Source organism: Cannabis sativa, chromosome 6, assembly GCF_029168945.1.
Source record: "Cannabis sativa cultivar Pink pepper isolate KNU-18-1 chromosome 6, ASM2916894v1, whole genome shotgun sequence".
In the NCBI taxonomy this organism is placed as follows: Eukaryota; Viridiplantae; Streptophyta; class Magnoliopsida; order Rosales; family Cannabaceae; genus Cannabis; species Cannabis sativa.
In genome coordinates this window covers 53705819-53766766 of record NC_083606.1, presented here as the reverse complement: position 1 = coordinate 53766766, position 60948 = coordinate 53705819, and the positions used below count along the sequence as shown (strand labels likewise).

The 60948-nt window shown below is 30.5% G+C and overlaps 1 protein-coding gene across 1 annotated transcript; it reads right to left on the bottom strand.

Annotated features, from left to right (window-relative positions):
• Positions 1 to 14155: 14155 nt before the first annotated feature.
• On the bottom strand, positions 14156 to 19222 carry LOC115724623 (putative clathrin assembly protein At5g57200). The gene is made up of 15 exons (XM_030653952.2): positions 18905 to 19222; positions 18726 to 18795; positions 18428 to 18525; positions 18099 to 18237; positions 17874 to 18001; positions 17674 to 17766; positions 17492 to 17542; positions 17091 to 17156; positions 16916 to 16981; positions 16710 to 16790; positions 16287 to 16364; positions 15372 to 15560; positions 15210 to 15285; positions 14910 to 15028; positions 14156 to 14770 (listed from the first exon to the last, which is right to left on the bottom strand). The coding sequence occupies exons 1-15, from the start codon at positions 18992 to 18994 to the stop codon at positions 14342 to 14344; spliced, it is 1773 nt and encodes a 590-aa protein (XP_030509812.1). The 5' UTR covers positions 18995 to 19222; the 3' UTR covers positions 14156 to 14341.
• Between the last annotated feature and the right edge of the window lie 41726 nt (positions 19223 to 60948).

Below are 60948 nucleotides of genomic sequence, written 5' to 3'. Positions count from 1 at the left end.
AAAGATCCTTTTATTAAACAAATTCTTAATAATTGTATTAGAATTAACAATTATTAATAAACATAGAAATAATTTCTAGTGTTTATTTAATATAACTCGATGAAGAGTTGTAAATATTATAGAATTTGCTTCAATAATAAAAACACTTACACATTCAAACATATAAATATAATGTGGTAATAGTTGATGAAGATAAAATAAATGAAGCTCATTCTCATAATTTGCAATGGTGATTTCGAAAATAAAGAATACTTTATTAATAATAAAATAAAAAATGTATTGCAACAATATGAGAAAACAGGGATAAATATCCCTAACTAAATTTGAAATCCAAATTGTCTTTTAACTAAAATAATTAATTCAAAAATAAATTGAAGAGCTTCATCTTCATCTGGACGATTTCACCCTTGGTCCAGCTTGCTGATCCAACTCATCTGAGTTCAAGTAGCTTGGCCTATAAGAAGAGGAAAACAAATAAACAAAGTTAGTCCAGAATCATAAATCCAATTGGATAACAATTCACTAAAACTCTTAAAGTTTATAAATAGAAATACCTTGTTTCTTTGCCAGAAGTTTAGGACACTGGGGTTTCCAATGACCTTTCTCATTGCAGTAGAAACATTTTCCTTTTAGTGTAGCATCACCAGAAGGAACAGCCTTTTTATTCTTCATGGCTTTTGTTCGCTTCTTGGTGTTCTTCCACTTCTTCTTCGATTTGGGCTTTGAAGCAGAGGCAACATTTGCTTCAGGTTTCATCGTCCCATTATTATTTCCAGGATTGTGAGGTTTACTCCCTTTCTTCTTAGGTCCTCCAATCAAATTTTCATAAGTTTGAAGGTCATTGACTAATTCATGAAAGTCAATTTCCTTCTTATTCATGACATAATTTGATGTGTATGGTAGAAATGCTAGAGTCAGGCTATTCAAGATAAGACTTACTTGAGTAGCACTGTCCATTTCAGCACCATGATCCTGGGCTTCTTGGAAATAACTTGACATGAGGAGAACATGGTCACGCATGTTTTGATGAGATTCCATCCGTGCATTAATGTACTTCTTAGTCGCGTCAAAGCGTGACTGAAGTGATGCCTTACCGAATAGCTCATTTAACTTCGTCATAACTTCAGCAGCCTTCTCAGTTTTAGAAAACCGAGTTTTGAGGGTGTCAACCATGCTAGAAAGCATAAAGTATAGAACTTTGTCATTTGCTTTCTGCCAACGCTCATACTTTTCTTTCACAGCTTTGGAAGCATTGTCCCCAGGCACTTCAGGTGACGGCTCAGTTAAAACAAACAAGGCACTTTCTCCTATGAGAGCAATATTAATGTTCTCATTCCACTTACTAAAGTTAGATCCATTCAGCTTGTTTTCAGTCAACAGTGATAACATGGGATTCATTTTGATAATACAGGATACTACAAAATAATAGAAATCAACAAATAGAAATTAATAATGGTTTAACACAAAATCAATTCAGAAATTATAAGCACATAGCAAGTAGGAATGATATGAGAAAATACTTAAAAAAATTCAATCCTAAATAATTTCCAAGGTTTTTCAACAAACTGATATCAGTGTCCCGTTTAGGCGAGAGTCAAAGCTACCATCCATTGAATAGAGTTGTCAGCTCATCTAAAATGTTAAACATTCTAGCAACCTTTTATTCGATCAAGATTGGAATCCAGCGTTGTCCCGTTTAGGCGAGAGTCAAGGCTATTCTATCTCATGAGCTTCTACCATTGTTTCGCAATTTGCAAGTCAAATATGGTCGCCACCATTAGGGTGATCTATACCATATAAAACACTTACAAACCACTTATCATGCGAGATTAAACGGTGCGAAATTGCCAATGAACGTTCCTCCATTAGGGAGGATTACTCACTAAAACAAACGCGGTGTAAAACCCACAATGGAGATCGAATGTTTTAATAATAATAAAGCTCATTCTTTAAAATGTATTTTCTTTATTATTCTAATAAATAAATTCTCATTAAGTTCGAAATTTAGAATTGAAATTCTAAAGGAAGAATTTAATATAATATTTATAAAATTATACTTAGATGGTGATTGAAATAAAATTAATTATTTCAATCTTAGTAGTAATCTTAAATATAAATATTAAGGAAATTAATTTAAGTTGAATTAAATTAAATATTTAGCAACTTAAAATTTTCCTTTGAGAATATATTTACTGAATTCGAAAATTAAGTATATATTAAAAAAAAAATATACAATTTTCAAGAAAAAAAAAAATAAAAAATTAGAAAAGGAATACTTCAAGCAAAAATATCACCTATCTAGATTTTCTTTTGACTAGTTAATTCAATTTCTAATAATATATATTTTAAATTCATTTATTTTAAATTAATCAATTAAATGAAAAAATCATTGATTGAAGTTGGCCCAAGAATTAATTAAAATAAATAATTAATTTAAAACTCAATCTATTTTCCAAAATAAAAATTCGAAAATAAATATTGCATAAAATAAAATGCAATTTTTGAAATTGATTAATAAAATAAAGAAAATATATATATATAGAAAATTATTTAAATTTAAGTTGAAAAATTAAATTTCAACCTAAAAATAATTTTCTATTTAATTAAGTCTCATGAAAAATAAATAAATATTTAAGTATCATGATGAAAATCAACTTAGATATTTAAATTTTTCAAGTTAATTAAATGTATTAAATTCAAGAAATAAATAATTAAGTGTAGAGAAGGCTTAATTATTAATTTCTATTTAATACTAGGAAAAATATACTTAATAAAATTGTACCAAAATTAATTATTTAAATAATTAATTTCACAAAGTATAATATTTTCCTATTTAAATATTAGAAATAATAAGTAATCTAGAAATTACTATCTAGAAAATATCTTATTTGACTAAGTATCTTTTCAAAAAAAAAAATTGAAAAATATCTAATTTAAGTTATATAGAAAAAATCTAAAACTTAAATAATTTCAAATTTAGATTTAATTAAATATCAAAAATTAAGTTATAACCACTTAATTTGAAGATATCTTTTTAAGTTAATATTCGAAAAGATATTAACCTAAAAAATATCTAAAATATTCCATTTTAAGTTAATATTCGAAAAGATATTAACTTAAAAAATATCTTAAGAATCTTTAATAACTAATACCTAGGATTCCTCAACTTGATTTAAAATTTAAATCAAATATTCAAATTTAAGTTAGATAAGAAAAATCAGTTGTTACGAACTAATTTTATAACTTAAATAGGAATATTTAATTAAATAAGCTCCAGAAAGAATCTAGTTAGTTAAAATTCTATATTTAATTAAATACAAGAAAAATACAAATAGTTTGTCTAGAAATAATATCTAAACTAAAAGTGTTTTTTTTTTAAAAAATTAACTTTAAAATATTAAAATGAAAAATAAATTTTCATATATTTTAAAAGTTAATTATGTTACTAATTCAATTTTATTAGGTCAAACTAATATAATTAAATACAAGAAAAACTATTTGTATTTTTAAAACTAATATAATTAAATAAAAGTTAATTATATTTAATTAAATACAAGAAAAATACAAATAGTTTGTCTAGAAATAATATCTAAACTAAAAGTGTTTTTTTTTTTTAAATTAACTTTAAAATATTAAAATGAAAAATAAATTTTCATATATTTTAAAAGTTAATTATGTTACTAATTCAATTTTATTAGGTCAAACTAATATAATTAACCTAGTACAGTTATTCAAATCAGGCAAATGGGCCTTCACAATTGGGGTAGTTCATGTGAGGGGGTGCTGGGTTCAGTATGTCGTACCCACTTCTATGGCTCCCAACTCTCACACAAGGCCCAAAAGAGAGGAATTTAACCTTAAAATAAATAACTGTTATTAATTGAATAGGTCCAATAACTAGATGGACCTAAATAAAATCTATCATGGTGTGACATTTTATTTAGCAACAACCTATATGCATCTATATAATAAAATAAACACATAGGCTCACACATGTACACACTAGGATGGATCCTATCATGTTGCTAGGTCATACACAGATGAAAGAAGATTGTAAAATTTACCTGTTACAAATTATTAACTTGACCAAGGGAGCCATCAGATCATTAGATCTGGCAAAAAGTAACCATGGCTATTTGCAATCAAGTAATAATAGGTTTTGAAAACTTACACACAAGCTAAAACCACATACTCTTGCAACAAGGTTAGCTGGATAGTTGGAAGTAGGATTTATTTAATTTTAAATAAATAAATTTCGAAATTAATAATTAAATAAAAAAATATTTAATTAAAAAAATAAAATAAAATAAATATTTATTTTCGAAATTAAAAGAAATTATTAATTTAAATTTCGAAATTATTTTAAAAAAAATATTTAAAATTAAACCTACAATTTTTGAAAAATTAAGTTTCAACCAACCTAAATATCATTTCAAAATTTGCTAACTACTTTTAAAAATTAAATGTTATTTTATAAATTAAAATTAAATAAAATTAGAAAAAGATAAATTAAATATCTTTTTCAGATTTTAAATTTAATTTAAATAAATAAAATAACAAAATTTAAAAGTTAGCAAAATATCTTACATCTATTTAAAATTACATGATTATAATTATCTTATTTTAAATTTAAATAAGGTCAAATTATTAAAAAAAAGATTTAATTTAAAAAATAGTTAAAATCTGACCTTAAATTTAAAAATAAAATAAGATATAATCAAATTTAAAAATAAGATAGATAATTAAGCAAAAAGATAGATATTTACTATTTTAAAATTCAAATTACACTAATATCTTGAATTAAATTTAAAAAAATATTAAATTAATTCATAATGATAATTAGAATTGAATTAGGAATAGTTAATATATAAATACAAAACTACACAAAAAATCGGAAGTTAATTCCATGAAAAAGCATGAAAAAACGAAGAAAAACGAAAAAATTGTGAGTTGTACGGACAGTTTTCGCGATCGCAGGAAAATTTCAGCACAACTCCGTTTTTTTCGAATCTTCAAAATATCATAACTAATTCAAATTAAATCGAAATTGAGTTCTGTAAAAAGGTAACTTGTTTAATTTTTTCCATACTATCCAATAAAAATAATTCCAGAAACAGAATCGCAATTATTTTTCACGAAAATTCACAAACATCAATCAATCATCAAATAACACTCAATACAACATGATACCATCCAAAAATAAACAAACAATCGTTTTAAAGTCCAAATTTCATGTAAGTAAATCAATTACCATGGCTTTGAGGCGAGTTGTTAGAAATTTATTTTACCAGGATCTTAGATCTACTCACAAGTATGTTGTTTAAACACCCTAAATATGAACTTTCTAAAACGATAAATTAAACACATATAAAGTTAAGAAAACCTTACATTAATGTAGCGAAATTAATGTCTCCTTCCACTCAAATCTCTAACCCTTGTATTCTTTTTGTAGCAGAGTATAATCAAGAACTGAGCCCGAATGTCCTTCTTCTTCAAGTTTGATCCTTCACAGTCTTCCAATCTATGATTGAGTTACTGCTTGCTGTGTGTGGGCACTTACTCTCTCACTAGGGTTCGAAATTGATGAAGGGAAAAGAGAATAGGGATTTCGGCCAGGTATAGAAAGTGGGGAAGGCTCAGTTTTTCTGAAGAGAGAAATTTCTGTCAGAAAAGGTTATTGAAAACTTATGAAAGCATGTGTTGTGACTGAGCCATCACTTTCTATTTATAGGCAACTACTAGGTTTAGGTTAGAAATTATTTGGCATTAAAATAATGAAAAAATTAATTTAAAAAACCCTTAATAAGTGGCCGGCCATGGTGTTATAGTGGGCCTCACTTGATTTTGCAGTTTTATCAAATTTTATCTCTATTTTCTCAAAAGCGCAAATTTTTCCAATTCTAACCTTTTAAATGCCAAAACTAATTATTTAATAACTAAAATAGATTATTAAATAATATTGTCATTTAATTTAATTATTAATTCGACATATAAAGTCCATTAATAAATAAATAAACCTAAAATCTCTTTTCTGTACAATTTCACCCCTGCTTAGTGAAAATTCATAAAATTAGACATAGTCTAACTTTAGAATTATAATTGATCAATCATGAATCAATTAATGAGTCTTACAAGCAGAATATTCTCAACTAGAATGGGGACCATGGATCTATATGCTGAGCTTCCAATAAGTGAACCAAATTTACCAAGTAAATTCCTACTTATTAATTCTTCGTTGAATCCACTCTTAGAACTTAGAATTGCACTCTCAGACTTATATAGAGCATATTGTATGTTCCACGATATCAATATGCTATCTCATTTAACCATTATTATAATCTTATTGTGATTTAAAGATCCTCTATATAGATGATCTACATCGAGATGGGATTTCTTTACCGTTCTCACCCCTCAATGTATTTTGCCCCTCAAAACACTTAGCTACCTGTAAATGGTGTTTAATGATCTAATAATTAGTCAGTTAAACAAGAGCTCATCCATTTACTTCTATTTGCTAAGCTCGAAGGGAATCATCACTTGACTTCTATACACCAGTAGAAGCTATAGATTCCTTATTTATGTTCAGCACTCCTACTCAATCATACTATCATGTTCCCAAATTATACGTATCACCCTGACCCAAAAGTAGGCTTAACTAATAAATCAAAGAACATGAATAGCACTCCTGAGTTGAGCCTAAGCATATCAGGATTTAGATTCTTTTAATCTTAAGATCAACTACTGATATTGACTTGGAAAGATATGTATAACGGTAAGTTTGTAATATCTTAACTTAGTTGCAATATCGGTCCAGTCCAGTGTATACTCCATACATTCGAAACTAGTATACTTTACTTATGTCCTGGAAAGAACATAACACTTACTCCAAGTGTAAGTACACATCATCGCTGATTATCACATTAGTGTAAATCCAATAACATTGATGAAACAGGGACCAAGTCTTTTGATTCATATGATCACAATCACATTCCACTGTGTTGACGATACTGTAATTGTGAATAAACATATGATCTGGATTTAACTGATTTTGTGTGTGAACATATTAAACCATTAGCATGTCAAATTCATGTAAACATCAATCACTTCTAATTTCTTATATTGATAACTAATCAGATTGTAAAGAGTTTTATTTAGGGCATAAAACCCAACAAAAACTCCTCAGGTTTACAAATGAAGTTCAGTTTTAAAGTTTATTGATGATTATGATTGGTATGTCGACACAGATGCCACAAACATGTTGCACATGGAATGGAGCACCTTGAATCCTAGATGTCATATCCTGGTTCAAAAGCTCTAGTTTTTGGCAATGGTAAGAAACTCCACATCACCCATATTGGTAATGCCTCTTTACCCTCTTCTAGATCTCCCTTAAAGTTAACACAGTCTTAAAAGTTCCTAGCATTACTAAGAAACTTGCCAATACTTTACAATTCACAAATGATAATAATGTCTTTTTGTAATTACATTCATTTTATTGTTTTGTAAGGACAAAGCCAGATGGATTGTTTTGCTTAAGGGGAGATTCAAGAATGGCTTGTACACGTTGTCTCATCATTCATTTCCCACTCCAAATGTTCAACTCAGTGTCATCTAGCCACCAACAGCACCAGTTCAGAAATAACTCCTATATCTCAATCTGTTTATAACTCTGTAGCTAATCTTTGAGCTCTAAACAATTGTAATGAATTGTTAATGAATAAAGAGATTGTTTTTTAGTCTCATTTTCTTGTTTCCCCTTAAGTGTTTAATGCAAAGAAGACTGATTTTAATTTGTGGCATGCCAAACATGGCCATCCAACACTTAAAATTCTAGCCAAAATTTTATCTCAACTAGACATATTAAGCAATTTAAAGGCACTAAAATTTTGTGAGGCATGTGAACAAGGAAAAAGTCATTAATTAACGTATTCTCATTCTGAGTGTAGAGCATCTCAACCACTTAAATTTGTCCATACAGACCTACGGGAACTGCTAACTCAAAAATTTAGAGTACACTTCTAAGATACACCCGCTCTCTAGATTGGCTAGAATGAAAAAGTAGTTAAGTAATTATAAGAGAGAGAGAGAGAGACAACAAATTTATAGTAGTTCACTCATAGTTATGGAGTTACGTCTACTTCAAATTTTTATTTCTCACGAGATGGTAATTACAACAATAGACTAAGTGTTTGAAGCTCCAAATTCTAGAGAGAGAAGCTCTCACCTATCTAAACCTAGTTTTCATTCTTTGTCAGACAACTAGTAAATGAGAGCTCCTTCTATAGTAATTTCAAATTCTCCTTATTGTTCTTCAACAAATTTGAGTCTTTGGTGATAGAGTACCATGCCCACTCATAGCAAGTCAAGTACTCAATCATAGTGCAAAAGACGGTGGTTAACCAAACTGAAGGATAGAAGATCCAGGTTTAGATCTTGATAATGCTCTGCTGCAGAAAGGAATCAAGGGCTAGAGATCTGAATGGAAGGAGAGATTATTATTTTGCTGCCATCAATGTAAAGTTTTCTAAAATTTATATGTGTTTATTTCATTGTATTAAGAAATTCATATTTAGGGTGTTAGATTATAGTTAATAATCAAACATACATGTTAGTAAATCTAGATCCTGGTAAAATAAGTTCCAATGGTTCTAATAGTGAAAATTAGCTCTTAGTGTTGATGGCCATTTTCTAAAGCCTAGCGGGTTGCGCTCTACGTGTTGATGGCCATTTTCGAAACAAAAGTTGAATTGCATAAATCCGATCAAAAGTAAGTGAGTTATGACTATTTTACTGAAGGCAGCTCATGACCTAGCGCATAGGTTGACATCCAGCTCCCAAGTTGACATCCCAGCGCCCAGGTTGACATATGACATCAACCTAGACAATGGGTAAGTGTAAAAACATCCAAGGAATGTACTTTAAGATGTCTAAGGGATATTTTGACATCAATTAGTCTATTTATGTGTTCTAGCGAATCTGGTCATCAGTTCTCGAAGATGTTGCTATTTTGCAAAAATGAAAGACTCGAACCTCTTCATTTCCAAGTGAGCTAGAAATGAGAAATGAAAACTTGAGAATTTGATTCCCCTGACTTCATACATCATTTCCATTGTGAAAAAATATATGGACGGTCAAATTGGCATCAGATTCAGATAAGAAAAACCCAGCGCACCAGGCCTTCTGTCAACCTGAGTGTTGGGTACTTACTCTCGAGCTTCCGGGATTTGATTTTTGATATGTCCAAGGCTTCTAAACTTGAGGAAAAGGTCTTCTACCCTATTTTTGACCATTCTAGATTCAATGGTCGCATCAAATTTTACATTTGAACAATTAAAGGCAGCATCCTAGGTTGATCATCACCCTGGGCGTTGGGCCAAACCCTTGGTAAATTTGGGGGCTGGGCCCTATTTCCAGGGACTTAGGATTATTGTTTTTCCCTGATTTTTCTTGAATCTTTATTATTTCTGATGACGAAAAAATGCCCGTGACACTTTTTATTGAACTTACTGGGCCCAGCCCCAGCTGTCAACCTAGGCGCTAGGTCCCCCTTTTACCACTCTGTAAATTCCATTTGGTCCCTGAAAATAGTTGAATTTTAATATTTTTTGAAAACAGAGAAGATGCTCAAAAGAATTCCTAAAAAAATCCATTTGAAACGGCCTAGGGCCAGCCCCAGGTGTTAACATGGTCACTGGGCCCTGTTGTTTATACCTTAGAATTGTTATTTTGTTGAACTTTCTGGGCCCAGCCCCTGGTGTCAACCTGGGCGCTGGATCCCCCTTTTACCCCTCCATAAATTCCATTTGGTCCTCAAAAATAGTTGAATTTTAGTATTTTCTGAAAATGGAGAAGATGCTTAAAAGAATTCCTGAAAAGCTCCATTTGAAATGGCCCAGGTTGATAAAATGTCAGCCTGGGCGCAGAGCCAACCCTACGTATTAACTTGGGCGCTGGGTCCTATTTTTAGTACCCAAGAATTGTTGTTTTTCCTCCAAGATGACCTATTTCCCAATTTTTAATGAAGAGAAAGAACATGTAAAAGTTGGATCTGCGATCTGATACTTTGAAGGCTCCTAGATTGACTGATTGTCAACCTAGGCGCTGGGTGCTCGGGGCCTTGGGGCCCGGGTGATCAAAAATCAACTTGCTTCAAATCTTACTCCGATGCCTTAAATATGTTGGTGGTATGTCTTTTTGATGTCCCAATGCATGTTTTACCCTTTTACACTAAAATGGTTTTGGAAACTAAAACCCTAGTTGAGGATGTCAACTTGGGCTCTGGGTGGAACCCTAGGTGCCCAGGTTGGCTTTCGGGTTGTAGGTTTGTGTAATTTCATCTTTGAAGGCTTGGATTAGGTTGCTTCATGTCTTCATGGTACAAAATAACGAAAGATAATGGGTTAAATTCAATTTATTGAAGTTTGAACTTCCATCCCGAAGATCCTAAAGTCAACCTAGGCATAGAGCTAGGGTCGCCTCCTAAGTCGACTGTTGTGACTTGGGTCTACTCAACTCTGTGACTTTATCCTTCATGCCACATGTCAAACATTGATTTCCAAATCACCAGGAAAAGTTTTTGGGTTAACATTTTCCCCCACCCCCCCCCCCCCAAGTTAACACTTGTGTATGGTTGACTTGATGACGTGAACTGAGCCCGTTTTGCTTGAAACTACCAGATAAGCATTAATTTTGACATTCTTAGGCACTTATATATGTTCTTTAAGTATTCTCAATTGAATTAGCACTTTGAGCACTTTTGCTTAGTCCTTGAGAATTTTAAAAATTAACTAACAAAGAAAAAAAAAGGAAAATCTTATCTTTTTATTTTCATTCATCTTTTTTCTCTTTCTTTGAAAATTTGAATTTTTCTTATTTTTTATTATGGTATTAGAATTAACTGGATTGGAATTCTAATCCTATTTGGAGATGCCATCCAAAATTAGAAACAGAAAGGAAGAAGAGAAAAGACTTTTTGCCTTTTGATTATGGGGCATCATTATCTACTATGTATGATGAGTGAGTTTCATGTTATGGGGCATCTTTGCGAGCTTTGTGGTTAGGAATTTGATTTCAGATATACAAGTTGTTGATTCTATTTTCTCTCCTATACTAATCTATTGTGATAATAATATTGTTATTTTCTTTTCAATGAATAATGAGATTAGTAGTGCTTCTAAACATATGGAAATAATGTATCTAATTGTTAGAGATTTGGTCAAGAAAAGAGACATTGTGATAGAATATTACAAGACCAAGTCAATGTTAGTAGATCCTCTAACCAAAAATTTAAGTGTCCTATTGTTAAATAAATATATTTTTGATACGAGCATTTTATAATCTTTTGTTCTTTTGGATTAGCTGGAGTTTCTTGTTGTATTATTTGAGATTACATTTATATGTGATTTTCTTATTGATGTTATGAACTACTTGGTTTATTTTGTGGGCCAATAATTTTTTATTATTGGATGTTTATGCTTTAAATTATGTTTTTTTTTTCTATTCTCGAGAAGACTGAATTGAAAGCATGTAGTTCATATCTTGTTGTGATTATTGTCTTTTAAGTTTTATTACTTAATGACAATGACATTTTGTTGACTTAACTTTTTAAGCATGCTTAGTGACAATGAGTTATTTATTAAGTAGTATATGGTTAATTTTACTAGTTTATTTGTTAAGCATGATGATATTAGTAAAATTAAGGATTAATATGAATATTATGTTATTTAAATAGATCACATGTTGAACATAATTTCTTACCTCAATACTAGATTTATTGACCATGCCAATTTAATAATTTGATATTTGTGATTATGAATGTCTTTTATTGCTTTAAAAACAACATGATTGTCATAATTCAATATCAAATGTTAAATTAGATTGGTATGTTGAGATGCTATCAGAGAACTATTATTGTTTAAAGTGGCCATAAATATTTTCTTGCTGTTCAACCCATGAGTCGTTTTCAAACAAAACTATTTTGATATATATATATATATATATATTAAAATTAATGTAGTCCAAGTGGGAGAATATTAGACTTTTATTTGGACTTACATTAACTTTTATTAGTTTTATTAAAACTTAGGTTAATTGGATAGTTCTTTGCTGTGTTAGCCCATATTGTTAGTGATCAATAGCTAATTGGTTAGCATCTGCGTGCATAAAGTCTAGTTGAAATAGAAGTATGTGATTTTTTAGTTAAATGAAGGCTTTGATGAGCAAGCCCATTCCAACTAGGGTTATGTAGCTAAATCCCCTTCCAAACTATATAAATACATATTATCTTATCACAGTTGTATACTTTTGATAATCAGATAAATAAAACTGCTTCTGATTTAGAGATCTAGGGAGAAAGGCATAGTTGATAGTATTGCACTATCAAATTGAGCTAATTGCTATGGACCAATCAGATACGTATGTCTAACTATTATCTATTATTATTATTGTTCTCTAGATTATATGTAAATTTTGTATTTTGTGTTATTTTGATTTTGTAACATGTCGATCAATAACTGGATATGTATTTATGCTTAAAATATGGAGTAGTATCTTGGTATAGTAAAAAGAAACCAACAATATCCTTAACAACCACAGAAAGAGAGCATAGAGCAGCAACAGTGGCGACTGAAAAGAGTACATGGTTGATGCAACTGATGAATGATCTACACCAATCTATTGTGATAATCATTCTGCTATTCGTCTAGCACAATATCAAGTGTTCCATGCACGAGTAAAACATGTAAGGTGTATTATTATTTTCTAAGAGAAAAGGTACTCCAAGAGAAGCTAAAGATGCACCAGGTGAAGAGTGAAAGCCAAATAGCAATTTTTTTTTACAAAAAGACTCTACACTGCAAGATTTAGAAACTCAGAAAGCAACTCAATATGAAGTGTGATTGTTGAGGAAGAGTATTTAAAGTCAACACAAACCCTTTTTAAATATTCAAGAACAATCAAGATATACTGAAATAGATGAAAGTATTTTTTAGTAGGGGTGTTCATTGGATCACATCCAATGGATTTGGACCTATCCGATCCAATCCAATTATTTATTGGATATTGGATTTTTCCATCTGATCCAATCCAATTGAATTGAGTCATTCGATCCGATTCGATCCAATAGATGTATTGGATTGGATCGGTTCCATCCATTAGATGCTTTAATTGGTTTTTTATTGGATTGGATTGGATCCATTAGATGGATCCAATGGATGAATCCAATCCATTTTAACCATTATTTAGGCTAATTTCATTAAAAAGAAAAAAACATATGAAAAAATATAATTTAAAACCTAATAATCCAACATAGATAATAAAATAAGATATAAAATATTAAATAAAATAATTAAGTATATAAAATTATAAATACTAAATATGATTGGATGGACATTGGATGATATTAGATTGGATCGGTTCGGTTATCCATTGGATCGGATGTCTCATCCAACATCCGAGCCGATCCAATTGGATTTTTAAAATTTGCATCTGATCCGATCCGATCCAATTATGATTGGATATCCGATTCTAGTGGATCGGTTAGGATTGGATCGGTTAACTTTATGCACACCCGTATTTTTTAGGACTCGGACCTTAGACTAAAGCCCAAAAACAATTGCTAGAATGATCTAGTATATATATGAGACCTTTGGTCTCTTAAGGAGCATCAAATAAGTGTGTGTAAAACTAAGCCCCAATAAGACTATCCCATAAACTTAGTCTAAAATTATAAGTTTTCTAAATAGTGTGTAAGTGTGAGTATTGTCTAGTAAATAAAAAAGTGAATGCTTGGTGGTGTGTATTGATAAAGTTGAAATATTTAAGTCTTGGTGCTTTTTTATCAATAAAGTAATTAGGTTTACATTTGTAGTGGTATCCAATAAATTCAATTTCAAATTTGATCAATTTATTTTGAGTTATATGTAATAATAATCATTTAATTTATAACTCATAAATGAGACACTTTGATCATTATTATGATCAAGTTTTACCAATTAAATTTGAAAATTTTGTACTGAATATGTATGATTTTTTTTTTTTTTGAATGGGAATATGTATGATTTCAAATAGTGTCAAATAAATATTATTAAGAACACAAAACACATGGTACTAGTCTTATATTTTAAAAAACATAGGTTACCAATTGAGTAAACTTTAGTTTTTTAATGGTAGAAAAGTAGATGGTTTTTATTATTATTGTTCTCGAGACAAATATACAGATGAGTAAAGAAAAGAATATGTATCAAAGCTTTGCAGAAATAAAGTGATATTATCCTACTCCAAAGAATTGATTAATACAAAACTAAAATAACAACTCTCAAAAAGAAAAGTGGGGGAAAGAATCCTAAATTAGACCATGATTTCCCTGCTGTGGTGCTGTACTTGGAGGAAAGCTGAAAGGGTCTCCAAATGGATTTGAAGATCCTACATGTTGCGACTGTTGTTGAGAATATTGATTTTGTTGAGGAAATTGAGGTGAATATTGTTGTGGTACCATCATAGTGTTGGCTTGGTATGGTTGTTGTTGTTGTTGTAGCATCATTTGTTGCTGGTTCTGTTGCTGTTGCTCCTGATGTTGTTGGGCCATTAGTGCCATTTGAACATTTGTTGGGGGCGCTATGTTGTTTGACATCATGAACGGGTCAAGTTGATCGAAAGGATTTTGGATACTTATTCCACTTTGTCCATATCCTGCATTCTGTAGATGTATTTGTCTCCTGGATGATTCGTCTTCATACAAGCTATCAAGTAGTAGTTTGTTGAAACCACCGGCCTATGTTAAAAACACAACAATGCTCAATTTAGATGTCTTTACACAATTGGCCGAAACTAGCATTGGAGATGTGTTTTTATTTTGATTCTCATTTAATGAATAAAATTCCATAACAATGAATTTGGCAGAGTACACTAACCAATTTGCTGTCCACCACATGATTAGCATTGCTGCTTGGAGCTGTAACCAAGGCTAATTCCCAACCTGGTGCCCCAAGAAGATCATTCAAGCTATGATTTGTAGATTGTGAATCATTCCCTGCAAAAATTTTCACAAAAAAAGATCACAGGTAAGGAAATTATTTTAGTTTGTAGTTGAATAGTCTTTGAATTTATGTGCAGCAGATCCACCAATCGCGACAATCTATAAAGTTGAGTATTTCTTATATGATTGCTCTTATATGTAAAAAATTATTATAGTAAAATATATTGAAGCCTACCAGGTGGAATTATGGCAAGAGCCAAAGCATTGCTTTCTTCAATTTCCAAGGCTTTTGAATTTACTTCTCGCAGACCCTGAAAAGGAGATAAAAGTGGACAATGCATATTGAAGCAGTAGAAAAAACCCCAAAGAAGTCTAGAACATGTGACTCAAATCTTACCAGGAAATCAGGCTCTTCCATTGATATCAAGGGTAGAGCTTCAGCCTCTTCCTTTGGTTGGGATTCTTCAACTGTTTGTTCAACTGTTTCTTCTACTGGTTCATCCTCATCAACTTGTTTTTCATTTTCTTCTTCAGGTTCCTCAAGTTTCTGAGACTGCTGATCAGACTGATCAACCTCTTGATACTCCTGAGAGTCACACAAAAAATATAACAAAACCGATCCATCAATTTAGGTCAGAGGAGAAAATGTTAAATAGAGACCACAATTCATTTTTTTATTGTGCCATAATATAGAACAGAGCACAGATAATGAAATTAAGTGTAAGTTTCAAATAAATTTCATTAAGCAGTGACATAGAGCACATAATAGATTACTTTAGTCTGCATTAAGCCAATTAAAAAATGTCAACAAAGAGAAAACATCACATGAACAAAATCTATTACATATTATTCAACAACAAAAGTGACTCAATTCTTAAATTCTAAATAGTACAAATGGATCTGATAGAACCATAAATGGTATCAGTCGAAAACCAATGTCTAGTCAGGAACTCAAGTGAAACGATATATGTATTTATTTGCAAGTGATAAAAAAAAGAACATGTAACTATACTCAATAAGAACAAAATCAAGCTCTGGCACTGAAGATTAAGCTTAAACTGATGGAACTATACTCAGTAATTTGGTATGTAACATGTAAGAATTCTTTACCAAGCCAGAATTGGAGAAGTTTTCTTATATTATGGTCACCTATGTAGTGGTATGATAAATCACACAGAAAAAGAATACATAAGCAAAGGCATACATAAGAATGCCTTGAAAAAATGCACATAAACGTAGAGACAACTTGAGAAAAGTTTCTACACTTAAAAGAACATGAGCTTTATGCTGAAATAACTTCAATTTTTCTTACCAGTCTCTTGTTCACAGAGCCTGATTGAGGTGCTTCTTTAATATATTCCTCCATTGTTGACAGAAATGAGGGAGGAGGCTGATTAGATCATAGAAGAAATTTAGTTAAAGACCATTTACTGAATGTAGATTCATTAATTTGACAGGTAAGATATAGAATGCAATTTCAAATGTATTGGATAATAAATAAATAAATGTAAGGTTTTAGCACAAGAATATATTGTGCCATGTACTATATACTTTACAAAAAATAGAAAAGTAAGAATATTAGGCAGTAAGAGTTTCTTTCCTTGTTTTTTTTTTTCATTAAAGTGACATTTGTTTTTTGAGGTCTTATTCCTAATCCAATTCTGTTGTGTAAGTTCTTAGTAAACACAATAATAAAACCTCAACATAAACATATTAATCTGAAAAAAAGTAGAACCTGTCTTAGTGTAGGAAATTGGAAATTTCTAGCAAGATCCAGTCCCTTGCAATATTCATAAAAATCAGCAAGATTTTCAGCCTGCACAAGGCAAAAAGTTGCATAATATAGACAGTTTATACAATGACCAATTTAGAGGATAGCTTATGTATAATTTGTTTCCATCATATGCTGATTTTTTTCCTAATAAAAACTTCATACATTACCTGTTGACCAGCTCTTTTGTAAATATCAAGAGCTTTAACTGCATCATGTCTTGACATATCAAAGAACTGCATGAAAAATATTCAAGTACATTTGATCATTGGAAATAATTGCTTTAACAAGAAAAATTAAAGTATCGAAATAGATTGACAAGATAACTGGTGTATAAGCTTTTACCATATCTACAAGATTTATAATTCCGTCATTGATTGCACAATATATTTTGAAGCTTTCTTTTAGTACCTACAAGAATAACATTGTTGAAACTTCGAAAATTAGAGACCCCAATATCGTCACAGAGCGAGTTTTGGCAGAAATTGAGAAAACTCTAATGGAATATTTCACTATATATGGATGCTTGGATCGATTGCATTCAAGGAAAATGTGTAAACATGTTCTATATTAGTGAAAATTCTTTCCATATTCTTATTAATTTTTTCGATGAGTGTACTTATGTATTCACCAAACTAGTGAAAAAGTAACAAAAGCAAGAAATGACACAGAGATGTGTGCATATATAGAAATTGATAATTATGTACTAGAATAGAAAAGAGAATGAAGACAAATTTGATGCATACCAGGGCCAAAGCATATTGTACGAGGTAATTGCTGTAAGCTGCTCCTTCAGGCTGCAAAACTACAGCAAATTAGAGAGCCTACTACAACACTATGCATACTAATGAGAATAAGATTTCTAAACAAAATTTTACAAGTAATTCACAGTGGAAAAGTCATGGAACAAACTCATATCAACCATTACCTGACACCCAATAAGGCGATAAAGAAGTTGCTGCAATGCTGGAAGCTGATCCAACAGCTCGTTACGATTCAACATCCTTGTTCTACTATGCACCTGTAACCATTAAAGCATCCATTCTGTTATTAAAACAAAACAGGAAGAGATTTTGAATAAGTTTGTTGGTTTCGAAATAATGAAAATTGCATAACAAGGGATAAGACCTTGGAAGCACCCGGGGAGTATTTTGTCAAACGCTCGGTCTCAATGTCATACTTCAAGACTCTAAAGCACTCCATTCTTTCCTCTAAAAAGAGTGCATAGGTGCGGACCCAAGCAGAACAGTCCCAAGCTGCAGAAAAGACATGTTTTCGGGGTCTAAGAAAGGAATGTTATTATTGGTAACGAAATCAAATAAAGGCGCACCAGTTTGACATGAAGCAGTGTACCGAGGGGGCTTGAGTCATCTTTGAAGTTTGATATTTGGAGAACATGTGCCTTATGTGAATAGTTCAAAAGTTCCTCTCTAAAGGTTGGATCACCTTCTCTTAATGTCCTATGAATCACAATCAATGCCTTTATGGCCACCTACATTCACATAGTTACATTAAATAGTTTTAACATTTGACTGTAAAATGAAAAAAAAACTAAAAAAATTCTGCATTGTTTCAAATAGAAGTTTTAACTTTTTTTTTTTATTGCTCTTCAATTTTGGTTCTTTTTTCTCATATTTCATTACTATTACTACAAGAACATCATTATAGAAAAAGGACATTACAATCCAATTTCTTGTCTTTGATAATCTCTTGGCCAGGGCATGGATGCAATACGCCACATCTGCCCGCGGACGAACCACCGATGTTGCAGAAAAGATTTCTATGAAAATAAATTAAGAAAGAAGAAAAAAAAAATATGGAAATTGTCAAACGAACAAATATGAAAAATATAATGAAACTTTCAAATTAAATGCATGCAATGGCCTGATTATCTATATTGAATTGAACATTCAATCAAACCATAATTTTGTTTTTCTTTTTCTTCTTCCAAAAATGCATAAAAAAAAAAAAGACACTCACTTCGAACATGGCGTTCTTTTGGAGGGTATTCTACGTGATTGGTAGCCTTGACAATGGCAATATCCAAATCCTTTTGCAAGAAAAATAAAAGACCATAGAGATTAAGAAAAAATGAATTGAAAGAAGGACTGAATAGATTAATTTTGTTTAGATTATTAATGTGAAATCAGTGTTTCAACCTTAAATTCACTATTGACCTTGGCAAGGCCAACCTTGGTGGTGTCCTTGAGAGCTCCATAGGCCTTCCTAAAGCTCTGAAACGTCCCCATAATTTTAATTAATTGAAATGGGCAACCCTCCACAGAGCTTTCTCTATGAGAGAGAAAGTTGGGGAGAGTTTAGAGAGAGGAAATGAAGGAAACAATTAATTAATTTGATTGATTTAATTATCTCAAATTCATAAATTTCAATTTTGACCGATTCATTTGCCCCATTGTTTAGCTATATTTGGAAACAATATGTGTTATGCCAATGCCATGCATATCTCTTTCTCTTCTTGTCACGCTTTAATCATCCATTATTTCTTACCAAACCAAATTAGATTATGGCCTTCTCTTCTGGTACGTGACATGTGAAACACTGCTAAGCAAATATATATTCATAATACATGACCTTAGAAAAAAAAAATAATAGATAATAACACAAAAACATTTATATATAGGAGGTATTAATGCTTACAGTCTCGGACCTAGGATTTAAGTTGAGGAGTGGTGACACTTTTTTTTATAAGTGAAGGGGTGCGTCTTTTTTTTTTTTTTTCTACATTGCATAACATATATTAAAAATTAATGCAAATTTATATTTTAGTATTAAATATAGTATAAAGTAAAAAAAAAAAGTAACAATAAAATATATTTGGTTCAATAATTAAGACATTAAATATAAGAATTATTAGTAGAGGTTCAAAAAGTAAAATAAAAATACTTTTATTGGAATTAGAACTTATGGCCTCCTTTAGATACATAAAAATATTAGAATATTTTATATATGGAAGTTATTTTCTAATTAAGGAAATGATTTTCTATTTAAGGAAATAAATAAATAATTGATTTTCTGATAAATGAATATTTTATATTCATTAAATCTGGACAAAATCAATTATGTAATATTCTATATATGGTCAGATTTCTATATTCATTACCTGATTTGATTTCCTGAATTAATTGTCAAAATATTCTGACAATTAATGTGGCGCAGATACTGATGGAGTATCTCACCTATAAATATAGGGTCTCGGTCCCCGAGCTCCTCACTCATTCTGAATTCATTCAGCAAATTCCATCTAAAGAGAGTTGAGAGAGCGAGGAAGCCCGAACTCCAATACCGAAGCTATCGCAGGGATTGAAGCTCAAAGATCAATGGCTGGAGGTACATCGATCCTTTCATTGCATATATTATTGATATGATTACAGTTTATTTTCCGCATTTCATATCATTTGTATATGCTATATTACATACACTATATATATAGTCTAACAGTTGGTATCAGAGCGGTTTTATCTCTGCCTTGATTTTATTTGAGTTTCATATATATATATATACATACATACACTGTTTATATATATATATATATTTGTTTTCAGATCTATTCGTGTGTATATATATTTATATTGATACCATTTATATTATATATACATTTTCATCAGTATATACATATATATATCTTTATTCTTATATATATATTATATACATTTATATACTGTATATATATATTTTTTCATTTTCACGTATATATATGTTTATATATATATTGTATATTATATATATGCTTTATCGCATAATACTTTCATAATATTTATTTTCATTTATGTGATATATACATGCATATTTATATACATGCATATATATATATAATCACGATCGATCCATTGTTTGGTTTTTTCCATTTTTCATTTTTTCGGTGTTTATTTCGAATTCTAAATATATTACTATATTCGTATAGTATTATAGATCAATCTAAGCATTGAAAATCTATTGAAAAACTTAAGGATGGAAATTTTTTTCTGGTTAAAACTTTTTCGGACCCGAATAATTTCGTGATATTAAAGTATATATTTTTTCGTGTTTTCGTGCATAAAATCTATGTGGATCTCTTTATTATTTGATTTAGAACATTTTAGATTTGAAAACACGCATTTTGGTCGTCGGAAACGCAATTTCCGATCGGGTTTGGGTCGGGTTCGACGGACCCGCGTGCAGAAAAACGGGTCAAAATCGACCCGGTTTGGCTGAAGAAGACAACACAAACGACATGTCGTTTGCCCAAAAACGACGTGTCGTTTGTCAAAAACGACGTGTCGTTTGAAAGCCTTCATTTCAGCTGTCGTTTGTAGTAAACGACATGTCATTTTTCACACTGTGAAAAACGACATGTCGTTTTCCGTCTTCTGAGGCAGCCTCTTCATGAATGAAACGACATGTCGTTTTTACCTTAGGGAAAACGACACGTCGTTTTTGTATGTTTTCTGCACACTTTAGAATATAAAAAACGACGTGTCGTTTTTGCCTTTTGCAAAAACGACATGTCGTTTGGCAGTATGGATTTTTCAAAAAAAAAAAAAAAAGGGAAAAATTCCGAATTTTTTTTTTTTATAAATTTTTATTTATTTGGAATATTAATTATTTTCTCATTTCAGTGTTAATTTAGTCAATAAATTGCATTTAGTTAATTTTCCATTTTTGTTTAATACATATATATAGTATAAATTGAAAATGGAAATTTGTTTAAATTTGGTAATTTATTACATGATTTATTTAGGCATGTAAAAATTGTGCTAATTTGTGCATTTAATTATATATTACCAAATTTCTGCAATTTATTGTCTAAATTAATTTTGAAAAATCTGCCATTAATTTCATATTAAGGAATTTGTATTTAATTAATGATCATACATTAATTGTATTATTTTGTATTTATTTGACAAATTTATGTTTAATGCAATTAATTTAGATTTGTATGATTTAAATGCTATACATAAATTTCTTTTATAGTGCTAGATATATTTAGAAATATTCAAACATTAAGATAGGTTGAATATTTTATTTAGCAATTAAGTTTCATAAAACTTCATAAAATTATTCATAAAATATTCATAAAACTTTATAAATTGAATAAAATATGAATAAAACGTAAGTAGTTTTGTGGTTTGACATAAGAAAACATGAACCTGGGACAAATGCTCATATCTAGAACGGTTTTTAATGATCTTCGGACGACCACACTAGGAGCACTAATCTCAGTGATTGTCTATTATATTAATAACGAAATTACTTTTAGGTAGAGCCCAATACCTAATGTCTAAAGTGAAAATATAATTTTTTATAATTAGGGAGTAGCCACAACATCTTTAATTATATAAAATTATATATTAATTAAAATTCACCTTAATGGACAAAACTTGTAATTAATTATTTGGATATAATAATTTTACCCCACAGGGATTTTATTATTTTTTATAATTAATTAGGATAATATATTAAGTTAAATTCTCTTAATTTACCCCACAGGGAGTTATGAGGATTTGATTTAATAGTGTTATCACAAATTTTAATTAAAGATAGATTTCATTCCTCCATTATTTCTAAATTAAATACTTCATTAAATCTATCATAAAGTTCATCCAATTTTATTAGATTTAAAATTTAGCCCACAGGCAATTTTAGATTTAATAAAATTTTCATCTTCATCATGTTTCTACATTGGTAAAACATGAATTCATTAAAGCCTCAATTCTTTTAACATCTAAATTTTTTTGTAATCCTATTCTTGCAGCTATTTCATCCACCTCTAAATATGCTGAAATTACTAGTGAAATCCCTGAGCTTAGGAGTGACAACTTCAAAATCTGGAAGGAACGAGTTCTTCTCCACCTAGCTTGCACTGACATGGATTATGCAATAAGAAAAGATGAACCACTCGCTATCACCGATACTAGCACCGCCGCCGAGATTGCACTACGTGAAAAGTGGGAGCAATCTAATCGTCTTTGCATCATGTTCATTATGTCCAGAATTCCTATGGGAATGCGTGGATCGGTGGAGCCACCTGAGAAGGTGAAAGACTTTATCAAAGTTATGGATGAGCAGTTTGACACTTCAGATAAATCTTTGTTCATCAACCTCATCCAAGAGTTCTCGTCCACAAAACTCACCGGTGTTAAAGGAGTTCGAGAACATATTTCTAAAATGAGGGACATCACTGCTCATTTGAAGAAACTCGACGTTATCATTCCTGATACCTTCCTGGTTCATTACATCCTTCACAATCTTCCTCCACAGTATGGGCCTTTCAAAATTTCCTACAACACACATAAAGAAAAATGGACTATCAATGAATTGATGACCATGTGTGTTCAAAAGGAAGCCGTGCTCCTACGGGGAGCAAGGAGAAAGTGTTCACCTGACCACTCAACCTAAGAAACGCAAGCCATTCAAGAAGAACAAAGGGAAAAAGCCCATGGCTCCCAAGGCTGCCATAAAGAAAGATTCCATCAAATGTTTCTTTTGTAAACAAAAGGGACATGCGAAAAGGGAGTGCAGCCAGTTCAAGAAATGGATGGATGACAAAGGTAATCCAATTTCCTTAGTATGTTATGAATCTAATATGGCTAATGTTAATCTTAACACATGGTGGATTGATTAGGTTCAACAATTCACATAACAAATTCCTTGCGGGATATTCAAAATCTAAGGAAGCCAGTGGCAAGTGAGCAAAGCATCTTATCTGGAAACAAGATGGGCTCACATGTGGAAGCTATTGGAACATGCAATTTAGTTTTAAGTAATGGTTTTGTTTTAAAGTTAGAAAAGACCTTTTATGTACCAAGTTTCTCTAGAAACTTGATTTCAGTTTCAAGACTTATACCCTTTGGTTTTTCCTTTACATTTTCAGACAAATATTTCAATTTATATTATAAATGCGAATGTGTTGGAAATGGTATTTTGTACGATGGTCTTTACTTGCCTTAATTTACAAAATAATACCACTAATAATGTTATGCATGTTCACGCTGGCACTAAGAGATGTGTTATGAAAGAGGATTCCTGTACATTGTGGCACCGGAGATTGGGACATATCTCCATTGATAGAATTAAAAGGTTGGTAAAAGATGGGGTACTCAATACCTTAGATTTTACTGACTTTGATACTTGTGTGGATTGCATTAAGGGAAAGCAAACCTCCAAGTCTGTCAAAACTGGTGTCCATAGGAGTTACGAAATATTAGAAATCATACATACCGATATATGTAGTCCGGATATGGAGTCACATGGTCGAAATACTTCATCTCATTCATAGATGATTACTCACGCTACATGTATATCTACTTACTTCATAATAAAAGTGAAGCATTAGATGTCTTTAAGATATTTAAAGCTGAAGTAGAGAAACAATGCAACAAGCAAATTAAGATAGTGAGATCAGATAGAGGAGGTGAGTATTATGGTAGATACACAGAAGATGGACAAGCACCTGGTGCATTTGCGAAGTTTCTTGAAGAAAATGGGATTGTTGCCCATTACACCTTGCCCGTACACCCGAGCAAAATGGTGTTGCGTAAAGAAGAAACCGAACATTAATGGACATGGTGCGGAGTATGCTTAGTAGCAACTCTAACCTTCCTAAATCCTTGTGGACTGAAGCATTAAAGACATCCGTGTACATATTAAACCGAGTTCCAACAAAGGCAGTCTCAAAAACTCCTTTTGAATTATGGAAAGGTTGGAAACCAAGTTTGAATCATGTACGCATTTGGGGATGTCCATCCGAAGTCGAATATATAATCCACAAGAGAAGAAATTGGACCCAAGGATCATAAGCGGATTCTTTATAGGGTACGCCGAAAAGTCTAAAGGTTACAAGTTTTATTGTCCATCTCATAGCACAAGAATTGTGGAATCAAGGAATGCAAAATTTCTTGAGAATGCCTTGATCAGTGGGAGTGATCAATCAAAGGACTTAGGTCCTGAGAAAGATCCTTCAGAACCTTCCACTTCAAAAGCAAGATTGATAATGGTTAACACTCCCGTAGTTCAAACGAATGTTGAACAACCATTACCAATCACTGAAGATCCACAAGTTGGTAATGATAATCCAGTAGATCAAAATGTTCAAGAGTTGCTCGCAATTTGTTGAACAACCCGCCGAACTCGCCGTCGCTCCCCAAGAGCCTGTTGGGTGAAGTCTTAAGAAGATCTACTAGACCTATCAAACCAAAGATTTACAAAGACTATGTTGTGTATTTATTAGAATCTGATATTGGAATTGGAAATGATCCAGAAACGTTTTTACAAGCTATGAACAGTAGAGAATCAAAATTGTGGTACAATGCTATGGATGATGAAATGAATTCTATGAGGTGCAACAGAGTTTGGGAACTTGTAAAGTTGCCTAATGGGGCGAGAGCCATTGGCTGTAAATGGGTCTATAAAACTAAGAAAGACTCATTAGGCAACACTGAGAGGTACAAAGCGAGACTTGTTGCTAAAGGATTCACTCAAGAGGAAGGAATTGACTATACAGAGACTTTTTCTCGTGTATCAAAGAAAGATTCCCTGAGAGTCATCTTGGCATTAGTTGCTCATTTTGATTTAGAGCTGGAGCAGATGGATGTAAAAACTGCTTTTCTGAATGGTGATCTAGAGGAGGAGGTATACATGAAACAACCAGAAGGATTCTCCTCTAGTGAAGGTTAGGATTTGGTATGCAAGCTCAAGAAGTCCATCTATGGATTAAAACAAGCATCCCGCCAATGGTATTTAAAATTTCATGATGTCATCTCTTCCTTTGGATTTGAAGAGAATGTCATGGACCAATGCATATACCTGAAGGAAAGTGGGAGTAAAATTTGTTTTCTTGTTTTATATGTGGAGGATATTCTTCTTGCATCCAATGATAAAGGGTTGCTACGTGAAGTGAAACAATTTCTTTCAAAGTAACTTTGAGATGAAAGACATGGGTGAAGCATCCTATGTCATAGGCATTAAGATTCATAGAGATAGATACCGAGGTATCTTAGGTTTATCTCAAGAAGCCTACATCAACAGAGTTTTAGAAAGATTTCATATGAAAGATTGTTCACCGAGCATTGCTCCAATTGTGAAGGGTGATAAATTAAATTTGAGCCAGTGCCCAAAGAATGATTTTGAAAGAGAACAAATGAAGAACATTCTTTATGCTTCTGCTGTCGGAAGCCTAATGTATGCTCAGGTGTGCACAAGACCCGACATTGCTTATTCTGTCGGAATGTTAGGAAGATTTCGCAGTAACCGGGGATAGACCACTGGAAAGCTGCAAAGAAAGTAATGAGGTATCTTCAGGGTACTAAGGATTACAAACTGATGTTCAAACGAACTGACAATCTAGAAGTAGTTGGCTACTCAGACTCAGATTTCGCTGGTTGCACTGATTCACGTAAATCTACATCTGGTTACGTGTTTATGTTTGCTGGTGGAGCTGTGTCCTGGAGGAGTAACAAACAAACCTTGACTGGTACTTCTACTATGGAGGCTGAGTTCGTTTCTTGCTTTGAGGCTACATCACATGGTGTATGGCTAAAGAGTTTCATTTCAGGCCTTAGAGTGGTTGATTCCATTGCAAGGCCGCTAAAGATGTTCTGTGACAATTCGTCTTTGTTTTCATGGCTAAGAACAACAAAAGTGGAAGTCGAAGCAAGCACATCGACATTAAGTACTTAGCTATTAGAGAACGTGTTAAGGAAAATAAAGTGGTCATTCAACACATTAGCACTGAATTGATGATTGCCGATCCTATGACAAAAGGCTTGCCACCTCATAAATTCAAGGATCATGTAGAGAACATGGGACTTGGTTCCCTTATGTAATTTGTACAAATAAAGTTATTATTAATGAAACTCTTATTTTGATTTTTCTCATATTTATGCGCATCTTAATTTTACATTTGAGAAAAATTTTCATAGGACCTGAATAAACATAAGGTTTAGGGTTTATTCACTTAAGTACATTGCCACATAAAGTATATTGTTATATGATAAATGTATTGTAATACATGGAAGATAATACTCGATTCATAATGAGGACAATGTCGCTATGATTCGTATGTTTATTATATAATGAGGAACGTTGGGTTTGAATATTTTAGTTTAAATACTGACCAAGTGGGAGAATATTAGAATATTTTATATATGGAAGTTATTTTCTAATTAAGGAAATGATTTTCTATTTAAGGAAATAAATAAATAATTGATTTTCTGATAAATGAATATTTTATATTCATTAAATCTGGACAAAATCAATTATGTAATATTCTATATATGGTCAGATTTCTATATTCATTACCTGATTTGATTTCCTGAATTAATTGTCAAAATATTCTGACAATTAATGTGGCGAATATCGATGGAGTATCTCACCTATAAATATAGGGTCTCGGTCCCCGAGCTCCTCACTCATTCTGAATTCATTCAGCAAATTCCATCTAAAGAGAGTTGAGAGAGCGAGGAAGCCCGAACTCCAATACCGAAGCTATCGCAGGGATTGAAGCTCAAAGATCAATGGCTGGAGGTACATCGATCCTTTCATTGCATATATTATTGATATGATTACAGTTTATTTTCCGCATTTCATATCATTTGTATATGCTATATTACATACATTATATATATAGTCTAACAAAAATGACTTTACCATTATACCAATTCTTATTTTATATATATATAAGTATCACTTTTATTTATAAATTTATGTTGTAACTAACTAAAATGCATATATATTTTTTTTTTCGATTTTTTTTCTGGGTGGGCGACTGCCCCACCTCGCCTCTATGTGGGTCCGCCCCTGCTTACAGGGATCACTATAGTTAATTTAGAAATTAAATAAAAAATAATAATAAATGACTTGTAATGTGATATTTTATTTCTTTATAAAAAATTTGGATAAAAATTTAATTGAAATTAATTTTATTTTTAAAACTTAAATTAATTAATTTTGCAATTTTTTGAAAAGGTAATTTTTTGCAATTTGTTATTAAATATGGTTCTTTTAGCAATTTTTTTTAACTTAAGTTATTAAAATATTGTTTTAAAGCCTGTTTTAATATATAAAAAAAAAAATGGTCTGAAGGACCCTGCAATTTGCTTGTCTTTAGAATTCTGTTTTGAAGACCGAGATTGAAATTTTTGTTTTGCTGGGATTGATGGCTGGAATGGGTAACTCCAATGGCATTGAGGACTTGGTCAATTTGACTAACAGGCTAGTGGTTGATCAAGAAGAGGACTGGAAGGAAGGTGCAGCGGTTGATTTTGGCAAAAAAAAAAAAATAACAGAAATATTGAATCCAATTGAATAACCAATTCACCAAAAGAATACTAGTATATATATATATAGGAATATGATTTTGTCCCGTAATGTACTTTCACGGAATGTATTCTGTGGTACATTAGATGAGTCTCAGGGTACATTAAATGAGTGTCAGGGCACGTTTCTACTTTTTAATTCTAATTACCCCTAGATCAATCTCAACCGTCAGATCAAATAACTCCCTTATCTGACGGCTGTCGTACATCACGGATTACAATCCGTGAAAGTACAATAACGGGACAAAATCATATCCCTATATATATATACTAGATGAAAGTTACGTGGCGAGCTACGTAAATATTAGTTTTATTTAAATTCTAGTGGTTTTTGTTTAAGAATTCGATAACTAACTGTAAGTTATTTAAACGATTTGTTTTATAAAAGTAAACTTGTTAAGAATGTCATAATTGTGTATATAAACCTATGATTGAAATTGGTCTCGTGTTCTACAATTAGGATGTTATGATTGAGCATTTGATATTAATCTGAAATTTTTGTGCAATAGATTCGAAATTTGTAGTTATCTTATTAAACAGCCAAAAAAAAAAAAAGAAAAACACTCCGGAGTTTTGAGAAGCTTAAATTAAGGCCACAATGTATATTATTCAAAACTCCAAACCATCTTTCACATGACCAAACCCCATCGGTTGCCAGCGGTTGTCATGGATGGGACATGGAAACCTTCTTTCCACTTCTTATTTATCCACTTGTATAGAAAAGATTCACTTACTTTTTAGGATTGTTCGGTGTAAGGGGTACCTAAAATGATGCACCATTAAGAGTAACAGTAAGCATTGATTTTGTTTAATAACAAAACACATCACATACAGAAGCAGATAAATAATATCGGGTCTCGATTCAAATTTATGCAATATAAAGCTCATTCCCTTTCTTAGGGGAAAAGTAATAATCCACTCTATGAGTTCAATTCTTTCATATGTTTAAATAAATTACATTATTTTTCATAATATCACTATTATAATATGCTGACAGGATTGTTTCTATACCAGGATGGCCATAGAAATAAAATAATTAAGCTAGCCTGACTCGAACATTCAAGACCAGACAGTGAAACAAAAAGCTCACATTCATGCTCCTATAGGCTATAGCTAATTATTATAGGTGCAAGCACACTATTCTACAAACATTAATAGCATTTTTTATATTAATTTATATGCAGCCAAAGAAATTAATGTTATCTTTGGACATAACGACGCGCTATTCTACTAACATTAATGGCACTTTCGATATTGATTCATATGCAGCCAAAGAAATTAATATTACCTTCGGACATAACGACTAAAGAGCTACCATTAGTTGCACCAACTATTGAACTGATGTAGTAATTCTTTTCCCATATTGTTCCATGATCCAATCCTGAGAAGAAATAAAATGAGCAACACTCACTATGAAAAGCCTAGCAACATGATTTAATAATGACAGAATATCACTGTAGTTAATAATCTACAATAGATCATAGTAGTCGGTCCTCTTTATAATACCTTATGCAAGAAAAATGTCGATAACTCATAGACCTGCGAAGAAAAACCAGTGTCAACATCCATAATAAGAGCCCAAAGGTTTCTAGATGAGGCCACTGATAAATAATCCATCTTCATTTCCCTTGTCTACATGTTGATGAAGCCTCGCACCTGTCACATTATAATGATACCTACAAGAGCAAGAAGAGGTTTACTTCATGCTATGCAAAAAGACTTTTAGCCACATAACTCTAATTCTGTTTCTGGACAAGGCTAGTTTCAAGAAATTAATGTGCACCGCAAGTTTTTATTGATTCATTTTTATTTATGTAAGATGTGAATATATATGCAATAATCATTTGTCAATTGGTTATACAAATTCATGTTCACCCTGACATAGTGGAAAATAGAAACTTTTAGAACAAAATTAACGCATTTTATTTAATTCTAAAGGGAATATGATCTGGACAAATGCCATAGGCAAACATGATATATGTTAAAGAGTAGCAAGAGAAAAAGTGATGCAAACTTCATTCATGGGAAACTAAATTGCGATAACTCTTAACATTGCTCAAAGAACAATTACAAATGACTTACAACACAGGAGGAAATGTGGAAAAAATGCAATGCTAATCGTATAATTTAATAGAAGAAAAAAAAAAATCCAATCAGTAATCACCTTTGTTTCATTGGCCGCTTCGCATTGTATACAGAAATCCAATGGGTTGCTGGACTACCTAATCGTACTTTCTTCTTTGGTTGCTCGTCTTCTTCTATATTAATAGGTGTCCTTCCTCGTTTTTTGCCCCATCTATTTTTAAAAAGACTAAAGCTTCAAGGAATAGAACATAAAACAAACAAAACAGATTAAATATATTTTGATTACCTTAAGAGCACCATATATTCTAATTGGTCTTAATGGTACTGTTGGCTCTATCAGGCTATCAAAATATGATATCAGCTTGGCATAGTTTGGCTCTTCATCAAACTTCATATTTGTAACTGTTTCAAGAAACTGCTTGAATGGTGTTGGACAAAAGCAGCACATCAATTCAGGGGAAATAGCCATCTTTTTCTTACATACCAGAAAGCTTTTCTTCTCACCCTGTAGATTTAGAGCAATGTTAGGAAGAGTGTAACCATGTATAAGAAGTTTTAAGAAAAAGAAAAAAAATGGATATATATATATATATATATATATAAACTAAATTCACAGTCATAAAGGAAATATATCATATATGTTGAGTAAACTGCTAGCAAAATAAAAGAGGAACGATATTACCGAATGAAGAATTCTGGGTTGAGTCGCGGACTAAGTCGCTCTCTTTAAGACGTTCGCGGCACTGCCGAGGAGTGTGCAAGCAGTCGGAAATTGCCGAGCACCGTCGAATACACCCAAAAAATTTTATGAAAAACTGTATTTTTGGGGTGAGTTGGTCTTTTGAACGTGTCCCGTTAAATAATTATTTTATTAAATAATTTTTCTGTAAAAAATAATATTGTGTCACACCACACCACACCAACCCGGCTCGGACGGACGGACGGCGCGCGCGCGTGTGTGTTAATGGTACTGTTGGCTCTATCAGGCTATCAAAATATGATATCAGCTTGGCATAGTTTGGCTCTTCATCAAACTTCATATTTGTAACTGTTTCAAGAAACTGCTTGAATGGTGTTGGACAAAAGCAGCACATCAATTCAGGGGAAATAGCCATCTTTTTCTTACATACCAGAAAGCTTTTCTTCTCACCCTGTAGATTTAGAGCAATGTTAGGAAGAGTGTAACCATGTATAAGAAGTTTTAAGAAAAAGAAAAAAAAATGGATATATATATATATATATATAAACTAAATTCACAGTCATAAAGGAAATATATCATATATGTTGAGTAAACTGCTAGCAAAATAAAAGAGGAACGATATTACCGAATGAAGAATTCTGGGTTGAGTCGCGGACTAAGTCGCTCTCTTTAAGACGTTCGCGGCACTGCCGAGGAGTGTGCAAGCAGTCGGAAATTGCCGAGCACCGTCGAATACACCCAAAAAATTTTATGAAAAACTGTATTTTTGGGGTGAGTTGGTCTTTTGAACGTGTCCCGTTAAATAATTATTTTATTAAATAATTTTTCTGTAAAAAATAATATTGTGTCACACCACACCACACCAACCCGGCTCGGACGGACGGACGGCGCGCGCGCGTGTGTGGTGGGTCAAGTGTGTGTGTCCTCACCCATTCGCACAAAACTGGGTACCCCTTGGGGCCCAAACCCAAATGCCAAAGTTGCACTCCTTATACCCTTGTCAATGAGGGTTCATATCCCATGTGGGACTCTTTCCAACTCACACACACTAAGACACATATATATTTTGTTAAAATATTCACAATATTTCCAACAATATATTATATTATAATACAGAAATGTTCAAATTAGTTCAAAGGGAACCATAAAAATAAAAGTAAATTGATTAAAAGACAGTCCAAAGTGAAAAAAATATCGCAGTAATAATAATAAGAAAGAAAGACATTGTTGTATGCACAATTGGAACATAGACATGAAGAATGGCTGTAAAGCAATGAACAACCAAACCAACCAACTAACCAATCTGGCTGCAAATCTAGAATATATCAAATTCCCAGGCCGCAACCTTGGTTGCTGCTGCTGTTGTTGATGCTGAATTATTATGTGCACATTTTGGAGTAGAGAGTAGAGTAAAGTAGAGTAGAGTAGTCATGAGTCATGAGTCATGTTGTTGCTGTTGTTAATTATTGGGTTTATTTTTAAATTTTTTGAAATTTGAATGAAGCTAATCGTGTAAAAAAAAATTCAAAAATGGGGATATACGATTTTTTAATTTAAAAAAAGATTGTTTAATTTTTTGGGTTTAATTATTGGGTTTATTTTTTAAAATTTGAATGAAGTCTAAAAAAATTTCAAAAATTGGGAATATACGATTTGATAGAGAGATATGTGGGTAAGATGATTTTTTTTTAATTTAAAAAAAAAAATTGTTTAATTTTTGGGTTTAATTATTAGGTTTATTTATTTGTTAACGTTTAACGTTAACAGTATCGTAAAGATTGTTTAATTTTTTGAAATTTGAATGAAGCCTAATCGTGTAAAAAAAATTCAAAAATTGGGGATATACGATTTGTTAGAGAGATATGTGGGTAAGATTATTTTTTTTTTTAATTTAAAGAAAGATTGTTTAATTTTTGGGGTTAATTATTGGGTTTATTTTTTGAAATTTGAATGAAGCCTAATCGTGTAAAAAAATTTCAAAAATTGGGAATTAAGTTAATCGTAAAGATTGTTTAATTTTTTGGGTTTAATTATTGGGTTTATTTTTTGAAATTTGAATGAAGCCTAATCGTGTAAAAGATTTTCAAAAATTAGGGATATACGATTTGTTAGAGAGATATGTGGGTAAAATGATTTTTTTTAATTTAAAAAAATATTGTTTAATTTTTTGGGTTTAATTATTGGGTTTATTTATTTGTTAACGTTTAACGTTAACAGTTTGTTAAGTTAATCGTGTAATCGTTGCAAAAAATCATTAAACCAACAATTGCTGTTAGATAGGCACTGGATTGGAGAAGGAATTTTCCCCAACCAAGAACAATTACTATCCAATCGAAGAGCAAATCTCGCTAAGTCGTGTCCTGCATTATTAGCATCGGGAAATTTGATTTTCTATACTTAAATATACCTAATATTTTATCCCTAAACTCATACATATCACCATTGAAAATATGTGACTACTTTATCTAAAACCCAAAAATACCCCTCTCATAACTCAACCCCATCTCTCTCTCTCTCTGCTCGTCTACAACCCAAACAAAACCACAACCCTAACCCCCCCCCACCACCATCCACAACCCAAACCCCCCCTCACCACCGTCCACAACATCGGCCCCATCCCAAACCAAAACCGATCTCCCACTGCCGACCCCTTTTTTTTGTCATTTTTTTTTTTGTGTGATATATATGTTTTGGAGTATTGATAGGTATTGATTTTAGGGTTATAATATATAATGTATGTGTTTATGTGTGCACCGTGAGTTTTGTTAGATTTAAGTTCGCTTTTAGGTTCAGATTTGGGAATTGGGAAAATTACAGTTTGGGGAAGACAATGGCCCGATGGGGTCCGATGGGCACCCCGATGGGGGGTCCGATGCTTGCGAGTTGGGAAAAAAATTGGGTTGGGGTCCGACGGGTCCGATGGGGTCTGATGGGGGGGTCCGACGGGGCCGATTGGGGGTCCGATGCTTGCAAGCTGGGGGGTCCGATGGGGTCCGACGGGTCCGGTGGGGGGTCGGATGCATATGCGGGTTGGGAAAAAATCGGGTTGAGTTATGAGAGGGGTATTTTCGGGTTTTAGATAAAAGTGTCATATATTTTTTAGTTTGAACTGTATTGGTTTAAGAATAAAATATTAATGTTTTTAAAGTATAGTTTTTTAAATTTCCCTTAGCATCACGCTTAACATGAGAAACTAAAACTCTAGGAAAAGAGGATAATAAAAGAGAGATATCATCAATAAGATCATAAAAAAGAGAAATGTTGCCCCTAGAAGATCCTTTGGTGATGGTCGTGGCTACCTGAAGCGAATCCGTCCCAAGATAGTCAATATGCAAACCAGTATTCATTGCCCATTGCAAACTATGTATAATAGCCATTGCTTCCATTTCTTTAACTGAAAAACTACCCTGAAAGGCTTCGAAAAAGCTCCCAAAACATCACCAAAATAATCAGAATGACCTCCCCTACCCCAATAATTCGGCCTGCTTCATCAAAGGCAGCATCAACATTCATTTTAAAAGAACCAGCCGGTGGAGGAGTCCAATGAACAGGGACAGAACGAGTATGGTGTGCAGGGTGACTATTACTTGTGCTTGCTTCAAGTTGAGATGGACAGTCGGCCTCTTGAGAAGCAGGCTTCAATGTGGAATTAATAAACTGTTGGACATAGGCTTCAGCAAAAGAGCAGATAATAGCAGCCGGTTTTGGTTTGGTTCCATGAATTTCCTTATTAGTTCAGTCCAAATGCACCACATAAGACAAAGAATTCTTTCCATTTCAGCATTTACATGGTTGGCAGCAATGGGAGAGAAAATCTCAAAGCCATTTAATCTATGTAAATGTTGATTATTATTGAGAAACTTGGAAAGAGACCAAACTTGTTTAGCTCTGGTGCAAAGAAAGAGAGCATGGCCAGAAGATTCCCTTGGACAATTACATAAGGAGCAAGCTGTAGAAGGAGAAATTTTCCTATGCATAAGGTTCACAGCAGTAGGCAGAGCATCATTAATAACTCTCCATGAGAAAATCTTGACCTTCTTAGGCAGATTAAGAGCCCATAGTCTATTCCACCAACTTCGGATGGTATTAGAAGTAGAGGAATCATTCATCTTTTCCAAGTTTTCAGCCAGATGGTAACCCGACTTAACAGTGTAGGAACCATTTTCAGAGTGATGCCAAATTAACTTATCTTCTCTTTGATAGGGACTAAGGGATAGAGAGAGGATTCTGTCAATATCAATCTGCCCAAAGTGCTGCTGAAGGAGGCTGAAATCCCATTGTCTATCTGAGGAGATATAATGTTCCACAGTGAACTCAAGGTCTCCACAGTAGGTGTATGGAAGGAAAGTCGTATTTCCTGGAAGCCACGGATCTGAGACACATTTAACAAGATTTCCAAACCCAATTTTCCATCTGAGGCCCTTAACTAAGAGATCCCTACCATCACAAATGCTTTGCCAAGTAAGAGATGGCAAAGTACCTTTTGATGCAGTCAGGAACTCCCCATTTTTAAAGTATCGAGCTTTCAAAACTCTCGCCAGAAGAGAATGTGGATCTTCCAAAATTCGCCATGCTTGTTTAGCGAGGAGCGCTTGGTTGATATGAAGAAAAGAACAAAACCCGATACCTCCCTCCGCCTTTGGTTGACATAAAAGGCTCCATTTTTTCCAATGAATTTTGGATTTGTTGGCGCTCGAGCCCCACCAGAAATTTGCCATCTTAGATTCAAGTTGACGGCAAAACTTCTTAGGAAAGCTAAAACAGCTCATGGCATATGTGGGTATTGATTGCACAACAGCTTTGAGTAAGACCTCCCTACCACCAATGGAGAAAAGTTTTGCGTGCCAAGAGTTCATAAGCTTCCAAACACGATCTTTAATGTTGCTGAATAGCTTGGATTTATCACGACCAGCATAGGAAGGCAAACCAAGATACTTTTCATGTAAATCGCAGATGGGCATACCCAAAACAGAATTGAATCTAGTCTTCAAAGCATCACAAGTATTAAGAGAGAAAGACATGACTGTCTTCTCAGTGTTTAGTAGCTGACCCGAAGCTCGATGGTACACCTCTAAAATACGCATGATAGCTTGACACGAGGATTCATTAGCTTCACAAAACAACAAACTATCATCAGCAAATAATAGGTGGGAAACCGATGGTGCACCCCTAGATATGGACAGACCCTTAAGGTTACCAAGTCTCTCTTCCATTTGTAACAAAGTCGAAAGTCCTTCAGAGCATATTAAGAAAAGATAGGGGGAAAGAGGGTCCCCCTGTCTCAATCCTCTCTGAGGGACAACTGATTCTTTGATAGCTCCATTGATATTGAATGAGATGTTGGATATGTTTTACCAAGATCTAGATTTACTACCATGTATGTTTCATTAACATCTTAATATGAATTCTAAAACAATGAAATAAACACATATAAAGTTTAGGAAACCTTACATTGGGTGCAGCGAAATATAATGACTCCTTCCGTTCAGATATCTAGCCCTTGATTCCTTTCTGTAGCAGAGCATTATCAATATCTGAACCTGGATCTCTTTCTCTCCTTCCTTTGATGCTGATTCTCCTTCTTGTTGGTTGTTTTTCCACAGTCTTACACACTATGATTGAGATACCACTTGATGTGTGTAGGCACTCACTCATTCACTCAAGGATTTCGAAAAGTAAAGAAGAAAATAAGACGGAAGTGGTTTCGGCTATAGAGAATAGGAGGCTCAATTTCATCTGACAAAGTTAACAAAAGTTCAGTGTGAATGAGAGCCATCACTATCTATTTATAGGTAACCACCTAGGTTTAGGTTAGAATTATTTGGCATTAAAATAATGAAAAAATAAATGATAAAAGCCTACAATAGTGGCCGGCCTGGGCTATGGATAATGGGCCTCACTTATGCAATTTTGCTGTTTTATCATTTCTGCATCTCATTTTCTCGAAAATGCCAATTTTCAAATTCAACCATTTAAATGCCAATTCTAATTATTTAATAACTAAAAATTAATTATTAAATAATATTGTCATTTAATATATTTATTAATTAGACATATAAAGTCTCTTAATTAATAAATAAACCTAGAATCTCTTTTCTTTACAATTTTGCCCTTGCTTAGTGAAAATTCATAAACTAGACATAGTCTAACTTTAGAATTGAAATTGATTAATCAAAATCAATTAACTAAGTCTTACAAGCAGTATGGTCTCAACTAGTATGGGGACCATGGGTCTATATATCCGAGCTTCCAATAAGAAGATCAAGAATTTATATCTTAAATTCACTGACTTATTAATTCTTCGTTGAATCCACGCATAGAACTTAGAATTGCACTCTCAGTATATAGAACGCTCTATATGTTCCACGATATAGATACGTCATTAGTTATCCATTGTTATAATCCTAATGTGATCAATGACCCTCTAATAGATGATCTACATTGAAAAGGCACTAAGTTACCGTTACACATGCAATGTATTTTATCCTTAAAACACTTAGCTCCGTATAAATGATATTTCAGCGAAGTGAAATGAGATCTCAACCATTTATCTCTGTTTAGCCAAGCTCAAAGGATATCATCGTTTCACTTCTAAATTCCTATAGAAGTTATAGATTCCATATTTATGTTAGCGCTCCCACTCAATTATACTATCATGTTCCCAAAATGTACGTATCACCCTAACCCAAAAGTAGGCTTAACTAACAAATCAAAGAACATGTATAGTACTCTTGAGATCGAACCTAAACATATCAGGATTAAGATCATTTGATCTAGGATCAACAGGTGATATTGAATTGAATAGATATTACGGTAAATTTTAATATATCTAACCAACGTTCAATATCGGTCCCTTCCGATGTATACTCCATACATCCGATACTGGTAAACTTTGCCAATGCCCTGGAAAGGACATAACACTTATCCAAGGTGTAAGAATACCTATCGCTGAATATCATGTCAGTCTAAATCCAGTGAACTGACAATTCAGGGAATAAACTTTCGAACATATAATTAAGATTATATTCCACTGTATTGACAACACTATAATCATTAACAAATTGATATGTTCTGGACTTAAATAGAATTCATACATTATGTAAATAATCATGAAATAAATCATGTGAACCATGCAACATTAAATGTTATTTCTGATCTATATTAATAAGTAAATCTGATTATATTGAAATGAGTTTTATTTAGGGCATAAAACCCAACATGAGAGAGTTGAGGAAGAAACACATTGCATGATCACATTCACCCAATTCTCATGAAAACCCATTTTTAGTATAACCGCATGCAAAAAATTCCATTCGACCCTGTCAAAAGCCATACTCATGTCAAGCTTTAATGCGGCATAGCTAAGTTTACCCCTTTTCTTATTTTTTAAACAGTGAACTAGTTCAAAGGCAAGAAGAACATTGTCTGTAATAAGCCGTCCCGGAAGAAAAGCACTCTGATTTTGCGAAATAGCAGCAGGAAGCACCTTTTTAAACCGATTGACAATAGCCTTAGAAACAAGTTTATAGAGAACCGAGCATAAACTAATTGGTTTGTAGTCGCTTAACTGTTGTGGTTGCTCCACTTTTGGGATGAGAGTGATTAAAGCTGAGTTAATTTCAGACATATCAGCCCCTTCATTCAAGATTGCAAGAACACAATTTGTAACTAAAGAGCCAACAACATCCCAGTGCTTCTGAAAAAACATAGCTGACATCCCATCCATACCAGGTGATTTATCCGGAGCCATAGAATTCAAAGCTTCCTCCACATCAGATCTAGTAAAATTTTGGGTTAAAATCAAGTTCATCTCATCAGTAATGGAAGTATTAATAGTAGATATCACTATATCAAGAGCATCACCATCCTCCCCAGCTGTAGTGAATAAATTGGAAAAGAAAGAAGATGCTTCAGCTGCAAAATCGGCCTCTGATCTAAGAATTCTACCATCACTAGATAGAAGGGATTTAATCTTGTTGTTATTGTATCTAGCTTTGGCTCGAGAATGAAAAAATTTGGTATTAGCATCACCACCTTTCAGCCAATCAACTCTAGCCCTTTGTTGCCAATACAATTCCTCCTTCTCCAATAAATCATCTAGAATTTTTTTAGCATCAAGCATTTGAGTAGTGTGGGCAGTAGAAGAATGCCTACTGTTGTGCAAAGAAGCAACACGTTGATGAGCATTATTGATGTCATTTTTCATCTGTCCATACTTCCCAAAATGCCAATGTTGAACAGCTTCAGAACAAGCAAAAATATTCTGCAAAAGATGAAACATGGAACCATCAGTGGAAGGATTAGACCAGTTCTTAATAATAACATCCCAACATTCGGAGTCCTTCAACCAAAACTGCTCAAAACGGAATCTTTTATGCATAGTTGAAGCTGGCCGATCCTGAGCATGAAGAGAAACAAAATATTCAATCATCCGGTGGTCTGAACTGAAGTATTCCAGATGAGAGATGTGATTCTCATTAAACAACTCTTTCCATTTTTGATTAATAAAGCCTCGATCAAGTCTCTCCTTAACAAGTAACCCATTAAAATTCCTATTTGTCCAAGTAAACTTATCACCAGAAAAAGCCAGAGGAGTCAAGTTGCACACATCCACAGTTTGCCTAAATTCCTCCATTAAGGATTCTTGTCTTAGAGGACCCCCTTCTTTGTCATCATTAGATAAGAGTTCATTAAAATCGCCCATAATTAACCATGGGAATGATGTAGAACTAGGGGCAAAGCTTTTTAATAAGTTCCAAGTATGAGATCGTTGGTGAGTTTCGGGAGAAGCATAAAAAGTGGTAAAGTGGAACCGAGGGCAACAATCATACGAAACAAAAACATCAAAATGATTCATTGAGAACGAATTCAGAGTTACATCAATATCATCCTTCCATAACAACAACAATCCCCCCTTCAAACCTTGCCTAGGAACCTCCAATCAATTGCTAAACTTAAGGACAGAACAGACACGATTAATAGAATTACAGACTACTTTAGATTCCATAATAAAAAGCAAATGCGGACGCTGCTTTTGGACAAGCAGTTTCAGATGTCTGAATTCCGAAGGGTTGCCCAATCCCCTCGCATTCCAACTTATAATCTTCATGGCTCCATGCGGGGCTGCTTCTGCGTAACATCCGATGAAGAAAATGAAATCTCCTCAATAGAATCCGAAGGAGTATCAGAAACTTGTTGAGGGTCGAACTCATTTGGCACCTTGCTGCTCCCACTGTTATTGCGACATCTCTTTAACACACTTCGAAAATTAACAGGATCAACTTGTCTTTTGAAAGCTTTACCGGAGCTACTGTCATCTTGAATAACCTCATCAATCGTAATAGCCTTTTTTTTATTCTTACCAGAAGTAATTGTAGCATCATTAAAGATAGGACATGATCCTTTCCCAAAAGCAGAAACAATTTGGTCAGATGGGGGATAAGTGGCAAAAAGGCTGTGTTTCGGTATAGTGTTAGATTGGCCTGTGGAGATGGAAATATGAGGATCAACAGAATTGGTCAATATTGATGAAGATAAGCTTTGGAAAAAGGAAGGGAAGGGTGACGGTAACTCAGGAATTACTTCTTTTTGTATTGGAGCATGGTTATTAGGAGTACTATTTTCGGCTTCAGTGAGTGAGGAAGGGTGAGGATTTAGCTTGGCCATACGGTTTAGGTAGGTATTTGTGTTAGGGATGGTTGAACCAATTGATTTCCTGGCTAGTCTAGTGAGAAAAGGGTAGACATTGGCTTTTGAAAAGTCACTCCGATAACGATCATAACCCGAATTCGAAAGTTTATCGCCCAACATAAAAGGATCGTAAGGGAGGTCAGGGTCCCTACCAGCATCCACCAATTCCAAAAAACCACTACACTTCTTAAAAGGGTGACCCAAAACTCCACAATGAAAGCAGAAAATAGGAAGGTTCTCATACTGAAATTCTAGCCAGTGTTCATCCCGAACGTGAGGAAGGTTAACAAGCTTTCCTCTCATCAAAGGTTGGGAGATGTCAATCCATACTCTAATTCTGATAAAAGACCTCTAGCCCTCATGAAGAGAATCTTCATAGACGTCAACATAGTCACCAATCCATTCCCCAACCTTCTTAGCGAGCGCTTTGGATTTGCTAAGAAAAGGGAGAAGATGGATTTGAACCCAGAATTGCACCTTGGAGAAATCACCAGTCGAAACACTCTGTAAGTGATTTGGTGAGTGTAGCAAAATGAGATGGTTGAAATAATGCCAAGGTTCCCCATTCTGAATCCTCAACTTATCACCTACTCAACCAATCGTTAGTAGAAATAAATCAGAATGCATTTCAGAAACCTCAACCTGGAAGCGGCATTGTTATTCCAGAAGTCACCCATTTTCTTAATAAAAGTTTTTGGGTTAATAGCATTAGATAGACATCGCGCCACAAGGAAAAATTTGGGAGCATTGTTCTCATCAGTGAGATCAGCAGAAGTCAAGGCATGGACTGTACTTTCCTTTTCTGAAAGCACCAATCAGGAATCCATATCAAGAAGAATCGAATCCATAAAAGAGAGAAGAACAAAGTAAGCGAACAGAAAGAGAAGGAATAAGGCATAAATGCAGAACTGTGATTCATATATAACACCAGGAATCCATAAGAACTGCCTGAGACTCATATCATTGTGGAGCACGACTCCATTGAAGTCGGATTGAGAAGAAAAGTGCGAGGACATGGAGGAAACTACCGGCGAAAGAAGGGGAAAACAGCAAAGAGAGGGAAACTGCACTGGAGAAAAGAGAGAAAACTGAACCCCACTCGGGCACTTACTTAAAAATATAGCCTTTGTAGTTAGGACTTAGGACTTCAGTTATGCAATAATTCACCGACTTTAATTTAAAAAAAAAATTTAAGAAGACCTTTTTTAGCAATTAAAACTTATAAATAATTTTTTTATTTATATATAAATCCCTTAGCTTAATTATTTTAACAATTAAGCTATTTAATTATAATATGTACAATTTTTTTTTTACAAAAGTTAAAATTATTTTTATATAAATTAAATTTGTCTAATGAATTTTTTTTATAAGAACACACCCTGCTTCTTTTTTGCAGGATGTGTCCTTATAAATTAAAAAACATGATGATATTATATTGACACTTAATTTAAACCTAATTAATCTTTAAAGTCTTGATTTTTATTTTTTTAATTATAAAGTCTAATTAACTAAAGTCTTACTCACAATTATCATCTTTCATTCACACTCTACCACACTTACATCGAAAATGATTGACAACGAAAACATAGAACCTATAGCAAATTTGTCCGAAGATGAAGATAATTTTTTTCATTTCATGAGTTTTGTGAAAAAGAAATGCGAAGAAGATGTCTATGACATGAGTAAACAGTGAGCATGACACTGAACATGTTAGCCATGAATGGATTGATCCTGATGTAGCTGTTTGGAGTGATTTTTTAAATTTTTTGCAAATTGATAAAAATTTAGAAGACTATATAAGTCCATCCACACCTGTAGATTAGGATGTGTTAGACAAATTTCTCTTCTCTTATGGACAACTTTAAGCAACCAATTATTTTAGCATTGCATTTGAGAGACAAACCTTTTGGGTAGTTGGGACAAGGAATATTGGAACTTTAACCTTTTTGCCCTGTACATAATGAAATGCCATTCAGTCTTGAGCCCGAATCTTTAATCAAAATTACAATATTGAAAGACACTCATCAATGGAAACTAGTTATAGAAAGAAAGTGCTAGCAGCAAAAATAACATATAAAATTGACTCCCATTCCTATGGCACATTATCTTGCAATCATAAATTGTACCCAAGCTGGATCGATAAAAAAAAAACTTACTTTTCAAGCACACATAGTTGATGATGAAACAAATCTAAACAAGAATAAGATAACAAATATAGTCAGAACCCAGATAAAGTACAATATTGACAATACAAGAGAGGATATTATTAAGATACATTGAAATACAAGAAGTATAATAAAGTGTAATCATTTTAAATTAATATTATAAGTATAATAAAATTTTAAGTAAGAAATTATACGTGTATAATTTTAAATTATTAAGAGTTTTGTTATAAAAATTAAAATAATTTAAGTGTAAAAAAAATAAATTGCTAAAAGATCCTTATTTAATAATAAATTGCAAAAAATTAATTAATAATTATACTTAATTTAATTTTAAAGTATAATTAATCTTAATTAAGATTTAAAAGGAAATAAATTAACAGGTTAATATCAAGTTACAGGTCATTTTTTATTTAATTTCAAAATTAATCACAACCATTTAATAGTGATCCAATGGCTAAAAAAAATATAACCATGATGGTTACAATAAAAATGTAACCATTGGAACCTCCTCCATATATATCTTTATATATTAAAAGTGCCTATCTAACGGCATTTCTTGGTTTAACAGAATATACTTAAAAATAAAAGAATATTCTGTTAAATTTAACGATTAGGTTTGATCTCCCGTTAATAAATAAACCCAATAATTAAACCCAAAAAATTAAACAATCTTTTAAATATTAATAATCTCTTTTTAAATTAAAAAAATCATCTTAGCCACATATCTCTCTAACAAACATCTTGGGAGAATATTAATAATTTTTTTTATTTATTTTTTAAAAAAGAAAAATCTTTATATATTAAAGTTAACCTCACTTATCTAATGTTTTCTCTAGATAAGCATAGGAAGCAGCAGATATATCACTTCTGTCATTGACTCACTTTTTAGCTTTATAAATGGAGATGTTCATATAATATTAACACTTTACAGAATATTTATAGATATAAACTTACATTACAATGCTATGTTAAAAAAAGAACTAAATAGAATAATCTACTACTCCAATAATAAATTTATTTACAATTTTATAATTACACTAATATTATTTTTAATACATTATTAAATAATATTTCAAATATAAATATTTAATCTTTTCAAACAAAAAATTTGTAATCTTTAAAAATAAAATACATTCAAAATCTTAAAAAGACCAAAATCTTAAATGAAACTAGCAATACGTGCCTCGACACGTACATTCACCTAGTATATATATATAGATCTATATATATATTTGAACGATTATAATCAATGAAATATATATATGGGTGTACTTTTAATGGGTATTACCATGAATGGGTAAAATCAGAAAAAAAAATTGAGTTTTATGCTTAATTTTTCTATGTAATTAGAAAAATCTCTCACTTTTACATCATATGGGATGGAGATTGTTCCATCCGTTGAAAAAAAAAGTTTTTAGCAAAAAAAGAGTACTTAAATATTTTTATATGAACATATTTTTGATATAGTATAAAAAGAAATATTTTTTGATATATTTTTTTAATTAAGTAGTTAAACTAAGTATAGAAATTAAAAATTTCTTTTATTATTTGTTATTAGATCGAAATTTGATGATTATATATTTTTAAAATTAATATTTATAATTAAATTTGTTTAATAACAATTCATGTGTAATACCCATAAGAAATGATCCATATGTATATATCTAGCAAGTCACTAAATACAAAAAATAATTTAATGGAAGACCAAAATTACTATAAATCTTCAAGAATTAATTAGGGATGCTCTTGATACCACATGTAAGAACACTGTATATTTGAATTTAGCTCTAATTAATTCATGAAAATCAAAAAATAGGATTAAGAAATAGCAGAAGTATACCGGAGTCCATAAAATCAATTTTGTAATGGTATGATCTTCCAATTTTGCAATGAAATCTTTCTCCTTAACTTTTGTCTCTTGTTGATGGAGAATGAAAAGATAACATACTGCAAATTGGGGATCATTACCTGACAAAACAGTTAGTAATATTTATTGACTATTTCTATTTGGCCTCTCATTAAATTAGAAATTGTCTAATTGATATTTACATATTAAAATTATGACAATCATGTCCTTAAGTCATAAATTTTATTTTAAACTAGATCACATTAATTTCTTATTTATTTAATGATCCAACACACATTTTATATATACAATTATGACCCTAATAAATTTTTAACAACACCTTAACTTATAAATTTTATTTTTGGCTTCACCTTTGACTACGAGGTTTGGTTTCTCATCGCTGTATGGAACCAACATGAGAATGATGGGTTTATAGGATGGGTTTTCAAATATATATATATATAGAGAGAGAGTGATGTTACACACATATAACAAATGTTTTGGATTGATGTCCATGTATCAGTGGTAACACATATCCTTTGGCCTTTCAAAACCTTCCTCAACTTCTCTTTTTCAGATAAGAACATTTGATAAATGTCCCTTGCAACTGTTTCCTAGAAGGAGGGTCGAACTTTGGTTGCATATACTTTACAAATTGTCGAAACCCTTCCCCTTCAACATGTATAAAGGGCAACTCATCTAGAATAATATACTTAGCTAAGGATTATCTAGCTCCTTCTTTGCTCCATGAAACTGCAACTAAGCTACTAGCACACTCCTCAGTATCTTCCCCACCAGATTTTTTAGTGAGTGATAAGAGTTTTTGTTTCTTATCTTCCACTCTTACACTTAGTGGGTACTTCTTACACTGATTTTCTATGTGATTACGCAGTGTGCTAGTCCCATTTAATTTTGTGTCTGCTGCATAATCTGTCCCACAATAATTACAAGCAGCTCTTGGTTTGTCATTGAGATGTTTCTTTGGTATCATCTTAAAATGATCCCACACATCTGATGTCAATCGTTTTTTTCTTGACTCAACTCTCTCATTTTTTTTCTGTCTTCCACTTCTCCCTCATCTTCCCCTTGCTTGTCTTACTCTTACTCGTACTCTTACTCCTACTTCTCTCATTTCTTTGTCTCTTTGTTCTTCCAACTCCAGAATCAACAGATTTATCACTACTATTATCATCATCATTTGTACTACACCCTTCTCAGTACTTGAATCACCTTCACCATGCTCTTCTATTCTATTTAAACTCATCATGACCTATTCTAAAAAAAAAAAAACTTTACTAAAAATTCATACAATAAAGCATACTAAACAAACAAAATAAAATAACAAAAGACATTACATATACTAATTTGTTATTGACTTCTCTAAATATTTTTAAAAACCAAACAAAGCTTGAAACAGCTATTAATGACAATCATCATATTTTGAAAAACTCATCTCAATCAAAAACTATATACTTAGGGAATTAAACATAAAACTTTTTCAATTCTTAATCACAAATTAAATACAACTATTACAATAGTTTCAATTGATGGGAAAAACTTTTAATTTCTCACAAAAAATTTACATGAAAGATTACATAAACACTCAATATAATTAATCAATCTATTATTCATTCACATAAACACATTACAAATATGTTATAGTGTCATTGTTGTTGATATAGAATCTTAAGCCAAAAAATATCTATATAATTAATAATTAATCATTAAGTGCAAATTCAAATAAGGTGTCGTAAAATGGTATTTTTTCTTTTAAAAAAATGATATTAAAATCACAACTTTGTATCCAGCAAGAAATAAATTTCTCAATTTACTCTCTAATTCTATTTTTGTATATTCTGAACAGTATAATCTATTTTTGTATACTCTATTGTCTGGATCGACAACTAGACAATAGCATTACTTACACAGAACTACATTTGAATTTTAAAAGAGGAAAACTCAGTTCTAATATGCTATAATCTCTACATCCCAGTTCAAACATACACTAAAGTCCTCTAATATGTACATTAGAGTCAGACAAATCACTACTTATAGGACCAATGACACTATCAACCTCTCAACTTCATCACCAAACATGTCCCAAGTTTCTTCACTGAAAAACATATCATTTAACTTGGAGCAAGTTTTCTGGGCTAGAAGCACTTCAAAATTAGCAAGAGATTTCTAATTATAAAGAACCAAAACCATGTATTATGGAGAGAAAAGCATAGCAAATTTAGTAAGTATATAAAAACAACATATTTTAAATTGTTGTATTAGTTCAGCCCAAGGCGCCATTATATTGAAAGAACTAAGTTTTTAATCATAATTTTTAATAAGCTAATTAATTAGCATCATTATCATGTATAGCCAAAACCACTAATTTTTGCTAATTAACTAGAAACCCTCAAAATTAAAGAGTTCAATTATGATAATGAGTGGCAGAGAGAGTGAGTGAGTGAGTGTGAGTGAGTTAACAATAACAACTAATTAACCCAGATTCAACAACTCAAAGACCAGTAGGATAAAGTCATGAACACATACCAAGCTTAAATTTGAACTAATTAATCTTTTTCAATAAATCTTTAAAAAAAATAAAAATATAAAATAAAATACAGAAAATAATACATATCATACTCTAATTTAAATTTAAAAATAAGGAAAAAAATTTTACAGAAAAAAAAAAGAAAGAGGAAAAAAAATTCATTAGATTTGATAGATCATAAACATACCAGTTTGGGGGTTGCTAAAAAAATTTAGCTCAAACCCTTTTTTAATTCTTATAATTTTCTTCCCACTCCAGTCGCTCCAGCCGCTCCTCCTGCTCTGCTTCTTCCTTCTTTCTTTCTTTTGATTTTTGTGTTTCGTTGGTGGTAACCTAGTAGAGAGAGAAAATGTTGAGTTGAGGAGAGGCTTAATTATTAGGCTAATTAGTAATTTTTCCCCCCGAACTTTGACATGTACTAAATCGTGCCCCCTAAACTTTTTTAGCTGTTAAAAATTTTCCTCGAACTATTGAGATTGTTAAATTTAAGGACTTTTGTTTAATTTTAGTAAAAAATTCTAACATGGATGAAAGTTCAAGGGGCATGATTTAGTACGTATCAAAGTTTGAGGGGCATGATTTGATAGATATCAAAGTCTGGGGAGCATGGTTTATTACATAAACAATCACTGAAACAGTAAAATTGAATGAAATTAGATAAAAGTCCTTAACTTTAACAATCTCAATAGTTCAGGAGAATTTCTAACGGCCAAAAAAGTTCAGGGGGCACGATTTAGTACATATCAAAGTTTGGGGGGGGAAAAAAACTAATTAGCCTAATTATTATTGTGAGTAATTGATTGGTTTGGTGAGGCGTGGGTGGAGTGAGGTGAGCTGGTGAGGTAAGTAGGTGAGAGAGAGGAGTGATTGATTCTAATAAAATAACATAATATATATAAATAAAGTAACAATGTAAAAAGTAAAAGATTCCTGACACGTAAAATTATTTATATATGTATAAATGAAAAAACGTTTAATATATATTATATAATATACATTAAAGATATAATATATATTAAAGGTAAGTAAATGTTAGATTACTGGTCGGTTACGGTTATAATCGCCAGCTTATTGGCCAAACCGTAACCGACCGCCAGTTACAGCGGTGTGGTCGGTTTTTTTTTTAAACGGTTTCGGTTATGACGTGGCGCCATTTTCTTGGTTTTTTAACAGTCAATTTACTGGTCGGTGTCGGTTTTGCGGTTTGAATGTTCACCCCTAACTTGGGGGATGTCATCTATGAATCAAGCTAATGAGATGTCGAAGGGGGTTGGGTGCCTTTGCCTTAGATGGTTTGCTGCCTTCAACGATCGATAGTGGTTCGGGTTTCCATTGGCACTTGTCAGTAGTGGTGTAATTGAAACAAAGATGGAACGTATGTACTTTTCAGTTAAACAGAATGTTGTTGAGATTGAGAAATGATAGGAGAGGTAGTCATAGTAATATATGTTATTATTTAGTATTCATTTTTATATATGGGGTAACTTGATTTTATGGGAATTAGGCTTACAATTATAGTTTTATTTATTTTTGGGTAACCTGTTATTATTATCATGTGGTATTTTTATTTATTTATTTATTTTAATTTTCTTTTTGGTTTAACTCGAGAGTTAAGGGTGCGTTTGGAAAGCCACAATGTAATTCACTATTACAAAACAAGCCTTTAGAGGCGCTTTTTTCAGCATAACAATTAATAACCGACGCCATAGGGTTAAAATTTTTTGGAAGGGAATTTGACGCCACTTTTGGCGTCGGTTATTTCCAAATAACCGATGCCAAAAGGGTTTATAACCCTAGCTCATCACTTCGTCTTTCTCATTCGACCAGCCAACCCAGAAATCTCCAAATCCGAGAAACACCAAACCCTCTCCGCCAACCACCACGGAAAATCACCCCCATTTCACCATTTTTTCACCATTTTAGTTCATTTTTGTTTCTAAATCTTCTATTTTTCATACTTAAAACTATATACCTAAAAAGATCACATTTTCCCTCATTTTTTAGGGTAAAACGAAGGTAGAGGTAGTGGTTGTGGTGGTTATACCTCCGGTCACCGTTTTTAGTGGAGAAAATATTGTATCTCAACGTCTATTAAGGTATAAATTTGATTTCTACTAATTTTAGTAATGTACATTGCTTTATTTTTTATTTTATAATTTTTTTAGGGTTTTTCTATATTATTAAGTATTATGTTGTATTGAATATGTATTGTGTGTATATACATTGTGAATGAGAAATGTGATATAGGAGAGTATTTTATGTATTGTATATGTATATATATTGAGTATTTTAAACTAATAGTTTTGTTAATTAAATATTGTGATGAGAATGAGATAGAAGAGTATTAAAATAAAAGTTTAGAAATTAATTTCTATAAAATTAGTTTAGAAATTAACTATATTTTGTATTAATTTTTTTTTTTTCTATTTTCAATTTTATTCATGTGTTTTTATTTTTTTAGTAGCTAGTAAATAGTTAGTTACAACTATTTAGCAAGTTACTAATTTTCATTCATATTCATGTATTTTTATTACTAACTAGTTACTCATAAATTATATAAGTAGTAAGTAGCTAAATAAAGAAATTGGTAATTTTGTAGTATATCTTTGCGTTGTAGGTTGTGAGGTCAATTTGCAAGGATCTGACTTATTTGGTGTTGATCGGTTTCAAGGTAGCTCGAGGTTACATTTACTAACTTTTATTATAAATTAATTATGAATGCTTAGTAGAGTTTGAATATCTTAATATTCATCCGTAGTGAAGTAGGTTCTGTGAATGATGGGTGGTAAACTTTTATATTGCTAAATGTTGTTGTGATTATTTTATATTGTTTTGAATTGTGTTTTGTTGTTATTAATAGGTTTGAATTTTTTTAGAAATGTTCAATTATAACCGTTATGCTGCCGAAATTTCGGTAGAATTAGGATAATATTTGATTTTTTTTTTCTCTTAAACTTGGTTGTTAGGATTTTATCGGAAGTTACTTTATCGGAAGTCAAGTACATAATTTTTAGTATAAGGTATGCTTTGTTTAACTTACTTTTATAAGAATGTTTTTTTATATATATATATTTAGATAATTCTTAAATACTTAGAGTAATTTTAAAATAATATTGATGTAATACATATGATAGATATAGTAGGCTAAAAAAAAAAAAAGAAATACAAAAAATGGTCTAATGAGATTTGAACTTGGGACCAAAAAGATAAATTGATAAGTCTTTACCAATATACCAAAACACAATCTTTATATAAATTAACTACAATAATTTTATTTAAATATTAGAAGAGATATAAAAGAATTTTATTTAACATTGATTCTAATACTTAACATTAGAATTTTATTAGTTTATTTTAAGTAAATAGCAAAATAAAACACAAAAAATTAGGTGAAAAGGGTATGATTTTAGTATACAAAAGATCGTTTTTGGACAAAATAGTTGGTCAAACCGCCATAGGCTGTTTGGGATGCGTAGAACGCGAAAAAATATCCAAGTTCAAAAAAAAAAAAATCGCCTCAAATGGATAATCGAATCAAAAGTTATTAATGTTCAAAGTTTTCAAAAAATTTCATGCAAAGTTTAGCCCTTTCTCTATTTTTTTCTATTTATTTTGGTTCTTAAATTATTGTTTTATTTTATTGGTCTTGAAAAATTTAAATATATAAAAATATGAAATTACATAAAAATTAAAAAATATTACACATTATTTATTATTTAATATACTAATGATTATACAAAACATAACTTAAAAAAATTATAAAAAATATACTAATATACTACAAAAATACAAATACATAATGTCAAATATAAAATATTAATAAAAAGATAGCTAATATACAAACATTTAGATTAATATAAATGTGTATTTATTTAACTTTTCAATTTAATTTTTATTTATGCTTATTATATATAATTTATACTTAATTTCATTATATTAATAATAAAATAATATATATAAATTATGCTAAAAGACGAAATTGTAAAGCTAGTAAATACCAAGACCCTATGGCGTCAGTTTTTTCATAACAACCGACGCCAAAGGGTACTTATGGCGTCGGTTTTTTCATAATAACCGACGCTATAGGTACCATTTGGCGTCGATTTTTGAACCCTACAGCGTCACCTGAAACAGCGTCGATAGCGAATTTCGCCAAAATCGACGCCAAAATCCCTTAAAAACCGCCTATAAAGCTCAATTTTGTAGTAGTGATTGGATTTGTGTGTAATTGGAGGTAATTACACAATTTGACATGTTTGTCTGACCATGTAATTACACTGTAACTGTGTAATTAGAAGTAATTGAGGGGTTCCAATTACACTCTCCAATTCTCATGCTCCCATGAGAATTGAATGTAATTACACCGTGTAATTACTAAGAACTTTCCATATTAAACATTAGCTACTAAAAAAATATTGTTTTCCTATGTAATTACTAACTATTTTGCCAAACAAGATATTAGGAATTCATATGTAATTACCACCTTATATCCAAACACACCTTGCATTTTATAATATAGTGTAATTACTAAATTGTGTAATTACTACCATAGTAATTACCCTATCTTACTTCCAAACACACTCTAAATGTATCATTAATTTTAAAAATTTAGGTTAAAATAACTACTTTTAATGTATGGAGGTAAATATAATATTGTTATTTATATATTTTAGAAATACACATTCCTATTAATTGGATTTGTGTGTAATTAGAGGTAATTACACAATTTTACATGTTTATCTGTCCATGTAATTAGAAGTAATTAAGAGGTTCCAATTACACTCTCCAATTTTCATGGCCCCATGAGAATTGAATGTAATTACACGGTGTAATTACTAAAAACTTTCCATATTAAACATTAGGTACTAAAAAATATTATTTTCTTATGTAATTACTAATTATTTTGCCAAATAAGATATTAGGAATTCATATGTAATTACCACCTTATATCCAATCACACCTTGCATTTTAAAATATAGTGTAATTACTGTGTAATTACTACTCTAATAATTACTCTACCTAATAATTACACATTTACTTCCAAATGCACTCTAAATAATTATATATTTGAACACATCCTAATGCGTAATTACATCCCATGACAGCTTCCTAATAATATTTTATTTTTACCTATGTTTGAGATCTCTTTGTCGTTCTCGTTCAAGTATGTGGTGATTATACTAAAGGCGGCCACCGTCCAACCAAAACCCAATAAAAGCCATTACAATCGAGAGTTAGTATAATTATTTATTAAGTACGTATCATTGTAAAGGATTACATTAGTCCACCTAAAATTGGAATTAAAATTTATTTTGGCAGTATTTATATTTACTATATTATATGTCCCTCTATCAAATCTTTATAAGCAATCATTGTTGGATGTTCATGTATATTTTTTTTAAAAATATATTAAAAGGTACTAGTTTTAGATAATTAGGCAACTAAGCGCGATAGTCTTATAATATTTTTATTTTATTATTATTGTAATTATAAAATATTAGTATTGAACGAGTGGTATATTATACAATATATTATTTTCTCAAAATCATATAGTTTTTGAAAAAAAAAATATTTTACAATATGAAGATCATATTAATATATAAATATTTTCTCATGTCTATAGGTTAAATATTAGTTTTGTAGTTTTTATATAGTAATATCTTTTCGTTCCTCTTTGTATCTATTTGCAAAAGTAAATTTAAATAGATAGTAAAAATTTAAAAAGTAAGTTCTTCACTATCTTAGAATTATCATAAATCTATATTTTTCAAATTATAATAAATTATTAATTAAAGTAGAATATGTAAATAGATAATAAATTTAACAATAGTAGAAAAAAAAATACATATAAATTTACTACTTATTAATTATACAAATTAGAAATATATATAAAAAAAACATGAATATAAAGGGAGAAAAAAAGAAGAGAGAAATTAAAACAACATATATAAAGATGAAACATACATATAATATATAATATATATATATAGGGCAAGATTATGGTAGGACCTAGCAAAGTTCCCTATCGGTAGGGTACTTTTTTTAACCTTTGATTTTAGATCGTGTTATTATTATGATATAAGGTGTATACTCTTATAATAAGACTGCTTGTATACAATTAAAACTTTATACATTATAATAATATTTAATGATATATTTATTTTGAAAAAATAAAATAATATTAGTAATTTATAAAAAAAATATTAATTTTTAATTTAAATTATTATTATTTTTTTAAAAATTTGTTTATTTTTTTTTTATATACAATTAAAATTTTAATGTAAAAAAATAGTAATTAAAAAATCTAATACATATAATACACATATATTTCAAAATCTAATAAAGAGATAGAGTTAGTTATTAATAATGTGAAACTCTATGAAACCGAAAAAAGAAAATCTTTAATCTAGAATGCATCTTCTACATCTAGAAATTATAGTTATTTTATTCAACATAAATTAGTTAAGACTCTTTTATATATGTATCTTTAAGTTGTAATTAATAGCCTAAAAGATCCAATTGTGTTTTGAATTATATTAGTTTAAGAATACAATTTATATAATTACATCTCTTTCTTATAAAGTTGTTTATTTGATATTCTATTTTTTTATTAATAATTTTATTAATTTTAATTCTTTTTTAATTGTCATTAGTTTCTATTGTATCTCTTAAGTATTTAATTTTAATTAATTTTTTTTTTATGAATATGACAATCAATTTATTATTGCAGCCGCTATATTATTATAGAGCTACATTAATACTAAAAAAATATATTTTATCTCATTCATTTTATAAATTTAAAGTTGTATTAATTTTATTAATATTCTGTTAAATTATAGAATCAGTTAATAAAAGATATATAATATTTTAATAAAATGATTATAATAGGAGAACAAATTATGGAATTATAATTTAAATTCAAAACGTTAAGTTTTATAAATTATATGATTCTATTATTTTTTTTTTGAACGGTATTATGCTATATTATTTTTTTTTTAAATCGCATAGTAATTTTTTTTTATTGCTATTAGATATGTAGTATCACGTTTTCATTTAATTTATTTAAGTATATCTTTATATATTAAAAGTGTCTATCTAACAGCATTTTTTGGTTTAACAGAATATACTTAAAAATAAAAGAATATTCTGTTAAATTTAACGATTACGTTTGACCTCCCGTTAATAAATAAACCCAATAATTAAACCAAAAAATTAAACAATCTTTTAAATATTAATAATCTCTTTTTAAATTAAAAAAATCATCTTACCCACATCTCTCTCTAATAAAACCTATCTTGGGTGAATATTAATAATTTTTTTTATTTATCTTTTAAAAAAGAAAAATATAGATAAAATGTTTAGAAAAGATAATATAAATGTGAGACTGTATATGAGTATTTAGCTTATATGTTTGTGCTTATTTTTAGTTTTATTTTTAATTTTACCACCAAGAGGAGAAGGTTGAAAAATATTAGAATATGAAAATATTATTGGTGCTTATTAGTAATTTGCAAAGAATGTGAAAGTCTATAAATATATAGTTGTGTAGTTATTATTATTAGATATGAAATGAGATAATAGAACTTTTTTCAATTAGAAGATTAATGTACATTTTACTATTAATAACATACATTATTATAACACAATTATGTTTTACTTACTAAATATACTAACACCTATTTTATTTTTATAAAACAAATCATTCAAATAATTATACTATTTTAATTATTAATGAAAATAAAAAATTAAAATATTAAATAAAACTAACACTACGTGGCTTGGCACGTAACAATCACCTAGTAATATCATATACTTCTACAGTTTAATTTAAGATTACGATTATCAATTACAGATATAAAATACTAATGTGAAATAGATAAATGAATTATTTTTGTATAATATTTTATATTAGTCTTTAAATTAATTATTTGTGGTGTAAATATTTAAATTTAATTATCGGTTACAGATTATTTTTTACAGTTTCAATAGTTAAGTTATATTTCTGAACTTCTGTTGAAACCTGACCATTAAATGTTAAGTCATTATTCACATATAATTTATTATTGGTATAATAACTTTGACTAATCAAGGACTGTCACGTAACTATTAACATGACACTTAACGGTCAGGTACCTAAGTATTATTACCGTCAAAAATTAAATTTAAGTATTTATTTATAATCGAGAGCTAAATTTAAATATTTATACCGCAAATTACTTATTTTGTAAATAATAAAATGATAAAATAACATTATTACTTATCAAAGCCAAAGTCCAAATATCAAGTCACTTGATGAGCCTCCTATCAAAAAAAAAAAAAAAAAGTCACTTGATGAGCCCCTGTGCCAATGTCCTAAGCGTGAACTATCACCTGAACACTCAATTAATGAAACAATATAATAAAGTTTCAAATAATCCTCTACACTTTTTTAATAAAAGTTATGTGCACCTTTTATTTTCTAAGTTCAGATTAGTTAAAATAACTACCCTATAGCCAGGGCCGGCCTAACTAATTTGGGGGCCTTGGGCGAAAAATTAAAATGGGGCCTTTTACTAAAAATAAAAGCATTAATCAATACTTCATAAATTTAACTTAAAAAAAAATAATACCTCATAAATTCTTTTACATTTATTTAGTAAATTTAAATATTCTAAATAAAAGTACAATAAAAATATTATTCAAATTTGTTGATCGATCTATCCCAAAAGTATGTCTTTCTTCTTCAAGTTTGTTATATCGAACAATCTCCAATCTATAAAACTTAATAATAACATTAGTTTATCAAAATTATTAGAAAAAAATAACACAAATTGATTCATCTAAAAATTTATCTTTCTTGCTTTTTGGGATGCAAATTTGTTAATCAAATCATTGTATTCAAGTTTATCTAGCAAATTATTTTCAATTGACAACATAGCTAATCCACTCAATCTCTCTTGCAACATAGTCGTTCTTAAATAAGACTTGATTAATTTTAATTTTGAAAAACTTCTCTCTGCCGATGCAACTGTTACTGGAATTGTTAGTAATATTCTATAGGCAATGAATGCATTTGGAAATGAATCAATTTTTTTTATGTAATCAAGTATCTCGATTGAACTACCACTTTTATTTGGAAAAATTTCTCTCAACACTTTTAATTCTGAAAATAAATCACAACCATCAATATCAGAAATTCCATTGTATTTTAAAACATTTTCAAGATTTAAAGATTGATATTTTAAATCATTTTCATCAAGTGATTTTAGGTTTTTCAAATTGAATAAAAATCCAAAAATATTTGCATACTCTTGAAACTGTTCAAATCTATTTTTAAGTGAACAAATAATTTGGTCAACCATGAAAATAAAATAATCAATCCGAAATGATTCTTCGGCAGACTTTACTATCTCACCATCACCAATATTTTCATCACATTGTTTTTTTCTACGAACCACACGCTTTTCACAAAATTTAGGCTCAATTCCCATCTCATTTGAAATTTCTTTAGTTGTAATCATAGCTGAAACAAATCCTTCTTTCCTATAATTTTCAAAATAAGAAACTAGACCATTTAGCTGATTTATAGCATTGTCAATTTCTATATTTTGACTTTGTAAATTTTTACTAATTGAATTGACAAAGAAATAAAATATCAAACCAAATAGTCATGCCCAATAAAAATTCAAAATTCTCTAATTCAAAAGTTGCTAGACACTTAGCTTCACTCTTTACTTTAGGATCGTCACTTGATTCTGCTAGTTCAAGCAAAGCATCTCTTATTTTTGGAGCTTGAAATCTAATTGCCTTAACACTTTCAATACGACTTTCCCAACGGGTTTGAGACAATGATTTCACAGTTAACGTAGATATATTATTTTTCAATATTGTCCATCTCTTAGGTGAAGAAGAGAATAATGAATATATACGTTGTAAAACACCAAAAAATGTTACAGCTTTAACACAAGAATTAGCAACATCACAAATCACTAAATTAAGACTATGACAACCACAAGGTGTATATAATGCTCTAGGATTTATCTCTAATAATCTTTTTTGTACACCTTGGTGTTTTCCTTTCATGTTGGACCCATTATCATATCCTTGCCCTCTTATGTCATTAATGTCAAGTTTCAAACTTTCAATTTCTCTTATAAGTTCGGTAAATAGACCTTTTCCTGAAGTATCATCTACTTTCAAAAATCCCAAAAAATATTCTTCCACTCTTATGGGACTAACTGAAGTATCTACAAATCTTAGTATAAGAGACATTTGTTCTTGATGACTTAAATCAGGAGTACAATCAAGTATAACTGAAAAATATTTTGCTTCTTTGATTTTTTTCAAAATTGTATTTTTCACTTCACTTGCTAACAATTGTATCAACTCATTTTGAATTCTATGTCCCAAATAATGATTACGAATATCACTATTTTGAATACGTCGAACATGTTCTTGCATTATTATTGGATCAAATTCAGCAATCATTTCAATTAAACTCAAAAAATTTCCATTGTTCTCTTGGTAAATTTTTTCATTACTTCCCCGAAAGGCCAAATTATTTTTTGCTAGATTTTTGACAATAGCAATTATTCTCACTAAAACATTCCTCCAATGTTCTTTCTCCTTGTTAAGTCTTTCTTGAGCATCTTTATCAATTGTTCTATTTTTTGATAATCTCAATTCTAAATCAAACCAAACACTCATGTTAACTATATGCTCATTATTTATTTCATGACTCTTCAACATAGCACTTAGATGCCTCCAATCCTTAGTTCCACTGTTGACTAATTGAAACGTATGATTCGCACTAGATTTTGTACCAAAAATTTTGCAACAAAAACAATATACCTTATTAAATTTTTTTGAATACACTAACCATTTTCTATCATATTTTTCTCCATTTGACAACTTTCTTATATAATGAGAAGTAGAAAAATGTCTACCATTTTCATCTTTTGGGAATTCGATGTCACTTACTTTTATTGGACCATTTTCTACTAATAATTCTATTAATTTATTATCAAGATTTTCCCAATTTCCAGGATCATAAATATAATCTAAATCATTTTTAATATTTCTAGCTTCCATGCTCTCTTCAATATTTTCTTGACATTCTCCATCATCCATCACATCATCACACATTTCATTATTAATCTCCAAATTTTCTCTATTTAATTGTTGATTAATTTTTTCATTTGAATTACTTTCATCTTTTTTATTAGTGACAACAAATTTTTCTAAAGCTCCTCTCTGAGAGTTAATTAAACTTTCTATTCTTCTTTTTTTTTTAAGTTTTTCATTACCTGATGGATATTTTCTACTAGACATACTTATTTTAAGTAGGAAAAATAAACTTAAAAAAATCCACAATAATTGCAATGGAAAAAATAAAATAAAAACCTAAACTATTGCATATATATATAGAAATTAACAACAATTAATCAAAATAATAATTAAAAAAAATGTATATGTATACCTGTTATATATATGTATATATATATATTTCTTCTTGGCCTCTTCTATGCAAATTGCAAACCAATTGATAATTTGAAGGAGAAAAAGTAATGAAATATGAGAGCAAATATATCATGAGCAAAAATAATAAAATATATAAAAAGTGTGTAAAATTAAAATAATCTCCACAACTATATATAATAATTTCATAATCCCAATTCAAAAAAAAAAAAAAACAGAGATAAATGATGTGTGTAAGTACCGGTTGGAAATTTTAAAATCCAACAAATTAAAATTTTCATAAAGAAAAAAAAACCCCATAAAATTAGGCTAAAACTAACCATAATTGACTCAGTTTACTTTTTAATTTAACAACTTTTTTTTTTCTTCCGTTAGTGGTAGTCTTTAATACATTTATTATATTTATATTATTAACAAATATATATTATATATAAAAGGATATAAAAAAAATGGGCCTTTTTAATTTTGGGGCCTTGTGCAATGGCCCAAGCTGCTCAATGCTTGGGCCGGCCCTGCCTATAGCATAGGTGTAATATACTAAGCTCTAAAGTAGAAATACCCTATATATATAAAAAAAATTAATGTAAATATATATATAAAATGCCAAACAAATTAAATTGAGTAATAAAAAGTAAATTAAATAGTATTAATTGTGAGATAAAGATATGAAAAGAGAAAGATACATACATATCTATATATATATACGCAGCTGATTTTGTACTTTTTTTGTGAATCACGAATTGATCTCTCCGTACCGTAGCAATGATCCCTATGTACTTTATTAATATTATATTAAGTTATTAATCGGTTGTTCAAAGTTTATAAGACCGGCTAATAAATAATTTTTTTTTATTTATTTTATTATATTTTTGTAATAATAATTTATTTATTTAAGATACAATTCTTTGGTAAAGTTGACAGGAGCAAGGACAGAAGTACAACAGTTGATGGTCCTCTTTTGTCAGTTCCAAGAGTAAAGTTGTCTTCTCAAACGTAGTTTTTGGTGGACTTTGTGAAATAATATCATATTACAAAATTTGGCATACGTAGAACGGGGTTTAGTGTATTGTAGTATATCAGATAGATGTTTTAGTACATTAAAAACTTGATTGACCTATCAGAAATGCTTAAGACATACAAATGTAAATATTTTTGCTGCACTTATTTTAAGTTGTATTCTTATGATATTTTTGGAATGGGTTAATGTTAGCAAGGTAATGGTAATGTTAAACATTACCTTAGTTGTTTGGAGTATTTAATCTTGAAATGTTATTCCCTTAGTAATGTAAATACCCTTTAGGAGGGTAATGTTGATACATTAAAAAATGGTGGGATTAATTATTCCCTTTCATTATATTAATTTGAATAATATTTTTTAATTAATAAATAAATTTAAATGATATTATGATTTATTATAAATAAAATATTATGATATATATATATTAAGTCTGTAAGATCGATTTTTTTTTTTTTATAACTGAGTTATTTTTATGTTATTAGCAATACATATATATGCTTATACATAAATTTTATGAGAATGGTACATAAATGACATAGCGAACAAAAATATATAACATAGCGATATAAAAAATATTCATTTTAATTAATTAAAAATACAATAAAATTTAATATTTTCTAATTAATGAATATGTTTCTTTAATGAATAATTATTTTATTTTTATATATAATTAACATTATATAGATACAATAAAAAAATATTTTAATTTTAATTTTCTTATAAATAATATATAAGATTCATGTACTCAGTCAAACAATATAATTCAATTAACGGGAATATGATTACATATTACCCTACACAGCCAAACACAGTTTACACATTTCTCTATAATCATATTTTCCTTTATGATATTCCCTATAATCAAATTATTTTGAACACCTCATATCAAACGCCCTCTAAAATTAATCTCACGTTCTCTGAAGTCACCCTAATATTTTAAATTAGCAATAAGTAAAGTTTTATATAAAATAAAGTATAATTATAACATAAAATTAAATATAAAATTTGAAATTAAGTAAAATGAATAGGTATTAAAAATATTTGAGATGGATACTATACAATACTTTAATTAATTATTATGAAAATATATAGTTAAAAGTATTGTTTGAATTATTATTTATTTTTTTACATAACAAATAATTTTATGTTATAATGTTTTTTTTATTATAGCACTAATAATTTTTTGATTATTAATTTTAGTATTTTAACATTTATAAAAAATATATTGAAAAATTTAATGAATAAGAGTTGAAATTAAGATTTATAGTATTTATTTTAAAAAAAGTTACAATATAATTAATATAATTTGACAAATTATTAAAAAGTACAGTATATTATCACATCGATCATCTTATGTTACCATTTCAATTTTCTTTTAAAAAAAA

Bases quoted from the DNA above. Each gene is read 5' to 3' on its own strand.
- LOC115724623 (XM_030653952.2), bottom strand. From the start codon at position 18,994: ATGGGGACGTTTCAGAGCTTTAGGAAGGCCTATGGAGCTCTCAAGGAC. The intron at 18,002-18,098 runs GTACACTGCTTC...TCTTTTCTGCAG, and splicing joins AGATGACTCAAGCCCCCTCG to CTTGGGACTGTTCTGCTTGG. The intron at 15,286-15,371 runs GTAAGATTTGAG...TCTCCTTTTCAG, and splicing joins TGGAAGAGCCTGATTTCCTG to GGTCTGCGAGAAGTAAATTC.